Source organism: Phragmites australis, chromosome 14 (assembly GCF_958298935.1).
Source record: "Phragmites australis chromosome 14, lpPhrAust1.1, whole genome shotgun sequence".
Lineage (NCBI taxonomy): Eukaryota > Viridiplantae > Streptophyta > Magnoliopsida > Poales > Poaceae > Phragmites > Phragmites australis.
The window spans coordinates 4,717,650-4,789,738 of NC_084934.1; the positions used below are offsets into that span (position 1 = coordinate 4,717,650).

Below are 72,089 nucleotides of genomic sequence, written 5' to 3' on the forward strand. Positions count from 1 at the left end.
GCCTCTAGGGCATATCACCTTCAATCTCCCACTTGCACTAGAGTCAATCATGTAAGTATCTAATACCCATAGCTCTCATGTGCGCCTCATGCTTGGGCCGTAGGAGTGGCTTTGTCAACGGATCAGAACTATTCAAATCTGTGTGCACCTTGCATATCTTCACGTCACCCCGATCTAAAATCTCTCGAATAAGGTGATAGCATCGCAGTATGTGCTTGGACTTCTGATGCGACCCAGGTTCTTTGGCTTGCGCAATGGCTCCACTATTATCACAATAGAGATCCATTGAACTAGAAGCACTAGGCACCACACCTAACTCAGAAACAAACTTTCTGATCCAAATATACTCGGCCTCCGTCGTGGAATCGGCCACCATTTCTTTCTTGGAACTCTTCCAACTCACTGCTCCTCTATTGAGGCAAAACACAAAACCAGATTGCGATCTCGAATCGTTCTTGTCGGTTTGAAAGCTAGCATCGGTGTAACTGTTTACAATGAGCTCCTCCTCACCTTCATAGACTAGGAACATATCCATAGTTCTTCTGAAGTACTTGAGGATATTCTTTACTATTACCCAGTGAGCTTCACCCGGGTATGATTGGTATCTACTCGTAACACTTAGAGCATAGGAGACATCTGGGCGTGTACAAAGTATGGCATACATGATGGACCCAATAGCAGAAGCATACGGGATCACACTCATCCTCTCAAGCTCATCAGTGGTCGAAGGACATTGATTCTTGCTGAGAGTGATGCCATGTGACATTGGCAAGAAACCCATTTTGGAATCCTGCATATTGGACCTTTTCAATACCTTCTCGATGTATGTACTCTGGCTTAATCCGATCAGCCTTCTCGACCTATCTCTATAGATCTTTATGTCCAATATGTATGTTGCCTCTCCTAGATCTTTCATTGAAAAACTCTTTTGCAACGAAGATTTGATAGCATCAAGCATCTTAATATCATTCCTGATCAATAATATGTCATTTACATATAAGACCAGAAACAGAAGTGCTCTCCCACTAGCCTTTTTGTAAACACAAGGCTCTTCTTCATTCTTGATGAAACCAAACCCTTTGATCACTTCATCAAAACAAAGATTCTAACTCCGAGAAGCGCTTGCTTCATCCCAAAGATGAACTTTTGCAGCTTGCATATCTTCCTAGCATTTTTTGGATCGACAAAACCTTCAGGCTGTGTCATGTACACATCCTCACTTAGGTTTTCAATAAGGAAAGCCATTTTGACATCCATCTGCCATATCTCATAGTCATAATATGTAGCAATTGCTAGGATGATCCTGATAGACTTTAGCATTGCGACAGGCGAAAATATTTCATCATAATCAACACCTTGAATTTGTCTGAAACCTTTTGCCACCAATTGTGCCTTATAGATGTGAACATTTCAGTCAACGTCTATTTTTTTCTTAAAAATCCATTTGCACTCAACTGCTTTAACACCATCGGGTGGATCAACCAAGTTCCAAACTTGATTATCGTGCATGGATTCTATCTCGGATCTCATGGCTCCAAGCCATCTCTCTAAGTTCGGTCCCACCACTGCTTCCGAGTAGGTCTTAGGTTCATTATTGTCCAACAGCAATATATCGTGCTGCTATGTGGTTAGGAACATAAACCTCTCAGGTGCACGACTGATCCTTTCTGACCGTCGTGGGGCTGGTGTCTCCACAACATGTTTTGTAACATCCAATTGTGGTTTAGTAGGAGCTGAAACACTCTCTGATGGTTCCTGAATCTATTCGAGTTGCACCGTGCTCCCACTGATGTTCCTTGAGAGAAACTCTTTCTCCAGAAAAACACCATTTTGGACAACAAACACTTTGTCTTCTTCCTGGTTATAAAAGTAATATCCTTTGGTTTCCCTAGGATACCTCACAAAGAAGCATTTATCTGATTTGGGAGTGAGCTTATTTGACATCAAACATTTTACATAGGCCTCACAACCCCAGATCCTAAGGAAAGACAACCCGGGACGCTTCCCGGTCCATATCTCATATGGTGTCTTCTCTATAACTTTAGATGGAACCCTATTTAAAGTGAATGCAACAGTTTCTAGAGCATATCCCCAGAAGGATAATGGAAGATCAGATTGGCTCATCATAGACTGGACCATGTCCAACAAAGTCCGGTTCCTCCGTTCGGACACTCCATTCCATTGAGGCATCCTTGGTGGAGTCAACTGTGGAACAATTCCACATTGCTTTAGATGATCACCAAACTCATGGCTCAAATATTCACCTCCACGGTCAGATCGCAGAAATTTAATTGTCTTGGCATGTTGATTTTGTGCTTCATTCTGAAACTCCTTGAACTTTTCAAAGGACTCAAGACTTGTACCTCATTAGGTAGATGTAACCATATCTACTAAAGTCATCGGTAAAAGTAATGAAGTAATGAAAACCACCTCTAGCGATAGAGCTCATTGGTCCACATACATCAGTATGTACAAGGGCCAACAACTCACTCGACCTCTCTCCTTGACAGGTGAAAGGCGCCTTAGTCATCTTGCCAAGTAAACAAAATTTGCATATATCAAATGATTCGAAATCAAATGTATCAAGAAGACCATTTTTATGGAACTTCTGCATGCGTTTCTCATTTATATGACCTAAGCGACAATGCCAAATAAAAGTGGGATTCAAATCATTAAGCCAACGATTCTTCGTATTAATATTATAGACAGGGACATCCTCAAGATCTAGAATATATAATCCATTCACCAATGGACAATTACCATAGAGCATACCATTCAAATAAATCGAACAACACTTGTTCTTTATTATGAAATCATATCAATATTCTTCCAAACATGAAGAAGAGATAATGTTCTTGCCCAAGGCAGGAATGTATTAACAATTATTTAATTCCAAAACTAATCCTAAGGGTAGCGATAAGGAATAAACACCGACGGCCAACGCAGCAACTTTTGCACCATTGCCGACACGAGCATCCATCTCGCCTCTCGCACACTTCCTAGTCCTTTTCAGCCCCTGCAACAATTTGCAAGTATGAATCATCGATCCGGTATCAAATACCCATGAATCATTAGGACGAGTAGCAAGATTAATTTCAATAACATTTATACCAGAAGTGGAAGTCTTACTTCCCTTCTTCTTCTTGAGTTCTTCCAAGTATAGCTTGTAGTTCCTTCGCCAATGGCCAGGCTTATGGCAGTGGTGGCAAGCATCAGAAGCAGCAGGGCCAGCCTTGGACTTTCCAACAGGTTTAGGCTTTGAGCTCAAGATCTTATCTGACGCTTTAGCCTTGGCCTTGCGCTTTCTCTTCTTGCTATCCTTCTGCACCATCATCACATGACTAGAGCTTTTCTTAATGCTTTCCTCAGCAGTCTTAAGCATCCCATGCAATTCAGCCATGCTCTTCTCCATGCTATTCAAATGAAAATTCAAAATGAACGGCTTGAAGTTCACAGGGAGCGACTGGAGAATCACATCTGTAGTCAACTCAGGACTAAGGGGAAAACCAAGTTTTTTCAAGCTCTCAATGTAACCAATCATCATGATCACATGAGGACTGACTGGACTGCCTTCTGTCAACCTGCACGCAAACAAGGACTTGGAGGTGTTGAACCTCTCGTCCTAGCTTGGTTCTCAAACATTTATAAACAACACCCAATCGATTCTCCACTCACACATCTCCTGACCTCGAATTGAAATGAGACAATGGCATATCCTCATCCACTCGATGGACCTATTGATCCAACACCTCCACACCCCCATTTAGATGTCTATGCTAGAGATTTTTACGGAAACCACAATGCTCTTCTTTGCTCGTTTTGGCCGTCATGTCGACATGGAGATGATGTTGTAGTCCAAGTTTATGAGCATTTCAGTGACGCAAGCTGTCGATTCTTCTGTTGTCCACATTTCAGAGTACGAACAAATAATACTCACTTTCTTTGCGATTTTATCAACACCATTTACTTATCTCTTCTATCACTTTTTCCAGATGGATGATTGTGGTTTTCAGTACTGGATTGACCCACAGATAGAACCACACATTCAAGAATACATCCGTCACCTGCACGTCGTCATCGAGGAACTACAGGAACAATTGCGCCAAGAGAGAGCCAGGAACGTCAGAAGATGCTATATCCCACCTCGCATGGCGGGTCGGAGGAACAACTGGGAGTAATATCGATGTGTTCTAGCGGTCGACCGAGGATTTGATTTGGTATTTGACATGTACTATTTTTCATTCCCTAAATGTGTTAATCCCATTATGTACACAGGAGTACCCAGGATTTGCTTATCACATAACGCTTTCCATATGTACTGTAGGAGTAATGCTTTTTACATGTTGGAAAGAATTGTGTTTGGACGGTGTGTAATGGTTGACAATGTTCTAAAGCCTGTTTTCGATCGTGCACCAGTAAGGAAAAACAACATAGTACGTTAATATAAGACACTATGATAGTGGTGTTTTGGAAAAGAGAGATGTTATTATAGTGCATGCATTGGATGCCTTCCTGCAGTGAGCAGTCACTAGACTCTGAGTAGTTGGCAGCGTGCGATCACAACGCTCTGAAAAGGTGGCAGCGTGCGGTCACATAGCTCTGAAAAGGTGGTAGCGTACGGTCATATTGCTCTGAAAATGTGTCAGCAAGGGGTCGCACCTCCCTGCAAAGGTTGCAGAGAGAGATGAAGTCACTTTGAAACGCTAGTAGCGTGCGGTCACATGGGATTAAGAAATGCATTAATGACATGGCAAGTAGTAACGTCTGAACATGTAATACATAGAAAGTAGACATGTTTGAATATGTAGAACTAGACGTGTCATACATGCTCTTCATCATGTAGCTCACGAAGGCATAGCGTCGGAGGGAGATAGGAAAATAGAGTAGATGATTAGTTTGCGAATCAAAGATGCATCATGAAACAAACATCTAAGTTACAAAAGCCAACATAAAATCCTACTGATGTCTCCCCCGCTACCGACGGCTGTTCCCACCATCATGGTCCCGTCGCCGCTGCTACTGGTTTGCCCTCCGGTAGAACAATCTGACTGGTAGGCCTCGTGGAGATCATGGGTGTCGAGACCTCCACCTGGGTCTCCTGCGTCGGTAGTGGAGCACCAAATAAGTCCCTGATGATGTCATATTCTGGGTCTGACCCAGGCTCATCGTCCTGACTCAGGTATGATGACTGCGATGTTGCCGCCGGCGTCCATGCATGATCACTCGAGGGGCCTGCGAACGGATGAATTTATTAGATACAGTAAATGTGAAAATGAATGTATTAGTAAAAATGCAATGTTGTACTTGTATGGTACGCAGGGGCAGCTGTAGACGGCTAAGGTGCAAACGGTGAAGATGCAGATGCAGATGTCCCAGCTTCATTACCATAGTAACCTGCGGATGGATGATTATATTAGATATATTATTGAATAAATTGAATGCGGTAGTATATTGGCGCCCCTTACCTGAGAAGCCTGCGAATGGTGAAGGTGTCGGTGCTGGCCATGGTGTAGGTGTCTGCGCCGTTAAGTGTGTAAATACACCTAACATATTTTTTAAAATAAATACATCAGTAAGAAAAGAATATCTCTAATCGATGTACGTATGAATAATGTGTACCTATTGTTACCGGCCCTGGAGGTTGTGGTCCAGGTCCAAGTGGCGGTGTGGATGCTGGTCCCAGTGGAAGACGTTGCACATCAGACCTTCTGGACAACTCTGTGTTGACCCCACTGGACCTGGAAGGGGCATGGCGATGTCTGCGGTGGATAAGCATGAGGTAAGCTTCAGGGCCCGCGCGGTCTTATCGAAAACCCGCTTGATAAATCCCACTACATCCGCTGCACTAAGCTGCATCCCTTGCTTGAGGCGTCCCATGGCTCCAGCCGCGTCTCTATGGACATCATGTATGATATCGTACTGTTGAAACAAACGTGAAACGGGGTTTTCAGTATATAGTGGTTCATATGGGATTATATGTTAACAAAAATGATAAGTTACTTAAACATACTGCAAAAGCAGCATCCTCATCCCAATGGCATGGGTAGGCCTCCGTAGTCGAAGCGACGTGCGTCCGGATAGTATCTGGGGTGTAGGTGGCCCGTGTATGTGTACATGGGACGTACCACCTCAGGTACTCCTCGTAGGCCGGGTCGGCGAAAGGACGAGGCTCCTTGACGACATCCTCAAGGGCATGGGCCCATGCTGAGACGTATGGTGCTAAGCGATCTGCCCAGAGGTTGCCACCCAGTTGGCCCTTACGTGAATACCTGCATGTCAACCACGTTAGATAGACTATAAATGATATGGATTATATATTTAAGTTACTTACCTGTGAACGTGGGGTTGAACGGTGTGAAAGTTGATCGGGGGGAATGCTTGGAAACGTCCGAACTGCCTCATCACGCGGTGGGGTAAGTACTCCTAGACATGGTCGCACAAAGGATAAAGACCAAAAGGCGTACGGCCATGTATCTTCGACTATTTGTAGGGGTCCACACCACATCCTCTGGACGCAGACGGTCGAACTGTACCCTAAAAAGCTTGTACGCGCTGTGGGCCTACTCATGCGCCCCGTGCGGCTGTGGAGAAAAATAGTATTAAGCCTGACTAAACATAGTAGACAAGCAGAGCTATGTTTCCTACGTACCCGACAGCGACACCACATCGAGCCCATGGTGGGCCCGTCCTCCTTAGGGTACGGGGACTGATCCACAATGGGCCGACCGATGGCGAACCTCTCGTATGACCACAACTGTAGCAGGAGCGGACACCCAGCAAATGTTGCTAGTGGCTCCTTTGTGCATGCGTCACACAAGGCCCGATACGTCGCCGCTAGGATAGCGAAGGCCCAGCTGAACTGGGGGACATCATCGGGCTCTGCATCTATGATCCACCTCGCGAACGGAAGAAGGTTCCTCAACACCAGGTGGCCTTGGCCGCTGGTGAACATAACCCAGCCGAACAACCAAAGCGGGTAAGCCACCAAGTGCCTCGCGACCGAGTACGGATCTGCGTCAGGGTGGATGTATGCAGGCTTGAAGTAATGTAAATAATGATGAGTAAAATGTCTTGGAAAGCGTACAATAAATGTGAAGGTAAATTGCAAGGTACCTGGAACTGGAGGATCCACTTCTTCGTGGGCCCACGCGGATCCAACAGGAACTCAGGCACGTAGTGGGGTGCGTCGTCCTTCCGCTGAACAGCGTTGAACCACACGAGCATGACGTTGATCCAGTCTGTACCCACGTCGACGACTCCAACGGTGGCTCCGGCGCAAGGTAAGCCTAACAGGTAGGCTACGTCCTGCAACATCGAAGCCATCTCGCTATAGGGGAGGTGGAAAGTGTGGGTCTCAGGCCTCCAACGGTCGGCTAGTGCAGTGATCAGTGATCGGTTGAAATAGAATCGCCTCGCGGCTGCCTCAAGGTTCTCTGTCACTTAGGCCTCCACCAAACGACACAGCAGTAGAGTCCAGTTGCTGCCAATCTGTATCATTTGGAATATTAAGTGAATTGAGAACATGCAATGAATAAATAATCTGGACTATACGCAGGTAACTCTCGACATACCGATGATTCCAACGATCATCGATCGTAAGTAGCTCCCTGGGGCCATGAGGTTGCAGAACTCCTAACTCAGTCTGGTCAATGGCAGATGAGAAGTTGCGGTGCTTCTTGTCCACTGTAGGGTGTGCCATTTCTGCATTCAAAACAAAATTAAATAGTTTATACTATACATATACACACAATTACATGAATATAACATACAGCTACACACAGTTACATGAACATATTACATATACATACAGTTACGTGAACAGCGTATGTCATCCAGGAACACACAGTTAAATGAACATATTACAACATATAGGAACCCCAAATCAAATACAAATGTAAGGTCCAACTACCCCGAACATAGGTTAGGCGAAAACCTCACAAATAGAACATCCAGATACGATAAACACATTCACACTTGATGGCCGTCGCGACCCCATCTACATACCAGGTGCATTTTTTGGACATTTCTTGTACATGTGACCAGTTTCATCACACTTGCTGCATCACCGCACCCTTGGACCCGCCTCGGATTCATCCATATCATTCCGATTCTGCCGAGTTTGTCGACGTCTCGGTGTGTACTTCATCTTCTCAAAGTCTGGCCCGTACATTCGCGAGGGACCTGACTCGTTTGTGAATGTATCAACAATGTCGTAGCCATAAAGCTCATGGTTCTATGTGCTTAGTATTACATCCTTCATAAAGTAGCGGGAAACATATTGTCGGGGTAGCATATTGGACTCCCCACATGCATCTATGACGTGTGTGCACAACCTGTGTAGCAATTGTGGCTTCTGGCACGAACAGCTGCATGTTCCATTCCTAAGCATACACTCTTGCACATGGCACTCATGTCTGCCACCCCTACAACCCTTATCCCGGCACAAGACAGTGAACTTGTGCTCCGCAGTTCCCTCCTGATTTGCGCGGTGCATATGTGCCTTCTTTGTGGCCTTCTCCATGATGTGACATAGCATCGATCCATACAGCATATTGTTATCTGCCATTGCCTTCAAAGCAGCTGCGTAGCGAAATCAATGAAATATCTGCAAGTTCCATGCATAATACCTTCAACAATTCTAACAAGAGGGAGGGACCTCATACCCCGCATAACCCAGTTATAGACCTCAGCAAGATTAGTTATCATTATCCCATACCTTGCCCCTCCAGTGTCATATATCAAGGCCCACTTCTCTCTTGGCTCATTTTGTATCCACAGTGAGAAGTTCCTAACAGATGACCTTGACCTCCTTACTATCTGAGGAGTATCTGTTAGGATGGGTCCAAGAGCAACTGGCTCATCTCTAGTGTCTGCTACCTCAACTGACTGCTTCATGGTTAGTTCATCTAGCCTTGCCCATAGTAGGTTGAACTTTCTCTGTTGGTTTTGGTTGTACAGTTTCTTAAAAAGATTCATCACCTGTTTGTTTTTGAATTGTCTATAAAAGTTTGCACACATATGTCTCATGGACTACCTGCTCTTCAAGTTGGGCTATTTTGCTATTACACACCATCGAACACTATTGTATTGCATATCCAGCAAAGCCTACAACAGCCCTGAATGTTTATCATGAATCAAGCATACATCAGGTCGGTCCAGAACAATAGCATGCTTCACCCGCTCAAGGAACCAATATTAGCTATCCCTGTTCTCGTTCTCCATAAAGGCAAATCCCAGTGGCATGACTTGGTTGTTCCCGTCTACCTCAATTGCAGACAGTATCTGTCATTTATACTTCTCAGTGAGGAACGTTCCGTCCAAGCAAATGATGGGTCGACAGAGCCTAAATGTTTTGATGCTTGCTGCAAATGCAAAGAAAGCACGCTGCAGTACTCGAGGGGAAGGGTTCCTCACATCACTCAAGGGGTAATGTTTGATGTCAAAGTAACTTTCAGGATTTCTCGCACATATTGTGACTAGTTAACGTGGTAAGTTGTCATATGATGCTTCGTATGTCCCAAACCTTATCTCAATAGCCTTTTGTTTCGCCCTCCATGCCTTGGCGTAGCTTATTGTGTAGTAGAACCTTTCCTCAATAGCACGGATTATTGATTGTGGCTCATATTTTAGATTGTTCACAATTTCTCCGTACATCACATTGGCAACAAAAGCAGATAACAGGTTCCGATGGGAGAATTCTATTTTCTCAATGTGACAGTTATGCTCCCTAATTATTGAGCACTTCCAGTGGTCAACCCACTTCCCCCGGAATGCGTGCATTTACCACGGACAATCAGGCACCAAACACTTGATGTCGTACTCCTTTTTTCTTGACTTCACGACCTTGAACTGCCTCAGAAGAGACAACGACCAGTATTTCACTGCATCAATAACAACCTCCTTACTAGGGTACATAGCACTATGGGACACCTCGTTCTCATGATATTCTCATGGTGTCTGATGAACATCACTGACCACTAGCTGCGAAAAATTATGATTCCTCCACTCTGCAAGAACATGAGCACTTTCCTCCTCGTCGGATGAATCCTCATCGGCAATAGCTTCCTCAAGCTTATGATCCTCCCTCTCCATCTCTTTAATTATGCTAGAGATGTGCTCCCCTCATCGGCCACACCTCTCGGTTGCATCGCCTGCACATCCCCAACGTCCTTCTCATCCCCCATAGTTGCCTTGTCTGCTTCATCCACCACTGCCTAACTTGTTCCTACTAATGCTTCCCCGACATTTATCTCTGTTGGATCCTTCTGGTACGCTTCAGCTAGCAGCACAAGAGGGAGACCATATTCACATGCTATATCTACGTACTGCCTCCAGGTAGTTATCGCATTAATCGGGATGAGCTCCCCGATGTACCCCTCAATAGCACGGCTAACCACAGCTCTCAGCTTAAACTCATAGTGCTGGGGATCCAGTTGAAAATGACGCATCAGCCACTTGCACACACCCATTATTGTCCTCTCATTGGCTCTACTAAGTCCCTTCATGACATGCTAAAATCCAGAGAGATCTACACCGCTAGGACCATAACCAATCTGACATTCACCATAATATATCTGAAAATATAGCTTATCCGACATACCTGGAAACATCCAAAAATATATCCAACATTAATACCAAAATCCTATACTTATGATTATCGAAACTCTTACAAAATTACCGGAACCGATAATCATCTAGCAATACATTTAGTTCACTACAATCAATATTGCTCCTAAGCAAACTAACCAATTTAAACTAATTAAACCCCCGTATACTTAATAAAATCCCAAATTATCTATAATTATTACCTACATCACTATTTTGTAAAGTCTATGTAATCAAAACTACCGTACTCTAAATACAGCTATATATCTTATGGTTATCCTACTATGTTCAAATAGATCTTTACAATAAATTACAAAAGATAGAAAATCCTCATTTCTTGATTACCGTGGTAAACCCTAGGTCTCATCTAATGTAACTACAATTTTATCGCTAAACCCTAGATTTAGTGGCATTTTAACTACTAATAAAAACAAAAGTCTAGAAAAATTTACCAAAAACCGAGATCCAAAACGTCCGCAAATCAAAAACAGTAGGACTTCGCCACGCTACCATCCTCTCCTCTCCTCCCCTCTCTTTCTTTTTTTCTAGAATAAAATAATAATTTCGGCTGAATTTCAACCCTTTTATAGGGGCTAACCCGGAGGGGTCTGCACGGACAGGGACTAACCGCCCCCTCAAAGAGCAGTAAGGGGCGGTACGCTGGGGGTGGGCCCTAACCACCCCATGAGAGGGCGGTAAGGGCCATGTGGCGCTGGCCGTGCTATTGTGGTACTCTTACCACTCTCTGAAAGGATTGCAGCCCTTTCAGAAGACGGTAGGCGTCTATTACTATAAATATTTTTAGCCGAGGTATATTTTTGTTAATATTTAGGCTAGAAAATAAAAAAATAAAAAAATCGAGTTTCCTTGGGCGGTTTGGTCACGCATTGACTTCCTGAGCTAGCCCGGATTCAAACACCGAGCCCCGTGGTGCATGGGCGCAAAGCAGCGTGAAAGGGGGAGCTAAAGGTGCTCCCGGGCACACGCTAGAGCGGGGCACGAGGTGTTGATGTGGGGCGTCGCTTCGACTGGAAGCCAGTGATGGCTATTTTGAGCATGGTCTGGAGGTGGGAGACGATGAGCAATTTGTACAATTCTCTTATAACCATGTGGGTTCACTCATTGAATTATACATGAGCCAACAACCTAGCTAGGTGATTGAGCAATCTGATCCTGAGTATGGAAATTGAGTTGTAGACATAGCAGTGTAAAACAATTTAATAGTGATATTTTAAATACTTGGTTCACAACATTCTAAACTTCTGACTACATTGCACTAAATTACACTTTAGTGCATAATAGGTTATTATACAAGGACTAAAAATTTGTGTTCTTCGAATGACTGTGCAATGAACCATAGATATACGGACAGATAATACTATACACTAAATTATAACACGTCTAGTCACTAATTTGTGCAGAGTCGCAGACCACCTTACTAGTCATGGTAATATTTTTGCATACCCATTCTAGTCCATTTTCCCATTTACCAAAAAATGATGAGCTCAACACTAGCCAGCATGCTAATATTCTGCGTGAACATGCAGCATGCGAGAGATAGCATATATCATATTCGGAAAGAGAGAGATAGAGAGAGAAAGCATATATCCTATTCGGAAAAGAGAGAAGAGATAAGATAGAGGAAGCATATATCCTATTAGGAAAGGAGAGAAGAGACAGAGAGAAAGCATGTATCTCATGGAAAGAACGAAAAAAATCGGAGAAGGCAGTATCGAATATCTAACTATAGGATATATGTGTATAAGGAGTATATCACGTATGGATGAGGTATGTGTAACACCTGTTAAAGTTTCGGATATCACGGAACCGAATCAGCGGTACCTGATACATCCAAAATCAAGAAAGTATATATCAGCATGGTTTTGATTGGTTACCTAACGATCAATAACCAACTCAGATTTATCTGCTTAGACGACAAAAAGGACTACTTCCTATCGGCTACGACTGGATAGGAGTCGGAACCCCCTATATAAGGCAAAAAGGATGGGGGAAGGAGGGAGCGAACTCGAGGCAGATATCAAGACCCTAGCAGAGAAGATGTTCGGCGACTTTAGTTCTAGTTTAGGCTAGATTAGATCTGTTCTCTGTAATAGTTTTAGCCACAATACTTGAACTCAAGATCATCAATATACAAACACAACACCCCCACAGGACGTAAGATATTACTCTATTAGAAGGCTCGAACCTGTATACATCGATTGTCCCGTTTCACGATTAATCCTGCTTTCAAAAGTATCTAGTCAATTTATAGATATATTATCAAAAACTAATCTTCAACCGACACCATTTATGCCATCCTCTCTCTAAGTTCCTAAATATCATTATTGATTCATCCAAACTATTATTCATACTGCGCTGATAGCCACAAGCCAGCTTGGAGTAGTACTAAGTTTAGACGGGAAATATCAATATAAATACTGGCAAAGCATTGCCCGCGCACACACAGGGAGGGGGGGGGGGAAGAGAATGGAGGCGGCCCATACAGTCTTAAGCAATGCTGGGCAGCAGTTGGGTAAGGAGTATCGACTACTCCGCGGCGTCGGCGGCGAGGTCGCTAAGCTACGGGAAGATCTGGCCACCATGAACGCCCTCCTCCGCATGCAGTCCGAGGCCGAGGACGACGGCGCCGTGGACCACTTCGTCCGGGAGTGGATGAAGCAGTTGCGCGAGCTCGCCTACGATACCGAGGACAGCGTTGACTTATACAAGCTCCGCATCAAGTCCAGGCCGAACGACGGCGTGCGCGCCTGGTTGGAACACCTGCTTGGGACGCTCTCTCGGCGCCGTCGCCTCGCCTCTGAAATCAGCGCCCTCCGCGCTCGCGCCAACGACATCAAAGTGCGCCACGAGTGGTACGGCGTCAACCGCGACGCGCTGCGCTTCTCCCCTTATTTATATACCCCTCCGGCTCCGGTGCTGGCGGCGTCCGCGTCTGCGTATGCTTTCCGCCCAGCCGACTACCCTGCTGCTAACCACCACCAGGTCGTCGGCATCGAGGAACAGGTGGACACCTTGGTCGAAAGGCTGAAGGCGAGGGTCGGCGAAGAGAGCTATCTCAAGGTGTTCTCAATCGTGGGGTTTGGGGGCCTCGGCAAGACTACGCTGGCCATAGAGGTGTGCCGGCGGCTGGAGGCGGAGTTCCCGTACCAGGCGATGGTGTCGGTGTCTCAAGCGTTCGAGCCCGGCAGGGACCTCAAGGCGCTGCTCAAGCGCGTGCTTCAGCAGGTCGCCAAGCCCAAAACAGAGAATGAGAGAGGCATCAAGGAAGAGTGGGCCCTGGGAGAAATCGACGGCCTGGATGACCAACATCTGGCCGACCAGCTCAAGGAGATTATCGAGGACAAAAGGTACGTACAACTAGTTACAAATTGGCACACACATAATTAGTTTCTGCACGTCCGGAATCCTTCCATGCTACTACAAAAACTACCAGCTATAGTTTCCAAATAATTCTTAACTTGCAGCGGCAAATTTAGTTTGGAATTTGCACATATATTCGAGAATCATTGTAAATGTTTAGTACACAATTACTCTATCGAGTCTTAAAAACTGTCACTTTGGTGTGTGTAGTGAAACTTTTAAATTATAGGTAGTGGTATATACCTTTTTCAATTTTAAGATTGAACTTGTGAAAAGATATATGTAGATAACTGCTACAGAAATATCAATAGACAACCATCTATCACTGTCAGTTTATAAAAAACCAACAGTGACAAAGTATCAGTATCGGTTTTTAAAGCGAACCGACCCCATTCGACAAGAACTAATAGTGATAATCAATTATCACAATAATTTTTTAAACAAAAACCGATAGTGATACTATCATTATTGATTTTTTAAAAAAAAACATAAACGATAATAGCCAGTATTACTGTTGGCTCCAATAAAAAACTATCACTAATAATAGATTATCATTGTAGGTTTCAAGTTTGTAGCTCATTTTAGAAAATTCATAACTTTTTTATATATACAAAGTTAGAAGGATACAATTTGTATAAAAATTGTAGCTCTCGATGAGATCGACAACTTTGTAGTTGATAACCTTTTTATCTGAAGTCATTTAGGTGCCCAAATCAAGTTTACAACCAATTTGACATCTGTAACTTATCGGCCTTAGCTCCTTTCGTCGTGGTTCACTTATAGAAGTACCGACTCCTTTCATCGTGGTTCACTTATAAGAGTACCTTGCACTCCTAAACTACATGAAAAAAGTTAAAACTAGTAATACATGGTCAAATAATCATATATGCAACGCTTAAGTTCTATTAACTGATTAACATGTTGTAGATATGAAATGCATTCATCAAAGCTCTTCTTTGACTTTCATATGGGTCAACTTAGTTGCAAGTTGAACAAAACATGTAACGGTACAAAAATATAGGTTAGTTAATCGGTAAAGTCTAATGGTACTTTTAATATAGTGAATTGATAATATATGCAATGCTTAAGTAGGTTCATGATGAAGCGAGGAAAACAAGTGTCACTTTTGAAGTTTGCAGTGAGATATTTGGAAATTCGTAATGTATTCATACAAAGTTGGATGTAGATAATATATTATATAAAAAGTGTACATCTCGGTGAGATCTACAACTTTGTAGTTGATAACCTTTTCATTTGACTCCATCCACATGTCCAAATACGTGTGGAAAGATTCGAGAAACAAGGCTTAAAAGGAATACATATCCCATTTCAATTAGCAATCTAGGTTACGTGGGTTCGCACAGAGTCAAGAGGTCATGGGTTTGAGTTCTATGAACCATGTGCGTGTGTATTTCACAGGAAAATCGTGTGATTTGTATAGGTGGTGATCCAGGTGCCATTTTTTTTGGATTTTTCAGCATTGGAAAATGGGATTTGGGGATCGATTATCACTGCCGATTCTAATTCAAAACCAACAATGATAATATTATTACTACTGGTTCCAAAACCGACAATGACAATCAGCGAATATCATTGTCGCTTGTTCACTGTTAGTTACAAAACCAGCAGTGATGCCAGTTTAGAACCGATAGTGTCAAACCCCTTTTTTTGGTTCCCTATGCCTCAAGTATTAATCCCTAGAATAGTAGCTGATACGCATAGATAACAACATAATAGTAACATAGTCAAACCAACGATTACAATATCTCCGCAAAGATAAGTCTTACAAATGTTATACATCATATGATTCATTACATCCAAGGCTAACTGGCCAAATTAAAATAGGTCAATGACGAAAGAAATAGATAAGCCTAATGCCTACAAGCAACTCGGTTGTGGACAGTGCCTTAGTCTTCTACTCTTCATCATCATCCTAGGTGAAGTCATAGTCCTGCTCCTCATATGATAGTAAGTAAGGTTGAGTATGAAATGTACTCAGCAAGTCCTAATACTATATCATGGAGTTGATATATGCATAAGGTTATAATTATGGAATAAGGGTTTGAGCACAAAAATGGTTTTGATGCAGTTGATTAGGTGTGGGGCGTAGTTCAAAACATTTGATCAACAAATCCAAGTTTTAAATCAAATTTAAGGGGTTGTGGCCCTCGGGAGGCATACTCATCCCCACAGTGCCCATCTTTTAAGCTGGCCGACACCCAGTCCCAACTAGTTCACGATACCAAGTTGACATTGTCCAAAACATAGACGCCCAACCCACTCACTCACCAACGAATGAGCACACCATGAGTTTAACCATTTTGTCGATAGAACTTTGCATGTCCATAACCATGGACAGGGATATATAAATAGCTTTACACTCTGCAAAGATTGTACACTGTGCCCACATGATATATTCAGCCTCCAACCATTGCAGGGGGTGTAACGAATCATAACGAGAATGCTTCCCTACTCTACTTCACAAGACTTTCACACATGGGAATACAACAAGGGTTGTTGAGCTCCATAAAGTTTATGGCCTCCACCCGGATCTCAAGCCTCACAAAGAGCGCTTAGTCTTCTCCTAGTCCCCACTATAATTAGCCCTCCGAATGATCATCTAGTGAAGTCAAGGTAAGGTGAGGATCAAGCCCTAGCTCATAAACTAGGGACATGTCACTACTACAGAAACACTAATCAGCGACCCTCTATCACTGTCGATTCCTTAAAAATCGACAGTGATAACGTATCACTGTTGGTTCGTGTCAAGAACTGGCAGTGATAGTCCATCCGAAAAGAACCGACAGTGAAAAAACATTATCAGCTAGCACACAAACCGGCACTAATAGTGGAGTTATAAACAAACAGTGATAATGGTTTGCAGCTCGTCTTCAAAAATTCATAAATTTTTCATATGGAGTCAGATAGAGACAACTTTTATATGAAAATTATGGCACTCGACGAGATCTACAACTTTATAGTTGACAACGTTTTCATTTAAAGCCATCTAGATACCCAAATCTGGTCCACAACTATTTTGGCATCCATAACTTATCGAGCTCGACTCCTTTCGTCGTGGTTTACTCATGGTAGTGCCTAGTATTCCTAAACTAGATGAAAAAGTATAAAATTAGTAATGACATGGTGAAGTGATAATATATGTAATACTTAACCACTAAAAAATGATTAACATATTGTATATGCAATGATCTTTTTTGATTTTCATGTGGGCCAGTTCAATTCCAAGTTGAATGAAATATGGAATACAAAAATATAACTGAGGCAAATGATCATCTCTAACGATACTAATTACATAGTGAAATAATAATATATACAAAGCTTAAGTTGGTTAATATTGAAATGATAATACATGCAACACTTAAGTTGGTTAAGTGTTGGTCAACATGTTTTTAGTGAGATATTCGAAAATTTATAAAATATTCGTATGTAGTCGGATGAAAGAAAGATTTATATGAAAATTGTAGCGGTTGACGAGATCTACAACTTTATAGTTGATAACTTTTTAATTTGAAGTCATTTTGAAGCCCAAATAATTGTCAAAAGTTTCAGAGAACAAGGGTCAAAAGGAAAAATATCCTATTGCTCTTAGCAATCAATGATAGGTGAGATGGTAAGGATGTTTCACGCAAAGTGGTCATGGGTTCGACTCCTAAGAACCGCATGCACGCATATTTCGCGTGAAAAATTGCAAACGTAACATAGGGGGCTGGTCTAGGTGGGAAAATATTTTTATTTGGATTTTTTGGCCCCGAAAAACTTGATTCGGGGACTGACTATCACCGCCGGTTGGTGTTATGATCCAGCAGTGATAAGGGGTTTCCGAACCAGCAGCGATACTCGGCGACTATCACTGCCGATTGCGTAGTGCCGGTTCAAAAACCGGTAGTGCTAACAGTTATGAACCGGCACTAAAGGCCTTTTCTGTAGAAGCCTGTGGTTCCACGGGAGTGGCTTAGCACAACGGCACAATAATTCAGCCCTTACGTGGCTGAGGCAAGTATCTTCATTAGCAAGAATACCACAAATTTAGACTTGCCTCCAAAGGCACCCTCCCTAGAGGATCACCTTAGTCACCCCCGTCAAAGAGGTTTTCGTGTTCTTTATCACCAACACCTCACCATTTTAACCCAACATACACCACCAATTACACACCACATTTAACTCATTTGCAAAAACATGATTAAATGATTCTAAGTGTATCATCACTCTCCGAAGAGAGGTCAAGTATCTCCAAAGAGAGCAAAGTAAGAAGTCCTAAGCATAATAGTTTCAAGGAATCATCCAATCATTACTATAAATAATTTTGGACACCTACTAGGGTTTACATGGCATACGGTGAACAATAAATAAGGCATGGTTCATAATCAAGGAAGGTCATAACTATCACAAGCATTTAAATTTAAGAAGATAGCATGCATGTATAAAGTCAAGTTTCAATTGTTATTTATTAGTTTCAAACATGAGTCCAACATGATCAAGGAATTAAGACTTGGCTTCTTCAAATTCTTCCTCTTGGTCCTCCTCCTAAACCAGGTCTTCAGGCTCCTCGTCACCGAACTCCTCTTCTTCTTCTAAAATAGGGATCAATGACAATAAGCGAAAGGACCACTAAGGGTGACATCTATCCTAAAAACTTCAAAGAAAACCAAAATGGACTCCACAATTCACTAAACTAGGATAGATCGATAGATCTTGAATTTAGATGAATATCGGTGAAAGAATAGCCCAAATCGAAATTGAAACGGAGGAGAAACGGCCTTTGAATGATTTGCCGGAAGGTTAAATCCAAAAAAAAAAGATAAGGCAAATTCGTGGCAGATCTTGGATGTGATGCACATGAGGACATCTAGCACAAGATGATGGACTTAGCCATGGCGGTGGCTTCGCCAGTAGAGCGCCGCTGCGGCAACAGAACCACTCCGGAGTTGGCGTGGATGGTGGCGCACTATGAAGACTTGCGCCCATGGTCTCCCAAAGCAAATTGATGCATGCAAACACTTCTACGAGGAATCATGGTGTCGCCGATAGCTATCATGGCCTCAGAGGAGCAGCTTTGGCACATCACGACGAGCAAAGGGGTCCCCGTGCCTGAGGAGTGGCACGTGTTAGCTCTGTAGGGCTCTGCGGCGGCTATGAACGAGAATAGACACCCACGGCTCGATGGTGGTCACAAAGGTGGCTGACAGCGGCCAATGGCGACGGTGGTGCTACGACCGTTCGAAGAAGGTGGAATAAGCGATAGTGCACTCAGCTATAGCACACACGGGCTTTGCGACGTTGTCATGAAGCTAACATGGCATCTCCCTGGTCACAGTGACCACCGCAGGATGGCTGGTGGCTAGGTGTCGGTCAAAAACAAGGGAAAACTAAGTGTGTGTGGTGCGAGGTGTGATGCGAGCCTAGATAGAATGAGTCAAGGCTCTGGAAGGGTATAGGGGAGCTTGGTGGTGCTCACATAGCAGAGAGGGGAGGGGGAAGGAGCTTAGCTGGGGCAGTTGATGAAGAGGAAGAAAATGTTCATGGTGACAACAGCTCGGCTCCGAGGACGAAGTCATGCCTTCGGGCTCTTGTGGTACAAGGAGGGAGACAATGTTCCACGACGATGAAGGAATCATGCCGTAGAAGATATGGTCGAAGAAGCTCCCTTGGCAGTTGTCATCGGAGCTACCGAAGGTGATCATCAGCGTTCGGTGTAGCTCGTCTCCTCCCTCCTCTGCTCCTTGCCAAGCCCAACCGATGACACATCAGACTCAATGCATCGAGGCACACATAAAGAGGAGAGAGGGCTCGAAGCTCATCGAACACAAGGGCCGCTGGAGGCAGTGCTCACTGGAGAAGATGGAGAAAGGAGAAGAAGTTCTGGTGGAGGGTTCTTTGTGCCGGGACTTAGAATGGAGAGAGGAGATTGTGGCGATCCTTTTTATAGGCCGAGGGAGGCTCAGTTGCTCACGGGTTTGGCTGAGATATGGGTGTGGCTGGCGTGGCAAGGTGGTGTGCCTATAGCGTGACACTTGAGTGTGTGGCGCGACAGAGGGCTCAAGCGGGCACATGAAGCTGTCAGGGTACTCATGAGATGACATGGTGCGGTCAGGGCGGTGGCAGAGAGGTGGTAGGCGAGGTAGCGAAGCGGAGCTGTGGCGCAGTCAACAGGACGAGGCATGGCAACATGTGGGAGTGCGTGCGCATGCTTAGATGGCTGTGGCGACCGTTCATCTCGTTGGGCCATCGAGCAGTCACTTGGCACGGTTAAGGTGTGGCAGGTGCGGTCAATGGTGTGGTCAAAAGGATTCTTGAGTGCGCAGTGATGGGACGAGGTGAGGTCATCCTACATGCATACAGTAAGGGCGTCATGCCGTTAAGTGCGGCGGTACAAGCCCGGCTCAGGTTTGAGCAGGGCTCAGCTAAGCGCGCGTGAGCGGGGAGCCCAAGGCGCTCACCTCGCTCTCTTACACTTGGAGAGGAGAGAAAGATGGAGAGAGAAGGAAGCAGTGGGAGGTAGAGGAAGGGAGGCGTAGAGCAGGGCCCACTGATCATTGCGCGGCTCAGTTGGGTTGAGCCATAAGGCCAACGGGAAGCAGGAAATGGATGTGGGCCAACACAGTAACAAGGGTGGGTCGGTGCAGTGGAAAAAGGGCGAGGGAAGAAAGAAGGTCATCATGCCAGTGTTAGGCTGAAAGAGGTGAGAGAATTGTGGCCTGAGGTGGAAAGAAAGAAAAAGGAAAAGAACAAGAGGTAAACGGGATGGGCCGAAAGATTAGAGAAAGATGAATTGAGAGTGGTTGAGCCCAAGATGGATACTAGAATTTGGAATTAATTTGGGGATTGATTTGAGAGGGATTTGGACCAAGTTTGAATTGTGAACTAAGTTCAAATTCAAACCTTCACACAAAAATCCAAGAAAACCAAAACACACATGAGTCAATTTAATGCATGGTGTGAATTTAGGAATTTAGATTTGGAGTGAATTTGAGATAATTTAATTTTGGCTTTACTTATAGAAGTTCTAAATTTTAGTGGAATTTCCTATTCTTCTAAATGAGGGAAACACAGGGTGTTATGGACAGTGATGACTATTTTTGTAGTAGTGTATTCATTTGCAAAGTTTTTTTTTTAATTAAGCGATAGCTCGGTTGGTAGAGACTCCAATTCAAGGGCCATCCATATAGGCTCTAACCGGGGTGCTCACAGGTTGTCTGGGTATCTACCTGAGAACTGGTTTCAGGGAGTTTTTCTCGCCAGCTAGGGTTCGGTACTCCCCTACCTTTAAAACAACGGTAGGGGGCATCTCTCTCCCCGTGGTCTCAAGGTTTTTTATTTAGTATTCTAATTTGCTAGGTTTTATAAATATATTAGAATGGAACTACCAATCAAGGTTGGGTTTTGGACACTGTATTGACGTCCAAAGCAACTTTTTTCATTGTAAAGAGTAGTGTTGGATACTAACTCTAGCCCATTAGGAGGCCTAGAGAGGCGTGTTGGCATTGTCCTCGTTCCTCACTACTGAACTATTATATTAAACAAGGACTCTCCACAAAACATGTGTAAAAGCATTTCTTAAAAAAAGGAACGATAAATCTCAATTAAATGTTTTAAGGGGCTCCAACACCCGAATTTGTAGACATCTGATTTTATTGTGATTGATGATCAAATGTGGTAGCTATTTGAGGTAAGAAAAAATCATGTGTTTTTAGAACCTCCAACACTTGAATTTTTGTTCATACCCACAATTCCAATCAATTTATATTGGAGTTACAGTTAGTTTATATTAGAGTTACAGTCTTCTTTTTTTTGTTGTAATTTTCAAGAAGTGTTGGTGCAAACAAAAATTCGGGTGTTAGAGAACTCAATAAAATCTACATTTTTTCTACTAACAAGTTAGATAAAATATCAGCCATAAAATGCAAGATCTGATGGTTATAGAAATTTGTGTTAGGAAGCCCTGAAACACCCGAGTGACATATAAATGGTATTAAAAACTGTATATATAAACTGTGGGGGAGTGGCCATGTGATGCACACATCCAAAAAAGATACACATCTATAAAGCTGAAAAACCCCATCTCGAATTGCATATGTATTATTCTTGTTATTGTTTTATGTTTGATCTACGGCAACAGCACGACAATTACTCAGAATCGCTAATACTATACAGAACGGTCTAGAGTATATTTTTCTTCAACTCTTAGATATGGTTCATAATTTTTTTTTAAGATAATGGAAGTACAACTGAGCGTAACTTAGTTGTTTGAGAGTGTGGATATACGTCTAGATCATCTAAGTTTAAGTTCTCTTCGACGTGAATTTGAGTGCATATTTTTTTTAAAAATTAGATGTGTGCATCTTAAACGTCTAACTTCTTTGTTAGTGCAGAGGCCAGAAGTTATACTTCTATTATATAAAAAATATACGGTTCATAATTAAAGATATGCTTCGTGGAAGCTATTAGCAAGAGGGGTCACAGCTATCGATGATGTTGGAACAAATTTGTAAAAATACTATATTATTGGAGTGTTTCTCGTGGCAGTTCCATTTTAGATGATATCATTTTCGCATAATTTATCTAAACAATCTTTTACGTACTTGTGGTAAAAATGTTTAAACTATTTCTGAATAACCTCATATTTTGGACATATATATAACTATAGCATGCATACATATGACTAAACTGCAGGTACCTCATTGTGATCGACGATGTACCGACAACACAAGCATGGGACGCAATCCAATATGTGTTGCCAGAGAACAATTGTGGCAGCAGAATCATCGTGACCACTCGGATAGAAATGGTGGCCAAATCATGCAGTCCTGCCAGTGTTAGTGGACACTACATCCATCAAATGGAGCCCCTCAAGTTGGAAGATTCTACGAAGTTGTTCCTCAGCAGAGCATTTGGCTCCGTGGATACCTCTTACCCTAAGGAGCTTGAAGGTGTAATGGGCAATATTTTGAAAAAATGTGGTGGGCTTCCATTGGCCATTGTTAGCATTGCGAGCATTTTGGCGGGCCATAGATCATCGAAAAGCAAAGATAAGTGGGATACAGTATGCAAATCAATTGGTTCTCAGATGGAGAGCAACCCTACCCTTATGTGGATGAGGCACATAATCACACTCAGCTACAACCACCTGCCTCATGAGCTCAAGGGTTTCATGATGTACCTTAGTATCTTCCCGGAGGATTATGAGATCAGAAAGGATCGACTCTTGAGAAGATGGATCGCCGAAGGGTTGGTTCTGGAGAAGCGAGGGATGACCCTAATGGAGGTTGCAGAATCCTACTTTGATGAGCTAGTGAGCAGGAACATGGTTGAACCACATTTCGGCTATAATGATATGGTGGAGTCGTGTCGGGTGCACCTCATGCTTCTTGATGTCATGGTGTCCAAGTCGCTGGAGTCTAACTTCGTCAACCTACTAGGAGGGCAATATGCAGCCATGTCATATGACAGGATCCGTCGCCTCTCCATCCAGGGGGATGACGACAGGAGGCCCCAGGGTGCAGACCGGCACAAGAAGAAGATGGCTGGACATGGCATTGAAGGAATGGATGTGGAGCATGTTCGATCATTGAGCATGTTTCAGCTCCAGACGAACAAGCTACTCGATCATCTATACAAGTTCTCACTCCTGAGGGTACTTGACCTGGAAGATTGTGAGGGCCTAACAAACCATCATATGAGATATGTTTGCAGGTTGTACCTACTCAGGTTCTTGAGCGTGAAGGGTACAAATATCAGCAAGATGCCTCGTCAAGTTGGAAACCTAGAGCACTTGCAGACTCTTGATGCAAGGCTCACATGCCTTGATGGGCTACCTGAAACTATGACCAACTTGGAGAAACTTGAGCGCATAGAGTTCAAACACAAGAAACGATGGGACGTTATGTGGAATCTGCCCCGGGGGCTCAGCAAGATGAAGGCACTACGCGAGGTCGGTTTTGCATTACTCAGAAATGATGTCCAAGTTGTCCAAGAACTGGGTGAACTAAAACAACTTCAATATATTGGTATGTCCATTGAAGACTGCCAGGATAATGCCGCGGTTCTCCAACAGCTTGGCCTCTCCTTGAGTAAGATGTACTCCCTCCGGAGACTCGGCATATCGAATCGGAATTCAAATGGAAAGATGACCTTTCTCTATAACCTCCCCACGTGGCCACGACTCCTCCGATACCTTAGGATCGAGGGGGTCCTCGATAGTGGGTTGCCTAGCTGGATCGGGTCACTCACATACCTTGTTGAGTTCAGAATCATGCGTGCAAGGCTTGTTGATGACCAACTATTTGGCGTCCTGTGTAAGTTGCCCAACCTGAAGAGCATCTGGATGCAGTGGAAATGCTACAACGACGAAGTCTTAGTTGTGCGCAAAAACCACAGCTTCCCGGTGCTCAGCAACCTGAAAGTGACCGCAGAAATGCCCAAAGTTCTTCGATTTGAACAAGGATCCATGGCACAGCTTGAGACACTTGAAATGAAATTCAAAAATGCGCAGCGGAGCATTGTCGGCATCGAGCACTTGGCCAAGCTGAAAGAGGTACGTCTCTCAGGTAACAAGGACAACCCTTCACTACACCGTGCACTGGATCAGCTGAAGGCTGAGAACATGAGGCGCACCCAGCGGTTCCAAGTTGTGGTGAAATACGAGTGATTGCTCAGTTGCTGCTCTCTTTGTTCCAGACATCAAAATTAATTCCCAACTTGTGTTTTTCCTTTCGTCCAATGTACTTCCCAAATCCAATTCCCATTTACTAGTTCGAGTCATGTTGTATACTTACTGTCGGAGATTCCGTTTGAAAATAAAGTATTTGTTTGCGGATACGGCTCCTACTTGTTCAGAGTGAAGGGGTTGTAACACCTGTTCGTGATACTGACAAGGGGAAGCAATAATAAGAGCAAGCACACCAATGAATGTCAAACCAACATTTTTATCAAAACTGGCATTTCTGAAAAAGATCCTCATTGGACATTGGCATTAGCTGATACGATTTTTGGTGAAATTTTTTATAGCATTCATACTTTTCGTAAACAATAAAAAGTGAATCCCAACACACAAGTTTCCTTTTCTCAAAGCTATCAAAATTGTGTGCAATGCTGCCTCCTGAGAAAGAAAAGTATTGTAATGCCAATCGAGGTTGTTGTTCTTCCATGTCTAAGATACAGACAAGTGAAGAAAGGAATGCAGAGAGAAATGTGAGAATACAGTACTCAGGGTTGCCAATATCGGAACCAACAAATACATATTCTTGGAGCTCGAATGTTGTTGCAAATAATTCAAACGTACAACTGAGCATCCACTCGCGTGAGACCCAAAAGGAAAGTGAGAAGCATGCCAAGCAGATCCATGTCTCACTATTTTGATAGGATTACATTTCAAATTGCTTAACCAACTGCTTGTCTACCTCAGCAAGTCCATGTTGAGCTCCTCCTGTTTGTTTCTAATTGAAGTAAGGATTATGCTTACCATTCGCAGGTAACCATCTAGAAAACTTTTGCAAAATCACAAGCAACTCCGAAGTCAAACAAAATAACTTGCCTTGTATCCTCATCGTGTAGAAAATTACTCCAATTTGGATCACCCTGCGATTGCACCGGACCTCAAAAGGCAGTTTGCATCTGAAAGAAGTTTCAGAATTCACCATGTGCTCCAACAATGAAAAAATTGATGGAATTTTTGCGGATGCGCATTATTTATCTAGCAAGCTCTAGCATATTTTTCAACTTAGGAATATAGCAGACAGTATGAGGTGCGATACATGAATTCATAAATCAAAAGACAAACAACTTCACTGAAACTCTCATGGACGCACATCATTTATTTGGCAATTCCAGCTCTAGCATATTTGTTATTAGAATTTAACAGATGATATGAGGAGCAACATAAGCCCGCCTTGGAACATAAATAACTCCATTGTAAGCCCAAGTAGTTGACAACCAACAAAATCGTGGGTTTTCTGGCATAGGAATGCAACGTAACAAATGGGAAGAATTAGGAACTACTATAAACAACCAAAAGTAGACATGGTTCATGACAAAAACGGAGCAGCCGAACACACAGATGGTTGCCACGGCTTTATGACAATATAAAAAAAGACAAGGATTATTAGGATTTAGTTCATGTCTTCATGAATAATGATTCATTACAGTTCTATGTACAAAAGTAAGTAAGTTTGAGCCCAGAAAAGTTTACAACAGAGTTACCGAGATAAGATATCAAAGGAAATTAAGCTTATAATTAATTTGCCTGGATAGAGAAGTTTTACCTGAAGTTGGCTTGACATCAATAGGTGGCATATTAGGTACCACCATTTCAAGCAAAAACACCAAGCTTAATAGTTGAGAATGATCATGTGCTACCCACTCGCACAGGGAGTAATCCATGTGTTGTCTAAAGAGTACATCTGAAGGCTCCTGAAAATACAGTCACCCGTGAGATGATCATATTTCACATCTGCTTCTTCAAGTTTTCCTTGTAAACGTACATCACAGGAATCAAGTTGTCACATAAATAACTAACTGAATATCACCAGGGGTCAAGTAAGAGCTAACTGTATTCCCTACAGAACTCCCAATTCCCATTCTCATGCATTAATGCAACAATAACAGCAGTAAAATAACTGGATCTAGAAAGAACAAATGAGTTCGTCAGTACAAACCACATCTGTTTAAGCCTTCAGAATTTCTCAATAGTACAGTACAAATGCTGTACTTGAGGTGGGAGCACATCATTGCCTTGCACAATGTTTGCAACTATGTGCCACCAGTGTCACAGCACTCAACTTGTGTAGTTATTGCATCGATGGAAGCAGTGGTATGATGTTATTCATCTGCTCTGCATCGTCCTGGAGCTCTTGCTGTCGCATCCTGTTCTGTGCCTCGATCACCGTTTGCTCCTCCTTCCCACAATTCAGAGCACCAACAAATTGTCAAAATTAAATCAAAGCAGCCGAACTCAACAAAACCATGGTTTTGTAGACACAAGCTGTTCTATGCCCTTCTCTTCCTTTGTCTCCACACCAGTTATGTTTAGTTACAAGCTGACAATTTAATTCGAAGAACAGTTATATAATCTTGCTAGCATGCTTTAGGTCTAAGAGACGTTGATGGCAAACAAACTTGATGACACATGTACACCCTAAACATTGACGTGATCAAACACATACAAAAACCAAATAAAGTTAATTACAAACGTTTACGTGATCATACATGAGTGCAAGAACCGATCTGTGATGCCGTAGGCAACTGTACCTGCGTTTAGCTGACCACTGTCTGATGGTAAGGCCACGCTGATGGAGTTTGCAGAGTTGGACCATACTGGGTTGTCCCCTTCATTGCTGAGGTTGCAGATGTTGGGTCCGACCACTGGCTCACGTGCGTGATCACTCCGGATTCGTGACAACGCAAGCGATCAGGCTTCTCGACCACCCGAGCGACCAAAATATGGAGCATGCCAACTCACGACCAGCTTGAGCGACCAGTCGTACGTGCTTGACCACGTCTAGTCTGGCTATCCGCCATGTACGTGTTGCTCTCAATTCGCCGATCGATCAGCAACATCCAGCTACTCCTGAGTCGCGTACTACTCGGTGAGAACAAAGTCGCGTATCTCGACGAGAACAATAGAACAAGGCAAAAACTCTCTGGAGGAAATTTTAGACTCTATTCAACTCGTGACTTGCACGACTCTGTGTCTTGCTTACAAATTAGAGATTACAACTCATATTTATAGCGACCTGCTAACTCCGAATCCTAACACGAATCGTGCCATCCCACGATCTGATTCCGACTTGATCTCTGACTACTTCCGTGCATACCGCACGATCGAACCTTACAAGTTACAACCAGGACTCTAGACTTCAATCGAGTCCCCGAGGCCCACGGTAAGGATTAAGTCCAACATACTCCCCCCTAATCTTGTCGTAGGTCTAGATTACGAACTCCTAATAGATATCGCATGACCACCAACTTCACCACCGGCAATGCCTCCATTAGAGCGTCAGCTTGCTACTCCTCCGTACAGATGAAATCTACCTCAATCTAGCCTTTTTCAACGCACTCACGGATAAAATAAAACTTGGTGTCAATGTGTTTATTGCAGCCATGAAACTCTGGATTCTTCATCAAAGCGATCGTTGATTTGTTATCAACAAATAATTTGACTACTTTGGGCTCTTCTCCTGTCAGTTCCCCCAACCGACTTCTAAGCCACAGTGCTTGGCATGCCGCCGCCGTTGTCGCTATAAACTCAGCTTTGCAGGAAGACAAAGCCATCGTTTTCTGCTTCTGCAAGTTCCATGACACAAGCTATCATTAATGTAGAAAGCCATACCTCCAGTACTCTTTCTATCATCCATGTCATCAGCCAGATCACTATCTGTGTAGCCGGTGATCACCTCTATTTCTCCTCCTCTGGTATACACAATACCATAATGTACGGTGCCCTTCAAAAATACCGAAGAATCTGTTTCACTGCCTTGTGATGCATCACCGCGGGTATCTCCATGAATCTGCTTGCCACTCCGACAGCAAAAGAAAGATGAGGTCTTGTATGGAGTAAATACCTTAGACAACCAATGACGCTCGATACTCAGTTGCATCAACCAGTTGTCCATCTAGATCCTTATGCAGCTGCGCCCTTTGTTCCATGGGGAATTTTGTGGGATTGCAATCCAACATACCTAATTAACCAAGAACCTTCTTCGCATATGCTATTTGCTTGATTGTAATTCACCCATCTTCTTGCGCTACCTCAATCCCGAGATAGTAATTGAGCAATCCGAGATTGGTCATCTCAAACTCACTCATCATCTGTTGCTTGAATCCCATGATCTCCTCTGGACTTTCTCCTGTCACAATGAGATCATCAACATATACTCCAACAATAACTCCATGCCGGCCTATTCCTCTTATGTATACGGCATGATCTTGAGCACACTTCACAAATCCAAGTTGCTTCAAGCTTCTATCAAACCGGATATTCCAGGCTCGTGGCACTTGCCGAAGTCTATACAGCGCCTTGCTGAGTTTGAGCACAAGATGCTCTTTGTTCTCCACTAGAAATCCCTCCTGCTGGGTTACGCATACTTCCTCTTCGAGCTCACCATTTAAGAATGCTGATTTGACATCTAGATGATGAACTTGCCAACTTCGGTTGGCTGCAACTGCAAGGATGATGCGTACGGTGTCCAGCCTAGCCACCGGTGCAAACACTTCTTCGAAATCGATTCCTTGCCACTGCACATAGCCTTTCGCGACAAGCCTTGCCTTGTGCTTAATCACATCTCCATCTGAGTTCTTTTTCAGTTTGTAAACCTATTTAAGCCCAATTGGCTTGTGACCAGCTGGCAATGCTGTGAGAGTCCATGTGTTATTCTTCTCTATGGACTCGATCTCCTTAGCCATAGCGTCCTCCCAGATCTGCTGTCCAGCAGCCTCAAGGTAGCAAGACGGCTCCTCCATCTCTACAAGCATGACCTCTTCTTCCACCCTTAGAGCATCTCTCATGATGTCATCAATGTGCCTGTATCGCACAGGGCCCTCATCTGTGCTGCTGCTCCCGCTCGATAGCGGTGTGGCTTGATCATCCACTGGCAATTCAGGTGCCGGCAACACCATTATATTGGTGGGGGTTGTTGGAGAGGTGATTGTCGTGCGTGCCGCAGCGCGTCTCCTGGTTACTGGCCCTTCCGGTGTCACCTCGCCGGCCAGCGGAGTCGATGAAGGAGCTTGATGATTATTTGCCGCGGGCGTTGGCACACCTGCCAGACCACCCGCAAGTGACATAGTACCACCCATTGGCAGCTCAGTGCTAATCACCTCCTCAACATCGAAATCAGATGGCTCTCCGCCACCTGTTCTTGTACACCAGCTCCACTCCATGCTTTCATTGAATTTAACATCACGACTTACATGAATTTTCCCGCGCCTTGGATCAAAGAGACGATGCGCCTTGCAGCCGTCCTCGACGCCAAGATACACCATCAGCTTGCTTCGGTCGTCGAGCTTCTTCAAAAATAGCGTTGTCACCTTCGTGTGTGCAGTGCAGCCGAACACACAAAGGTGTGCCAAATGTGGCTTCCTTCCGTTCCAAGCCTCAAACGGGGTGCGTTCGTCCAGCGCCTTCGTCGGTAAGCGGTTCAGTAGGAACATCGTGTGTCGCACCGCCTCCCCCAAAAACCTTCCAGGCACGTTCATGCTTTTGAGGAGGGACGTCGCCATCGCCATCACGGTCCTATTCCTCCGCTCTACCACGCTGTTTTGTTGTGGCGTGTATGGCGCGGTGAGGTGCCGTTTGATCCTGGCCTCCTCGCATAACTGGGTGAACTCAGCAGAGAGGAATTCCCCACCGCGATCAGTCCTCAATGTTTGGATGCGTTGCCCACTCGTGTTCTCGGCCTGCAACTTGAACTTTCTGAACATGGAGCAAGCTTGGTCCTTCGACTTGATCACGAACACCCACATCCACCATGAGTAATCATCAATAATTAACATGAAGTAACTGTTACCAACGAGAGTCGAAGGTGTGATTGGCCTGCAAAGGTCAGCATGTAGCAGTTCCAGTGGCTTCTCTGCCCTGAAATTTGCCTCTGCCGGGAATAGCTGCCTCGCCTGCTTTGCCAGCAAACACCCGTGACATAACTCATTCGGGTGTGTGATCGGCGGAACTCTTACCGCCATCCCCTTGTCGACGAGCAGGTTCTAGCAATGAAGTTGACATGTCCAAGCCTCGCATGCCAAAGCCACGCCGAGTCTTGAAGGCTGGCTAAGAGGCACACTAGCGTTGCTTGATGCAGCTCGATCTTGTAGAGGTGATTTAGAGTTTGCATCACCTTCATAAGCAACCGTGCAGGACTATTATCATACACACGTAGATGTTCAGCATCCATGATCACCTTGTGTCCAACTTTGGTAAGTTGTCCAAGGCTGATGATGTTGTTGCACAGTCTTGGAATGTAGTAGACCTCCTGAAACGGCCACTGATCGCCGTTCTTACAGCTGAACACAACATACCCTAAGCCCATGATCTGTACCGTGGAGCCATCCTCGAACTTCACCTTGCTAGTGACACCTTCATCCAGCTCTCTAAACTTCTCTTTGTCACCGGTCATATGATTACTGGCCCCATTGTCCAGGTACCAGACCTCAGAGCTAGAGCCTCCCTCCATTGTGTCGCGCAGTTCCGGCTTCACTTTCTCCTCATTCAACAGCACGGCTCCCCGCTGGTGCTGCTGTTCTTATACTGGCTCTTCTGACACCACGAGTAGCAGGGCCGGCTCGGTGTCGTTAGCACGAGTGAGATGAGTCTCCTCTTCATTCTTCTTCGTTGCCTTGCACTCGTTCGCGTAGTGCCCCATCATGTGGAAGTTGAAGCACTTGATGTGGCTCTTGTTGCGGCGACCGCCGTCCGAGTCGCTCTCCTCATCATTGCGCGACATCCCACTGCGACCACCTCTGCCACGGCCTCTGTCGCGTCCACAACCACCCTGGTCGCAGTTGCTGCTTTCTGCAGCATGGTGGGATTTGCCCTTGTTGCTTGATGAGGAGTTGCCACCATCCTTCTTCTGTCACACCTGCCACTCGGCCTGAGTGAACAGAAGCTGGCTATCGCCGATGCTATTACCACCGGATGCATGCGGGCGAGTATGTTCTTCAAACACCTTAAGCCGCCCCACGACTTCCTCGAACGACATCTTGTTGAGGTCGTAGAACTGCTCGTTCCTGGCGATCACACTCAGGAATCGATCTGGCACGGTGTTGAACAGCTTTTTGACTAATGCAGCATCGTCGAGCGTCTCCCTAGGTTTGCGTACCGGACGGACATGCTGTTGAGCCTTCCGGCGTACTGGTCCAGGCTCTCTCCCTCCTGCATGCGCATGGTATTGAAGTCGCTCTTCAATGTTAGAAGCTGCGTGTTCTTGATGCGATCCGCACCAACAAACCTTGTCTTGAGATAATCCCAGACCTCCTTCGCAGTTTTCTTCCTTGCCACCTGCATCAGGAGATCCTCCGGGAGCGCTTGGAAGATATGTGACCTCGCCTTCTTGTCCTTCTTCTCGTCAACAGCCTCACCGACCACTGGCTCGACTGCCTCCTAGACGCCTTGATCTTCCATCATCGCCTGCACGCGAATCACCTAGCTTGTGTAGTTCGTCGTCGTCAACTGCATGTACAGGAACGACCCATTGCCACTCTCCCGCGTCACCTCACCCTGAGGTACGATCAACATCCTCACGAGTTAGTGCTGCGCACTACGAGCTATGATACCAGATGTTGGGTCCGACCACTGGATCACGTGTGCGACCACTCCGGATTCATGACAACGCAAGCGACCAGGTTTCTCGACCACCCGAGCGACCAAAGTATGGAGCATGCCAACTCACGACCAGTTTGAGTTACTAGTCATACATGCTTGACCACGTCTAGTCTGACTATCCACCATGTATGTATTGCTCTCGATTACGCTGATCAACCAGTAACGTCCAGCTACTCCTGAGTCGCGTACTACTCGGTGAGAACGAAGTCGCGTATCTCGACGAGAACAATAGAACAAGGCAAAAACTCTCTGGAGGAAATTTTAGACTCTATTCAACTCGTGACTTGCTTACAAATTAGAGATTACAACTCATATTTATAGGGACCTACTAACTCCGAATCCTAACATGAATCGTGTCATCCCACGATCCAATTCTGACTCGAACTCTGACTACTTCCGTGCATACCGCACGATCGAACCTTGCAAGTTACAACCAGAACTCTAGACTTCAATCGAGTCCCCGAGGCCCACGACAAGGATTAAGTCCAACAGCAGATCGGCAAAAAGAAATTGTGCAAATCAAATCGAACAGGGAAAATGGAGAAGGAAAAAATAATAATAGAAGGGACGGGCATCAGTGTGGTTGGTCTGCAGTCCACATGCAAGGACTGGAGTCAAGAGAGGTCGCCATTGCCGGGTGGCTACTCGTCGTCGAACCACCGTACCTCTCCTTCCTCACCATTAGAGGCAGTTATTCTGATGGATACTTTCATCAAGCACCTGGCGGGCTACAGGGGCCGTTGAGGCAAGCGTAACGTGAACTCGGTGTAGAAGCGCGTGTTGGCGACTTGTGTGGTGGTCGGTGGACACCGGTGTGCGCGTCGTGCGTCACCCACGTGCACAGCAGGAGCGTAACCTACGGTCTTCACCTGGAACCACTGATGACCGAGCACCTATCGACGGCCCCATTGGGTACATGGGGCAAAGGGCATCACTAATGACAAGTATGGATTCACTAGCGTTGATCTCAAACATGTCGGATACAAGTATGAACCCTTCGTACTCGCTAAAAATGTTCGCCAAGTCTTTTATATGACTGACATAATAAAGAAGAAATGTCAGGTGGTTCTCACTGGGAAAAGATGCATCTTCGAGTTGCAAATGTCATTGATGGGGAGGAGTTCAATCAATTCGATGAAATCCCCACTTTTGCTACTGCAATCGTAACACGCCTTCCGCCGATCGAGAAAATTCCATACCCATGCTCCGACTGTAATGAAGGGATCCATGTCAATAAAGCACAAAAAATGGCGAATTTGAATTTGAGTGACAAATTTGTAATATTAATGTCAAATTTGAATTTATGTATATTAAATTTGTAATATTAATGAAAAATTTGTAATATTAATGTCAAATCTGTTATATTAATGTCAGATTCAAATTTTAGGTTTCAAGTTATTTGAATTTGTAATATTAATGTCAAATTTGTAATATTAATTGTTTGCTTACAGATAACAAGTTAGATGGTTTTGAATTTGAATCAAGTGTAAAATTCCAAATAACAATTTATGAATTTGAATGGGGACTGCTATCAAAATGATAGGTGACGAGTCATGAGAAAAAGGTGACGGTGATACGATTCCCCCGTAACTTATTGTAAGTAATAGGTGACGGGTTGAAAGTATCACCCATCATCTATCTAGTATTATAAGTGGCGGGTGGTTACCATAAGAGACAGGTGGAAGTCTTCACCCGTCACTTATGACCATATGTGTATATAGGTTCAGTCCCACCCTCATTCATGTCATTTTGCCTAAGTCCCATCATGCTTGAGCTGCCCAGTCTCCTCCCCGTCTCCGACGCACCACCTGGCCTCCTCCCTGTCTCCGACACGCCTTCCGGTCTCCTCATCGTCTCTGCTCATGCCGCCCGGTCTCCTCCCCATCTCCGACGCACTGCCCAGTCTCCTCCCCATCTCTAACGTGTCGCCAGATCTCCTTCACGTATCCGACATGTGGCCTTGTCTCCTCCCCGTCCCCGACACGCTGCCCGACCTCCTCCCCGTCTTGAACGCATCGCCCGGTCTCCTCCCTATCTCTGACACACCACCTAGCCTCCTTCTCGTCTCCACTCGCGCTGCCCAGTCTCCTCCCCATCTCCGACACGCCACCCTGGCCTCCTCGTCCCCGACCGTAGAGGGCATAAGGTAAGCATCATTGTGTCCTTCACTCCAATTTTGGGGATCCGATTGGGTTTAGGGTTGGTGTTCCTTGCTTTGTCTACAGTGCAAACACAAAACCATCAGTGCTCCAGATCAAAAATTGAATGTAGTAGTACCAAATTGCAAAAATGAACTGGTATAGAATAGTAGTGTACTCAGAAAGATGAACCGGAAAGAAATACCATGCCAGCGAAACATATATGAGTGAAGTTATTGACCTTGTCAGTATTCTAGCCAAGATGCAATGACCTTGTTCGTATTTCAGGAATTTCTTTTAACAAAACAACAATGGTTTCCAACGACATATTTGTAAAGCCTAATTATTAACTAGGTGGATACATTAACTTATAACATAAAGGGAAAGGTTTGAATATAATAAAGAGGCATGACCAAATAACATCCATTTGAGATCTACACTTGCAAACCAACATGAAACCATTGATGTATGCTATGGTATCAGCAAGAATCCTACATTTGTCTTGTTGTGTAGCAACTTTCCTAGTGAGGAAAATGTTGAACTGATATTTAAGTAGAACAGCTACTTAGGGAACCATCTGAAATGGCCCATTCAGTGAACAAAATTATGGGTTAATCTCTGATGAATGATCACCAATTTTACTCAAAAATGTGTAATGAAAAATGGGGTTAGTTGAAGAGATTCTTGGGAGAGTGCATTTTGGGTTTATCAGAGTTCATTATCTGTGTTACAGAAATGTACAAACTGGATTTTAATTTTCCAAGGGATGTGTTCTATGGACACAAATTGGAACTTGTATCGCTATGAACAACATGTCTAAGTTTGACAAAGTTGTAAAATTTCTAATCAGCAGAGAATGAATAATATGCTAATGGCATAAACTAGTGGAAGCTCACCTTTCCAAGCTGGAGTCTTTGCTCTTTATGGCAAGCTCAATTATTGGCAGGCTTAGTAAATTATGTACCTTGTTTAAATTATGAAATACAAATTGTCATCCATTGCTATAGTTGGGGCTTCCTCATAGTTTTGTAGCTGTCTAATGAGTCTCCCCATTTGCTAATGAGTTTTGTAGCGATTTGATGTGTGGTCTTACTTCACATACTCATGGGATCCCTTCTCCCATCTAGCAAGCAGCTTGTGAATAGCTTTGTCGGTTGCAGAGAAACACACACACACAGACCTCAACTCCAAATGATATAGATAAAGTCGGATGATATACACCTATACGTTACATGGCTAGCTAGATTTATATATTAGCTTGATTTCTATTTTTAACCTTGATTTATTTTCTTTCCTCTAAGAAACCATGGAGCAGAAGAGGACTATCACCCCTGAGAAGCTAAACGCATAGAGGATGCTAGCACTAGAGGTCACCTCAGCACAAGATGGGGCGAATATGAGCCCAAGCCCACACCCGACGTCCTCCTCCGGTAGCAGCGAAAGCCAGAATCACAGCCTGAGCCCTTACGCATCACCGATTCGGGAGAGCCGACGTCGAGCAAGTGATGAAGAATACAATCCCACCGAAGAGGTATTGATATGATTCAATGCATTTTATATTTGTTGAATGGAGGAATATTTTTTATTTATGTCAGCTCCCCTTATTTTCTCTCTAGATGACGGAAGTGCAGTCTCCAAGCCAGACAGCTGGTAGTGGTGCACGAGACCAAAAAGCAAGGTCACAAATACAGTGACCGACAGACAAGGTTACCATCACGGGAATCGATGCTGATGAGCTGCCTACGGATGAAAAGTCCCTTAATAGATTTCGGAGGGTCACAGGGCTCATTGCTCAGGAGAGAGTGTCGATAATGACTAAGTTTGAAGACCTTAGTGACGAAGCTAAGAGGGACTTGTTCGATAATGTTGTCAAGGAGTATCTGGAGTACCCTGGAAACATGAGCGAGCATCAAATGATCGCCGCAGTCAATGCAACAATGAAAGCAATCGTGAAACTTCACTGAACCTTTAAGAGCAAGCTCGTGAATCGGTACTTGGCTAAAGGGGTGGCACCCTTCGAGAGCTACAAGAACTTGAAAGAGGAAGATTGGGACACTTTTGTGCAGATGAAGAGCTCAAAGCAGTTCAAAAAGGAGAGTGACGAGAAGAAGCAACTTCGGGCTAGGAACAAACATAACCATAGGACCGGCGTAACCGGGTACGCTGGGGAAAAGGACAAATGGTAGGCAGAGGATGGAAAATTAGCCAGAGAAGGCCGTGAGAATCCTTGGTTCCAATTCCTAGGACGATCACGATCATATTAGCATGCAAGGGGTGAGTTGTCTGAAAGCGGGGAAATCACATTCAGAAACAGTGAAACCCAGGTAGTCGCAGAAAAAGTAAAAGAAAAGGCGGCCAAATCCTACCAAGATTCTTTCACCGGGGTCAGGGAACATGATGTTCTCTCAGCGGCGTTGGGAAACCGGGAGCACCCAAGTCGAGTGTGAGGTGTATTCAGTTCCTAGGGGTGGAAATACAGCTTTCTCGAAGACTTTGGGATGTACAAGAAGAGTAAGAGGTCAGGGTGCAGTGAACATGGATGCATTGACACAGGACATCACCCGAAAAGTTAATACAACCATCATGGGGCAGCTTACAGCGAAGGGAACAGATATTTCCATGCCACAAAAAGCTAGTCCCGGAGCTGCCAGGAAGAGTACCTGCACCTCCAAGGAGGTCAAGCAACACGTAGTTGCTACCGTGACTGAGCTACATACGATAAACCTGCTAGAAGGGCCTATACCCTGCAACCTTGTAATTAGGCCCAACGGGTATCTCATCTAGGTTGCAAGGGGACATGTGCTTCCAGACGTCCGTATCTTACATACTGTCCTGATACGTGATGGCTACGACGTGGTTATGGTGGACATAGTACATAGCAATACCACCGATCACGTGTTGGAGCCCTCCCCCCAATGATGAAGTCACAACTTTAGGTGAAGCTCTTCATCAAAGGATCTAGTGGAAGAGGGGCGACATCATGGTCTACAGTGCATCCTAGTCTGGACGAGTGTCAAGTGCACCACCGTCGCGCCCCTCGCTTTCAGAGCTCCTCCTCCAGAGAAGTCGTCTTCGCTGCCTTCTCCTCCACATCCGCCAGCCTCGCTTATGGCTCCAATGCCGTCTCCCCCAAAGAGCCCAAAGAAGAAGGAAAAGGAGGTCAAGAAGAAAGGCTCTAAGAAACACCTGCCAAAGAGTTCGAAAGCTATTGTAACAGCGAAGAAGTCCACAGACATTGGAGCAGCGTGGACACAGGCCAACACAAAATTTCAATATAGGAAGCCCATGATGATGATAGATGGCCTAACAAGGGCAAAAAAAGCATGTGTCGACCTGCATAATTACTACATGCAGGCTTCTAGAGACAACAATGTCACATCCATAGTCGTACTGTACAAATGACGACACTTATTAAATAATGACGACGACTACTTCATTGTGGGTTTCAATGACTTATATGGCCTCTTCAATCTTTATGGCCTGGACGTATCATTATTACGGATCTTCACATTATAAGTCTCTTGAGACTGGATATTCATTAACTAATATCACTGAGTCTTGAATCTAACTATGTTCTTATCTGTAGATACTTGATGAAAAAAACAAAAAAGAACAAGGAGTTCATCGCATTTCTTGACCCTAAGGCTATTACAATATCGATCATCCAACTTCACCCCAACTACGCTACGAACCATGTGGCCAAGACAATGCAACAATATTCCAAAATGGACTACTTGTTAGGTGCTCACAACACCGGTGGCCATTAGATCTTACTGGGTATTTCCCTCAGGTGGAACTTGGTGTTCTACCTCGACTCATCAAGGCCAGTAGAACCAAAAGGCAAACTTAGACAGCGTGATTATAGCACTGTAAAAGGACTCCTCGACACGTAAGTTCTGACTGACTTAGTTTACATATTTAACTTTTCTAACATTCAAATGCTCCATAATTGATCCCTCTTTATGCGGGGCTTATGACAAGTATCTTCGAGCTCAACCTGACTACAATGTGAAAGATAGCCACAGACTAACACAAGACCGAATTCGTGGTAAGTGCTACCTAACAGATTACCAAATGCTCTCTGTTGCTATTTTTTCCCTTTTAATCTAACACTAAATTTTCTGTTCAGCAGTACCACCAACAACCACCGGACAATGCCTGCAGATTTTATGTTGCATGGAACATGCTCCTCACACTCCACATGACGGATCTCAAATCCCTCAATGTAATTTCAATGCGAGATTATTTGTAACTAATTTTAGTAATTAGTTTAATTCCATGGTAACATGATATTGGTTATGTGTCAAACTATGCAGGGATTTGATGCTCTCTTTTTTCCATGACGGTGCACTCCTAGAGATTCGACGACGGATCGCCTAGTTCATGGTGTCTGAAGTCATCAGCCCACACGGCGAGTTCTACTATAGAATCCCTAGGTTGTGAGGTAGATCTTATGCAATATAAGTTGATCAAAACTTTGTAATATTTGTGATTTTTTAATGAATTGGTCAGAACTTTGTAACTTTTGTGATTCTGTAATGAAGTGTGTTTGTTGATATGGATTTGGATGTGTTGTTGTTGTTTGTAGGGAGAAGATGACTGCCAAATCTAGGCTACGCTCTAGAATGCAGCCAGGAATCATGACAATGCAGTAGAGTAACCTACACATAAGTGACGGGTAAAGAAGTTACCCGTCACTTATGTATTCTTCCATGTGCTGGTGAGAAAGACATAAGTGACGGGTGAATGAGTTACCCATCACTTATGTATTCAGATAAGTGATGGGTAAATTCTTTACCCGTCACTTATATGTTCTCCCATGAGCTATATAGAATATCATAAGTGACAGGTTAAAAGGTTACCCGTCACTTATGGATAACTAATTTACCCGTCACTTATATCTTTCTATATAGCTCAGGGGAGACGCTAATAGGTGATGGGTCATGGTTACGACCTGTCACCTATGATCTTATTAGTAACAGGTTCTTACCTGTCACTTATAACTAGTTATTAGTGATGTCTTTTTGGTGACTGGTGCAGGACTCGTCATCCATGATAGTTATGATCCGTCACCCATGTATTTTTTTTCATGTAGTGGCATATCGTGCGGATCCAGACACGATCCTGCTCCATATCGTCTAATAATACTTACATATTTATCTCTTATCATCTCACACTTGTACATCTCATGCTCACACATGCTCTATGTCGCCTGACAATGCTTACATATTTATTTCTTACCATCTCATACTTGTGTCTCTCATACTCACATATCTCTCTTAGTATCTCACGCTTTGTATCAGAGAAATTAGAGGATAAACACAAGAAAACAGTTATACAAATTGTGTTTGTCTTTTTCATGCCGTGCCGGCACGTGCACGACCAAGCTATCGTGTCGTGCCAGCACGCCTACCATAACAAGGTCATAGGCACAGCATAACTTGTGTTCGTGCTGTGCTGACCTGACCCAAAATATTTCATATCATACTATGTTTTACATGGTACCAAAACTCATGTCATGGATGCCTAGAAATAGCACTGGCCCAAGTCCAAGCTCTATGTAAGTGTCAAGAAATCCATATGATTGGGAGTGGCATCATCAGCTGAATTTCCTGACATCATCACCCTGTAGGCCTCTTCACACACAATCCCGATCTTAATTTCCTGACACGTCCTTCCCGTGGTAATTAATTCAGTCTGCAAAATTCAATACCAGCTTTACTATTACTAAATACGTACTCTTAGCAATAACCAGCAGGAAATGAATGACGTGGTGGAGATAGATCCAAACCCAATCCATCAAGCTGGAGTAGTAATAGTAATTCCAAACTACTCCTTAGTATAGTACACCAATACCAGGACCAGGTTAAGAAGCAATCACCGCAAAAGAAGGTAATTTACTATGTCCTACGCTCCTACTCCAACAAGTAGTAGTAAGTTCCACTAGCAGTAGTAATAAGTACTACTGCATGCCAGCAGCGTGCCTGACAATTGCAGATCCACATTCACCTTTGCAGAGTATTTTTCCAACCCAGGCCTTGTTTGGCGCTGCTTCTCAGCTAGCTTCTAAACAAAAACAAGTACATGTCGTTGCAAACGGTCTGCTTCTAAACCGGCTTACGAGCAAAGCGCTTCTTTATTTGTACTAGGAAGCAGCTAATGGGAGAAGGGGGTTTCACCAGCTTATCGTGGCTTATGCGGGATGGAGGTAGCACATTACCTTTGAAACTTTATGTTATTTACCTATATCTTGCCACTGTATAAAAATCACCACATCACTCACCCCTACCTCTGCTTGTCCGTTCGGCCCCCCTCTCCCATCCCCCTCCCTATCCTGCACTTCTTGGGCGACCGGGAGAGGTGATTCTAGGGTTCTCCCTCCTCCCCCTCCCCCACCTCCCTCCGACCGCCTCCTGCCAGCTGGTACTCCACCACCATCAAGAAGGGCACCTAAGGAAATCTCCACCAATCCGAGCCAGATCTGGCCCCTCCCTAGCTGCTCTGGCTAGCCGCAAGCATGAATTTGGTTGAGGTACCCTCCCTTGTCGCCGGCGTGATCCTTTGCTCCATCATGTCCCTTGTCTCCCCATGGGCTTCCTCCCTGGATGGAAGAGAAGGCGAGGTAACTTCTATCCTCTTGTTTATTACCTTCATATCTACACGGTTTGGATGAAGAAATGAAATGAATGTGAGCTGAGATGGTTGTAGTTGATTTCTTAAAAGTAGTTGACACATTGCTAGTTGATGTGAGTGTTTTAAATTTTACAATACATGGAAGAGGCTGCAAAATTGTGTTGAAGGTGTTCGATCATGCTCATTCTTCCCTTCGGAATATCATTGAACGCTCATTCGGTGTTTTAAGATGAAATGGCACATTCTTCTAAATATACCGAGCTACTTGATGGAGAAGGGGAAAAAATCATAATTACTTGCATGGCTCCACACAATTTCATTAGAGACAGTCAGTTATGTGATGACCATTTTGATGAGTTTGAGTAAGACGAGATATATATTGATGGGGATAGCCAACATTAGGTAAACCCTAATGATGTCGTTGATGATAGCGATATGGAAAAAGTATGTGATGCCATTGCAACGACCTTGGTGGGGTAGTAATGATACTAATCGCTAACCATCATATTTTGTTACGTTAATGCATCCTTAAGGATGTAATATAATGGAAGACAATATATAAATATATATGTATATATATTATGGCTTCAAAATATTGAAAGTATCTTTTTATCATACATACAAATAGGAAAAATAACCCTTCATCGGTGTTCAGACATGTTACATAAAGATCAGAGGTATTTTAGATATTTCTCAGTTTACAACAGTACTCAGCATCTCACCAACCTATCAAAAAGCCAGACTGCCAAACACCTAGTTTCTCTAGGCAGCAGCTTCTCAGGACAGCCAATCATAAGCTAATTTCTGTATAAGTTTTAACTGTGCCAAAAAAAACTCTAATCCAGACACTACACACCCCCTCTACCTTCTGCATAAATTTCAGCTATGCCCAACAAGATCCTAATCCAGACACTGCACACCCTCTATCTTTATTGTTTGTTTTTTCTTTTGACACGCTCTCCAATACATTCTCTCCAACCGTCCTGCGTGCCGTCTACTTGAGCGGGCGGTCGAGGGCGAAAAATAGGCGGGAGAGAAAAGGAGGACAAGGCGACGTAGTACGTCGCTGTCCTGCAGCGGCCGAACGAACTGGGCCCTGTGCGGTCGTACCCCGCGCCAGGCCACCTGGCTACTGTCCGTAGCTCTCCCAGGCTACGCACGTTTCAGTAGTGAGGATGTGAGGCTGGGAGCGACCATAATCAATGCTTCAATGGCGTGTTTTTCATGTACCGGAGAGAGAGAGAGAGGGGGGATGGCATCAATAGCAAATCCTTATCCAGTAGAATTGCTACGTGCCGTATTGAGATACTCTCGTTGATCTTGGACTTGGATAAATTTGTTCACTTGTCTAGCTCCGTCTGAGTTTCGAAAAACGAAAAGAGGCTGGAAATCGTATTGAGAGCGGAGCAGAGCAGTGAAACTCGAAAGCAAAATGAATGCTACCTAGATTGGAGTACTACGTCGCCATGTCCATGGCATCAAACATGGCACATTCATTCCATGGCCCTCCGGCGCCGCCCTTCATCGCGGATCACGAGCCCGATCGGGTGCCGAGTAATTGCCGGCCTGCGCGCGCGCCCACCCGGCACGCACGGGAGCGCGCCGCGCCGCGCCGTGCGCAGGAGATCCCTGCGAACGAGGACGCGGGGCCGTTACGGCAGGCAGCGTTAAATTAAAGCGGAACAGCGCCGGCCTTTAAATTTAACCCGCCTGGGGTGGGGTCGGTGAGGTAACTGTCGATTAGCGCGCGCGTTGCTGGGGCGGTTCGAAAATGGTTAGCGCCGGACGTTTATCGGTTTACTTTAGGATCTTTGGTTAATTAGTTTTTTTAAGCTACGATAAATAGTAGTTTTTAAATTTTAGCTATTTAAGTAAAATTTATGAGAGTGATTTTTTAAAATAAATTAGAAGCTATAAATTAAAAAAACAACTTTCACTGATTCGCTTTTCGTATAAATAGTAGTTTTCAAATTTTAACTATTTGAGTAAAATTTATGGGAGTAATTCTCTAAAATAAATTAGAAACTATAAATTAAAAAAACAATTTTCACAGAATCACTTCCTCCGTATAGTTTATTCTAATAATTATTAAAAAATCATTTTCAATCATATAATAATTTTTAAAGAATTTAAATTAGAAAAAAAACTAACAAACAGACACTTACTCCGAGGGACGGATTAACTGCGCGGGACGGATTAACCGTTGCTGTCAGTAACTAGTACTCGGTGGCGCCATAATTAGGCCATCAATCAGTGGAGTAGTTACAGATGCTATTAACTGTAGTCGGTGGGCCATTGTTTTTTTAAAAAGGGGAGTGGGCCATTGTTAGCACCTACGTACAGGCTAGTACAAGGCACACACACCCATGCAGTAATCCCGGAAGCGAAGAGCTTGAGGCAGGGGACCCACTTGTCAGAAGCAAAGGGCCGGGCCCCCGCTGCTAGACTGGAATGGATGAGATCGTCGTCGCAAACGGGAAGACGCTCCTCCTCTTTTCCCGCCCTCGAGCGGCTTGAAAATTGCCCCCGCACTGCACCCCACAGCCGACGTGGCGTGGCGTGACGTGACGTGGCACCATCCTATAGAAACGGACACCCGAGACACGGCCCTCGGACGCGGACGCGCGGAGTGCCAGAGGGTGGCGGGCCAGAGGAGCGCAGCGGACAGTAGGCGGAGGAGAGGGCCGCCGGAGATGGACACGCCCGACCGCGCCGCGGCGCCGGCGGCCTCGCGCGCGGAGGTGAAGCATTTTCCCTTCCTTAGTTCCCCCCCCCCTTCTCTTTCCCTCTCCCCCTTGGACTTCCCTCGCGCAAGTCCAAGGGGGAAACAGTCAAGCACCACCGGGCCGTGTCCGGCGACCCGTTCCCTCGATTCCGGTGGGGTTCCTTCTGGCTTCCGATGCGAGGCCTTCTGCAACGGGAAAGTCCGTCGGTTTCTCGCTGCGCCAGTTCGTGGACTCCGGCAGGGCCGGGTCCCGTCGGAGCGCCCGGCGTCGGATTTGCGATTCAGCAGCCCGAAATCAACGGTTCCCCGCCCAGAAATCTGGGGGGCTTTGGTTCCCTTACCCGCTCGGTCGCAGCGCCATGCTCGGCTCCTGCTCCTGCTGCTGCCAACTCGCACATTGGTCACCTCTGCGGAAGCTAGGCGATTGGTCACCACGATTCCTCAGCGACTCCGCGTCCCGAGCAGCGACAAGCATGGAGCGCACGAGCGTTCCGCTCCAGATCTGGCCACCTCTGGCAGAGACCGTTGCATTGCCGCGTCGTTCTTGCGATGCAGAGTGAGCTCTGCGTCGTGTCAGTTCAGGGTTCAGGGATTTTGCATGCCAGAGTTAGATCCCTGCGAACATACATACTTTCTCTGTACCAAGTGCAACCTTTGGCAGAGCCAGATCCATTCTGCTCTAGGGTTTGACCTTGGGAATTGTATCAATTATTACTTATTAGTATCCCATTTAGAGCACAATTTTGCTTAAATGGTTGTGCCGTCCTCTAGCTGGGCTATTCGTTGATGGATTTTTCTATGAATGCAAAGAAGACTCCGACACAGTGATTGTACAAATAAAAGAAATCTACTTGCAGGTTGCAACATGTGCTGTTCAGTCGTAATTAACTAGTGTTGTGTTACTAGTACTTCTCTTGTGCTGAATGGATGATTAGATTATTAGGTCATTATTAGTATTACATTCAGGGAATCTTGTTTTCACTTTTTATTTCCTTTTTTCGTTCAGGGAATCTCTTCTTTTTTATTTCTTTTTAATTTGTGTGTGAAATCAGGACATTAGAAATTTGGCTCCTTGTCAATGCCATTTGTAGAATCATTGACCATCTAATTTCTTACTTTCTGACTGCAGGACTCACCACTTTTCAGCTTCATCAATAGTCTGTCTCCGATCGAGCCTGTCAAGTCGGTTTATACCACAAATAGTCTCCAAGGATACCAGTCCATCAACATAACCTCCGTCTCCTCCATCTTCACTTCTCCACACGACAATTCACAGAAGGAACTGAGGCTTCCAAAGTAAGTTCCGTACATCTTTCTTTCAGACATGTCTGCGGGCGTTATGTGAAAAGCTTTAACCTTTCAAGGAATCAAAAAGGTGACTCTGATGCCGCAGTTTGCCCTGTCTCAGGAGCTCCCTCGCTGAAATTTCTGAAAGTGAGGTTTGTGCTGACGGCAGCAACACAAACAAGCCATCCAAGTCTTCAAATGCAGTTAGGTTGTTTGCCTGCACTAGCACTGTAACTCAAGAAACCCACACAGTTACATGTTCAGATGTGGTTGATCCTCCCAACGGCCCATGTGATTTGGCTCAACCTGGTCAATTCGATGCTGGCAGTCCAGATCATAACACGACACCTTGCCATGGTGTCAGATCAGACCTCAAACAGGATAAGTGCCGGAAATTAGAAGCAGTCCAAACCATAAAAAATATATTGGAGAAACGGAAATGCTTGTTTTCCACTGAAAACCAGCTCCTGGATGGCGGCCAGCCTGAGAAAGACAACGATGAAGTCTTGGGATGTGAATGGTCGGACTTAATTTCCACAACTTCGGGTGAACTTTTGGCCTTTGACTCGTCGATGGATGAGCATCAAAGAGGAGTGCAGCTGGCAGCGAAAAATGCAGAATCATGTGGATATTTTCTATCAAAACTTACAGGAGACGGTGAAATCTCAGACAGAACACATCCTAGTGCATCTGGTCAGGCATGCTATCAAGAATTTGTGATGTGCGAAAAACAGACAGAAAAGGCTCAAATATTTCAGGATGGTCAACAAACCATCCCAAGTGAAGAAATTCAGGATAATATTTATGAAGCAAATGGGTGTATTCCATTAGGCTACAAGGTATTGACCGCCGTATCTTGATCCACCAATTTCGTGTGCTACTAAATGTTGCCCATGCTTCCTTAGGACTGGCTTCCTTCGTAGATTCCTGTAACTTGACCTGTTATAGCAATCTATTCTAACATAATGCTCTCTAATTTTTTTTATTACTGTTAACATGTTTAGGTTGAGACCCAACAACAACGTGGCGTACGAAGACGCTGTCTGGTTTTTGAGGCAGCTGGATTTTCAAACAGTGTTGTGCAGAACGAGACTGTTGAAGATTTGTCTGTTTCAACATGTAAAGGCAAAAGTCCCGTACAAACTCAGATAAATCCAGCAAAAACTCAATCACGTGTATTGCGTGGTATTGGTCTACATTTAAATGCTCTTGCATTAACACCAAAAGGGAAAATGGCCTATCAGGATCCTATGGCTTCTGCTTTGGTTCCGACGTTGACATCTGAACAGGATGTGCATGGGAAGTTGCTTTCTGCAGGAGAGAATTTCGCCGACTCAGGTGTTGAACTGTTAGAAATTCCGATGGATGATTGTTCAGCTGGAGGTTTTCCTGTAAATGATCATGTTTCAAGTCAAAGTGGCAGCCCTCAAAAGAAGAGGTTTGTTTGTGCTTTTGATTTCTTTTCTTTTGGATGATCGCAAGATGTTTATTATGTTTCACTACACTTCGCTTAACTGACAACAATTCGGTTGAAATGCAGACGTAAATCAGATAATGGTGATGATGGTGAGGCATGCAAGCGGTGCAGCTGTAAGAAGTCAAAGTGCTTGAAACTGTAAGTACTCTTTGCATATGGTTATTATGTTGTGAACTTAGTTACATGTAGGGGCTCCTTTTGAAACTTCTGGCATGGAATTTCAAGGAATTACTTTGGACAAATTGAAGATATGTTACATTCTTCTCATAGTCTTTGCCCACTGTTGTTATGTGCAGTTATTGCGAGTGTTTTGCTGCTGGTGTTTACTGCTCCGAACCTTGTTCATGTCAAGGATGTCTGAATAAGCCCATACATGAGGAAATTGTTCTCTCCACTAGGAAGCAGATAGAGTTCCGTAACCCACTAGCGTTTGCTCCAAAAGTGATCCGGATGTCTGACGCTGGTCAGGAAACTGGGGTAGGTGTTCGGTTGGATATTCAGATATACTACTGTTAGCCATTACCCCGCCAGACCCCCCCCCCCCCACCCCCCAATTATGTGATGCTTAAATTCTTTAATAAATTGCAGGAGGATCCTAACAATACTCCCGCTTCAGCTCGTCATAAGAGAGGATGCAATTGCAAGAAGTCAAGCTGTCTCAAGAAATACTGCGAATGCTATCAGGTACATTAAATTGCCCTGGAAACTTATTTGAAGACAATGTTATCTGAAATTATACCTGTTCCGTGTTACTTATACTTTAAATGTTTGGATGAATAAAAGGGAGGTGTTGGATGCTCCAGCAACTGCAGATGCGAGAGTTGCAAAAACACTTTCGGCAGAAGAGATGGTGAGCATTTAGCTTTTGTAATTTGTGCAACCATGCTATACTTATTCATTTTTCAGACTCGTAACATTTTCTAGAAACATGCCAATCTGTTGCTTGCTACCAGACATACTGATAACTTACGCTGCAGTCCCTTACAAAATACAGTGCTGTTTCCATTTATTTAAAATTATTTCTGTGCACTGAATCACCATAAAAGTATTGGATTGATTTTCTTATGATTCTTATTTGCATGAGTCACCACTGTAACTTGTAAGTATGACATTCTGGCTATTTTGCTAGTTTTGTTTCCTTAAAGTGGGCGCATCATGACTTCAGTGAAAGAAACCTAAAGTTAACATGCAAACACAGTTGTGCTATGACTGCACGGGTGGTTCTGACATAAAACAAAACTGCATCTAATTTGAGGGAACATCCTTTTGTGTTTGCAATCTTGTCATTCCAAGTTTCTGAATGATAAACTTCTGTTTCCTAGATCTACACTACATGTGCTTTATCTCAGATAGATCTAGAGTATCTAATGTGCCCAAATTAGTCTAAATTATGAAATGAACAAGAGACCCTGTTATTAAGCCGTTCCTCTGAATATTAATGTTTTGTTCCCTGGTGCTGCATCAGCTGAGACTGAACTCACTGAAGAAATCAAACAAGGAGGTGAAGAAACGAAAATTTGTGGAGAAGAAAAGGAAAATGACCAACAAAAGGCAAATGTACAGAGCGAAGACCACCCTCTCCTTGAGCTTATCCCAATAACACCTCCTTTTGATGTTGCCAGGTTTGCTGATTACATATTCCTCTCCTTGAACGCACTTCATATCTTTGTTTCTGCATTTTAAAAGTAACAACTGAATATTCTTTTACAGTTCTCTGCTCAAACCGCCAAATTTCTCAAGTGCAAAGCCACCAAGACCTACTAAAGCTCGCAGTGGGTCCCGTTCATCTGCTTCAAAAGCTACAGAAACAGTTCAATCTCGAAAATTTTCCAAGTTTGCTGATAGTGGTTTCAATGAAGAAATGCCGGATAGTTTAGGAGAAGCTGATTCTCCTAGAAACTGTGTCAAGACTACTTCACCAAATGGAAAACGAGTCTCACCACCACATAATGCCCTCACTATTTCCCCAAACCGAAAAGGTGGTAGGAAGCTGATATTGAAGTCGATTCCCTCATTTCCATCACTTATGGGAGAACCAAACAGTGGTTCTTCAATGAACGCTACTGATAGCACATTAAGCGCATCGCCTCTTGCTTTAGGTAAGCATTTCTTTGTTCATGTGCGTAGATAGTACTAGATAATATTACACATGTCATCCTGAAATCGATGGTAGCATCTTATTCATAACCTTGTCCACTGAATCAGGATCACCTTAAAGCTGTGAAGTTGACTATGGGACCGGAGTACTACTTGTAGTCCGATAATCTATCTCACATCGTATGCTTCGGCAAGGCTCGAGGTACTGCCAGAGAACAGTAAGTTAGATTTTAAGGTGTAGTAATTTGTATTTGTAAAATATGTAGTTTCAATAATCTGTATGTAAGATGCTGTGATGCTTGAAGCTGTTATCTTTATTGAATTCTAGCAATACTATATAAATCGCCTCTGAGGAGGTCCCATAATTTCATTCCATGTCTTTTCACTGAACAAAATAAATTCTTTATCAGACAGCTCATGTGTGATTGTGACATTTGTTCAGTCTGGACTGTGTTTGAGGTCGGTCATGTATCTCTTTCCTGCATGCATGTGCCCTCCTAATCTCATTGATGTATAAAGATAAGGGTGGTGCTCGAGCTCTGTCTTAGAATAGTGCTTGCTGATGGGTGTTGAGATGTCAGGATCCCCTTCCTGAACTGGTACTACCAAAGTTACACCTCTGCTGCATGGTCCATGAAAAATTCAGTTGAGTGGAGGTTGTTGGTTGGATTGGAAAACCGACGACGCCTCCCAATTATGCATATCCACGAAACCAACATTTATAAATGGTTACCAAATGGCAGATGATGATTGAAAAAAAGAACCGCACCAGCACCGAACATCAGCACATGTTTGCATAAATGAAATGTGCTGACTGAAGAATTGTGTGTTGGAGTTGCTGATAGGCCCTTGTCACTCACTTTGTGGGCAAGCACCCCTTGTTTCTTATGTCCATTATCATGCCTGCCAATTAGAGAGTGCATTAGGCCTACCTGCTAGCCTGCCTGCCTTGCATTATTGGATACCACAAGTAAAGCTATACATATAGCTACATACATATATCTTCTCTACCTGCCAAAACTAATATTAGCTTACACAGGGTGTAAACAGTGATGCATCATCCTGGCTCGGCATTTTGTTTAATGGCAAGTAGGCATAAGATAACAAATAACAAAATGTCTAAGACGCATAATTGCATGGCGGCCCCAGGGTAAGGTTGTTGATCAACTGGTCACCCTCATGGCCTCATTTTCTCCTTCAAAGGCCTCACATTTGTCCAGTTCTTGCCCAAGTTGATTCCCTCCAGGCTGTCCCGCAACCGGCCACTCGGTCCTCAGCAACCCAGTCCAATTGAGACGGCAACTGCTCTGCTCCTTCTCATCCTTCCTCATCGTCGCCCCCTGCATGCTCATGCAAGTCGCCGTTAGGATCTCCCCTTCAGCGACATCGCCGTCGACCACCGTCGCCGTCTTCGGAAACCATCTCCAATGCCGTCTTCTATTGGGCACGTATAAACCTCAGAACTGAAAGTAGTGGTGTTGCATTTGCATATAACATCTCTCTAGCTTTCCTTCAATCTTCAGCTGCTGTATATTTATCTTGTTTTAGCAGCTAGGCTGGTGATGTGTGTGTGACAAGGGCATTGGCATTGAACACTGCAAACATACATCTAAATATGCAACAGTTGAGTAGTATTCTGAATGAACTGTACTGATGTAAGCTGGAGCCAACCAAGATGATGTGCACATGTGGATGGAGGAAGGAACTCTTCTTTGCAGCTGGATGCCATGGGCATCTGCTGCTTTAATTTATTTCAGTCCTTCTTTGACCCCATCCTAATCAGATGTGCATGCATGCCACTCATTCCTCTCCTCCTGCTGTTCACCATTTGGTGGCCATGACCTGGATTATTCCTGCTTAATTTAATTCCTGTTTAAGATAATTATTAATGTTTGTGCTTGCTTCCTTTTCATGGTTAGGAACTTTTTATAAAAAAAACTGCATTGGTTAATTTTGCGGCATCATGTTAGCTCCCTTTCAAACCAAGAAACTAACAATGGTCAATGGACAAGTAAAGCTGTAATGCACTATCATTTCTGTCTACAGTTCCAATATAGATTACCACTCCTGTGAAGAGAAAAAGAAAAAAAATTACAGTGTATATATCGATCGTTTCTGTTTACGAATTTACCCTTTCGGTCTCACATCACCAACGAATTTTACAAGTCACAGCCGGCCGGCCGCGCGCCACTAGTCACCGCGAGGTGGTCAGTAATGCGGCGGCGCGAAGCAGCCGTGCTCGTCGCAGTGCACCGGCGGGCGGTGCAGGAACGCGAGGCACTGGTCGGCCGGGCGCTGGTCGGGCCGGCCGGCGATGCAGTTCTGGCGGTCGTCGATGCGGCGGATATCGAGGCAGCGCTGCGGCTCGCTGCAGAAGTAGTTGTATGAGTAGGTGAAGTTCCTGAGGTTCGGCGCCAGCGCGCAGATGCCCTCGGGGATGTGGCCGGAGAGCTCGTTGTGCGCGACGTCGAGCTGCTCGAGCGCGTGCATCCCGGCCATGGACTCCGGCAGCTGGCCCTGGAGCTGGTTGAAGCTGAGGTCAAGCACGGTGAGCTCGCGGAGCCAGCCGACCTCCTGGGGGATGCAGGACCGGAGGCCGGCGTTGAGCACGACGAACTCGTTGAGCGTGCCGGCCATGCGGCCGACGCTGGGCGGCAGGCAGCCGCTCAGGCGCAGGTTGGCGAGCACGATCACGGACGCTGGCGAGTTGCCCAGGCTCTCCGGCAGCTCGAAGTCGAAGTGGTTGTCGTTGAGGAAGAGCGCGTCGAGCGGCTTGTCGAAGATGGCCGGTGGCACGGGGCCGCACAGGTTGTTGAACCGGATGTCGACGTACTTGACGTTGGGCAGGCAGAGGATGTGCTGCGGGAAGCCGCCGGAGAGGCGGTTGTTGCTGACGTCGAGCTCGTGGAGGAGGTGCAGCTTGGGCAGCGACTCGGGGAGCCCGCCTGCGAAGCGGTTGGAGTTGAGGTGCAGCAGCGCGAGGTCGGAGAGGAGGCCGAGCTCCTCCGGGAACGTCCCCGCCAGGTCGCCGTGGTTGAGGTCCAGGCCGGCGACCGTGACCGCGTGCGGGTCGTCGGGCGCGGGCGCGCAGAAGACGCCGTAGTAGGCGCACACGTCTGGGCCGCACCAATTGCGCGTCAGGTTCTTGGGGTCCTCCGTGATGGCGCGCTTCAGCGCCTGCAGCGCCTCGTACGCCTTCTGCAGCCGCGGGTTGTTCGCCGCCGTCTGCTTCCCCGTCTGCGGCTGCTGCTGCTGCTGGCCGGCGGCGAGCAGCGCGGCGGAGGAGAGGAGCAGCAGGGCCAGAAGCAGCAGCAGCGACGGCGAGGCCTTCTTCATGCCTGCAGGGCGCGCTCTCGCATGCATAGCCATTTGCCAATCCGACCGTGTCTTTGTGCGTTTGCGTTTGCGTTTATGTGCTTGTGTGAATCCGGTTTATATATAGACGATGACGCTTTGTATGCGCGTTCTTATTTTTTTTTAAAAAAAAATTGTTTTTGGTTTTCATTTGCAAGGTTGGCTGTTTGTTTAAAATTATGTTGTATTTTTTTGTTTTTGTTTTTTGCAAGGTAGTTTTCAGCTGAATAAAATTTTCTATACTTTCTTTTGGGTTCGAAAGGTTGGTGTTTTGTTGGTTCGCTATCGACGATTATGGGTGTCTTGATCGATTTTATGGCCTATATATCTTGGGGATTTGGACGGTTAGTTAGCTGTAGGTAGTAGGGATCATGTGGTTAGTTATGATGATTGATCATATGATTAATTGTCTGAAAACTGAGGGCATATACGATTATCCTGTACCAATCAGCATTGAAGTTTATCTGAAATTAAACTCTTGTTGATGCGTCGTTTTCGCAAATTTTTAGCTTGTAACTACCCGTAGGTGATTCGATTTTGACAAATACAGCTAGCTACGATGACGACAAGCTGATCTTGTTAGAGAGACGCCCAATGGCATTTCCATTTTCCGGATTTTCAATATTCGCCGCTCGATGTGTGACTGATGTGTGGGTCCAATGGCCAAACCACAAAACATTAAGATGTACTTGATTATAGAGGGAAACCTCAATTTCCCCCTTTGGCCAAACAATAGAACAACATTAAGATGGTAACCATGTAACTGTCAAGTGCCAAAGTGTGGCGAATAAATTTGTTGGAAATGATACATTGTGATCTTTATGATAAATATTTTGAGGCAAAAGGAGGATCACTGCCGGAGTACTAGTAAAGTACAAGTTAATTCCAATTCCCACATATGATTAATGTCCTCCAATCTAGATTGGAGCAAGCAAAAAAGAAAAACATGTAGCCTAATTGTACATGAAGCATGCTCAACCAAATCCAAATGATATCTTTTCTTTTTCCATTTTCAATCCAACCAAATGATTACTGGCTAGGCACTTATGCCAAGGAATGCTCCTTTAACAATCAGCCAAGCAATGTCTCCTTCATTTAGTTTGCAAAAAAATGACAATAGCCCTTTTGGGTCCCTGTCCATTTATCTTACCCAAAAGTTGAGAAGAATAGATTAGAGATGTGCATTGCTTTTGCATAATGTAGTAGGACTAGCTAATACTTATTACATGGCACTAGTGTTTGTTTGTTAGTTGGCCTCTCTCTTCCCTTTGGCCTTATTATTCTTTCCCTTGTCTGCAGACCAACGACGCGGTTCTTCGTCAGCTAAGCCTCTACCAGCAAAGAACCCAGAATCTCTCTCTCTCTCTCTCTCTCTCTCTCTCTCTCTCTCTCTCTCTCTCTCTCTCTCTCTCTCTCATGGATTGCTTCTTCTTCTCTCTCTTTCATGGATGCTTGCAGTAGCTAGTTAGTTTGAACAGTGTAAAGGCGTCGGCCGTCGCTTTCGCGTACGCTGTGGTCACCAGTTTCAGATTCCTTTTAGCGCCTGCCTACTTGCTGCTCGACGTTTCAACTGACACTGCGCATGTTGTCTCGTAAAGTGAGTGAATTGTGTCAGTAAGGTTCAGTGAGCCCTGAAATGCCAGAGTTTCGTAGGAATCAGTACAAATCCTCTATGAATATGAACAGTATCAAACCCTCGTTTAATTCTAAATTAAATTTAGGAGATACAATCTGATGCAATTTCCCCTTCCTTTTTCACATGGCCTGCTCAGCATCATCCTCAGTCGGCCTCTCTCTCGTTACTCCTTCCACTTGACTCGCAGGCTGTGCGTCCAGCGGCAGATTCGGCGGCGACGTGAGCCATCTCATCTCTCTTTCCTTCCTTTCTGACATGTGGAGAGACGGCGGTGACTGAAACCGCGTTGCATCCAACCATTCCATGGTCAGGATCTCTGAACCTGAATTAAAATTTATCCTGCCTTTCTAGCTAGAGAAAGCTGCAAGCACAAAGCAGGAGGCACGCATGCTTGACCAGCAACTGAACAATCAAGAAAAAAAATTAATATTTTGACCAAGGATTAAATAAATAAATTGAATTAAGGGCTAATTAATCTCATGTCAACAGAAAGTGTCTGTGGGTGCATGTATTTTTTGATGCTGAAAACTGTGCCATGAATTGGTTCAGATGGACTAAATGGTTAGCAGTTCAGTATATAGTCTGTGGCTGTCAAATGCATGCATGCTGTGACCATTTGCAATTTCGCATCACACAGAGGACGAAAAAAAGAATCAAGAAATCAATAACCGAAGATAATTTAGTACAAAATGGGGCTTGTGTTGCAAAGGGGGTTGAATGGTTAACTTGGTCATTTTGGCCCTTGGCCTTTAGAAATGGCTTAAAGTTCCACCAAGTGAGTTGTTTGTGTCAAATTTCCCCTTTTGCCTACATGTACTTTCCGTCTCATCACTATTGTCTTCCAGCCAATATCTGCATGCAATTCTGCTCTTCCATGGACACAGAATTAACCCAGAACAAACAAAATTCTCATATGCTTCTCCCTCGATCATGCAATGCCGGAGGAAACCTCACATCGTGCCCCGGCACAGGGCCCTGGCCATCCATCGATCAGGGTCCGATCAGATCAGAGTTGACACCTGCTGAACTTTTGCTGTCCGTTTGGTAGCACATCGGCCTCGAGATCACATGATCTGCCATCCATGCATCGTTCATTCTAGCTGTACATGGAAATCGTGTAGGACATTAGGCGTTCATAATATCCTAGAGCTAGCACGCATGCAAATCAACCAACGGCCAGGATTCGTCAGATCGCACATCGATCAGTAACTGATCGATGACACGACTCGTGTCCTGTGTGGCTCATAGAAGCACCGGACAAGCGTGCATGCATTGCATTTGCATGATCCGCCAATCCAGCGCCCGGCTGGTAACGCGTCAGTTTCCAGGGAGGATCCATGCGCCCGTGATTTTTTCATATTTTTTCGCAGATGGGGGACATTGTAGGAGGTCTCGTCGGCGAGAGAGATCATGGGGACAAATTCTGGCGTTGCTAAAAATAAGAATCGCATTCTGGTATGTCATGTGTGCGCGACTAAAAGAAATTGCATTTTGTGGTATATATAAAGTTAAAAACTAGCTGGCATACCCTTGTAAAAAAATCTGATATATCATTTTAGGCTAGCTTAGTTGGCTAGATAACAACAAATTGTTGATATAATCTTAAGGACTAGTAACATATACATCAACTTCCTAAAGGCAAGTATCTCACATATACAACTCTTAATATACAACTCGACTCGCATAAAAGCATGTACTGCCATGATCCAGGTGATTTGAGCCTTCTACCGCACAGCTGCCTATTTGCCTAAGAAATAACCATTATATTTAATTCTTCCGAAAAACCAAGTGGATATGCGTGCAAGGTTTACTTGTGATGAGTTATTGACAAAGTTTAAGTTGAGTTGAGTTTGATTTGCATGAGCATGTAGCCATGCATGATTATGATTTTGATTAATCAGAAATGGAGTTTGAGCTTTTGTCTCTGAGCCAGGAAAAATGCACTCACCGGATGGTCTGGTGTGTGGGAATTTCACCACACCGGATGGTCCGGTGTTCAAAAGAGTTCATGCCGGATCATTTCAATTCAGAAGCAAAAATTTGAACACTTCATCGGATGGTCCGATGTTAGGGAGGTATGTTCAGGAGATGTGTTTCTTGGTGCCAGAATGAAGTTGAACGTCGGATGATTTGGTGATGGGAAGTGGTGCATACTGGATGCTTCATCAGAGCATTTTTCAGAAGTTTTTGTTGGCTCAGTGGAGAAAGAGCTTTTCAACATGCCGGATGGTCCGATGTGTACACCAGATGCTTCACTAGAGTCTTTTCTAGGAGATTTTCTCTCAACTCAGTGAAGAGAGATTTTTTTGTTATATTTCAATAGTATGCTATTTTTGTGTGATAACACTAGTGCCATAAGCTTAGCCAATAACCCAGTCCAGCACTCCAGAACTAAACACATAGATGTAAGATTTTCTTTCTTGCGTGATCACAATAAGAAGGGAGATATTGACTTGTGATACTTAGATACCCAACACTAGCTCGCATATATCTTTACCAAACCCCAAGATGCAACAAGGTTTGCTTTTCTAAGGGGAGAGCTTGGGGTGTGCCATCCCTATGGTATTATGTGAGGGGGAGTTCTTGCTTTCTAATAAAATAAAAAATATAACGAGCATTGCACTTTAAACATGTATGTAATTTGAAGCCATGTTTATGCTACGAGCTTGTTGCACTTTCATATCTATACATGTAGTTGTGTAGTTTGAGTCATGATTTTTTAATTGGAATGAAAACTTGAATTAAACCTTATCATCAAACTTACTTGATTGCTTTGATCTTTTCTAAAATGAGCTAAAAGTGATTTGTCAAAATTATGTGCTAAATGCTAAAAAATAGTTGATAGACAAAAGATCAAGGAAATATGTATTGCCGCACTTCTTCTTTACAATATGGCTTATCATTGTACTTTGATATGAAATTGAAGAAGTTGTGTATGACCGAAACCATCGACCTTAAGCTTCTAATTGTCATTTGACATAGGCTTGGTATGGTTGAAAAGTAAGGCTGATGGTGCATATAATTCCTTGCAAATGAACTATTTCCTACGTGTTTTCAAGCAATGAATATTTATTCAAGCACAATGAAATGTTAAAGTCTCTATGTTTTCTAAGATTTAAGTAGTTAAGTTGGGGAGACCAAGTCTTACAAATAAATTATTAAGTACACTTGATGAGTCATACTTACACTGCATTTTTACTTGTGTAGACAGGTTGGTGCAATTATTTTTGATAGAATGGCTTGGTTGAGGATTTGCTTCATTTGTGAATGGTTTATGATTCTTGTTATAAAATAAAAAAAATGAACTATGAAAAACAAAAGAGAGATAAAATATATGTCTTTTGAGTTCTTGATGAATCCATTGTCGCCAAGGGGGATAGAAGAGTGTTCATGAGCATTGGTTTGGCTTTGGCTTCGAGCTTTTTGCAAATCCTTCTTATGCTAAGTGTTCATGCTCTTGCTTTTCTTTGGCTCTTGATCACTTAGATATGTCAATTGGTTTTTGTGCTTCATCTCTTTCTTTGCTTCTTATGTATGTTGGCAATGGACTCATCAAGAGGGAGATTGAAAAACAAGTGGATATGTGCATTGGTTTACTTTTGATAAGTTATTAACAAATTTTAAGTTGAGTTAAGTTTAATTTGCATGAGCAAGGCTATGCATGATTATGATTTTGACTAACTAGAAATGGAGTTGGAGTTTTTGTCTCTGAGCCAGAAAAAAATGCACTCACTGAATGGTCTAATGTGTGAGAATTTGACCACACTGGATGGTCCGGTGTTCAGAAGAGTTCACGCCGGAGCATTTCAATTTAGAAGCAAAAATTCGAACACTTCACCAGATAGTCTGGTGTTAGGGAGGTATGAACGTCAGAGCATTTTCCAGGAGATGTGTTTCTTAGTGCTAGAATGAAGTTGAACGCCGGATGGTCCGGTGATAGGAAGTGGTGCACACCAGATGCTTCATCAGAGCATTTTTTATAAGTTTTTATTGGCTCAGTGGGGAAAGAGCTTTTCCACACACCAGATGGTCCAGTGTGTACATCGGAGGCTTCACCAGAGCTTTTTCTAGGAGATTTTCTCTCTACTCAATGAAGAAAACTTATCCACACGCCGGATGGTCCGTTGCTCAGAAGGAGTGTACATTGGATCATCCGGTGTTCAAGGTTTTTCTATGATAAACTTTCAACTAAGAATTTTGATTATGACTAATTGGAGATAGAGTTAGGGAAACTTTTATGCTTGTCTTGTCTTGTGTAGGTGATAGATGCAATATGATGGTTGACGGCGGGATGATCGGGACTAAGCATGGTTCTTGGTGTCGGACGATCAAGAAGACTGGGCATAGTTAAGGGTGATCTTAGTTGTACATATGGAGAGTGAGCAAAGCTTGAGAAGGTGGATGAAGACGACGTGTTGACAAAGTCAAGCGAAAGGGGTATCTATGCAAATGAGAAGGTGGCTTGAGGGATCGGGAGCAGGAGAGATTTGCCGGCAGTCAAGATCATAAGACGGAGTACACACGTTGACATTAGGTGGCTTGCTTAAGTTATAAGCAAGTGACGGTGAGTCACGATTTGAGAAGCCTGCAAGACAATTTTGCCGTTTAGGCTCAAAACTGTGGGAAGTTTGGAAGTGCACATGGCATCATCGCGAAGCTTGCATCGATGCAAAGCTACGTCATAAAGGCTCCACAGCCATTTGATGGACGAAGAAAAAGTTGGACAAAAATATCCTCGATGGTAGCCAGGAGTTTATTGAAAGAGAGTGGTATTTTGAGTATCTAAGAAAACTTAGGGGCTAAGGAGCCTCTCTAAGCCTATAAATAGAGAGGTAGAGCTGTGTGAGTTCAGTGAGCCAACCATTTTAGAGTTGTGTGCCAGGGTTTTAGAAGTAAGAGAGATTAGTACTTAGCCTGTGTGTTAGGTGAGAGCTTTGTGAGCAAAATACTTTGTAATCTACTAAAATTAGGATGTTCATCTACAAGTAATTAACATATTGTTTACTCTTATGCTTGTGTTCATCTCTTTCTAGTTTCCTTCACTTGGCTTCCTTGTTTGTTTGCAAGTTCTTCAGTTTTTGTTGTGATTTTCGCTTTTGTTGGAGAGCTGAAATTTTTCATCGTGTTAGACTCATTCTTCTTATTACTAGAGACATAAGATTTACATACAAGTTGGTCTTGAACCATCTCTTGCCTCTAGATATATCAACTTGGAGAATTTTTTTATCAGGTGCCTAGATCTAAGTGTTTCCAGTTCAATTTGCAAGTTTTATAACTATGACTCTTGGAATGGTATTTTACAGAACATAGGTTTCAATTTCATCTATGGGAGCTATGTTTTTTTTTGGTGTGGAGAATTTCATCATGACATGTTTCTCTCATTTTGTTGCTTCCATTTATTGATTTGAGACGTATTGGATGAAAGAGTAGAATAGGCTATCTAAGAATTTGATAAGGCTTCTATTTATCTAGTCGTATTTCTCGATCCTACATCTTCGAAAGGTGTCTCAACATCGTAGCAAGTTTGGCTGGGTTTCTTGGATCATTAGCAGAGAAATATGTGGATTTTATGTGATGACAAATTGCTTTCATTATAAGAGAATTTCAACCGGTCGAGATGAAACCATTATTTGGACATTTGTTCGTTCTCTTACAATAGCTACTTTAGTTGAATATACCCGCATCACCACCTGGCAGCTGTCTGAAAGGGGAAATTAATTCTTTCCAAATCGTTAGAGATTGTACGGCATGCAAAAGTGCAAGAACTGTTGCTGCAGAGCAAGAATTTTCCCACGACATGACAATGCCCATCAAGTACAGCAGCGTGCGTTTGGTGACACGTCAAGTTCTGCGGTCTGGTCTCGGCACCTGTCTTTTCGAAAGACAGCATGCTTGTTTACTTGACATGCACAATAATATGTAGGGAAAATTTTGCTTCGCCACTGAGAGGGCTCCAATTTTGCTTCTGCCGCTGTCTTTTATCACTTTCGATTTTCTCTATTGGTTTTCACAATTTTATCGTTTGTTTTTTACAACATTTTTTCATCCTTTAGACGTCTTGAAAGTCCATTCTGCCCTTATCTTTTTCCTCGCCTCTCCATGTGTAGAAGGATAGATTGCATGGGATAATATGTATTGTGCCTCTCAAGCGGTATAAATAGAGTACATAGACTTGTAAGGTAAGAAGTCTCACTGATACATATGGTAGTATGAGATTACAAATCATAACTACCAAATATACTCTAATATCTCCCTGTAGTTGTAGTGGGAGCATTGCAGACAGTCAGACTGAAGAAGAAGTCGAAGGTAGCAAGCCAGCAGACTGACATCCCTCCGTAGTCGTAATGCCGTCGCATTGCGGGTGTTGCGACTGGAGTGAAAACCAACGAGTAGCTCATGCGGATTGTAGCCCTTTTGTTGCCGATATAGCCGAGAGCGATGTGTCGTGGATGTTACCGTGGAGAAGGATACAAGCACAAAGCACCAACACGGACGCATGTACAGGAAATTAGCTTGATTTGGCCGATGAGTCAACTAGCGGTGGCGGCCCCGACGGGGAGGTGGCGGCGGTGATGGCAGCCTGGAGTTGCGGCAGAAGGTGCTGACTCGAATTGGCACTGGTGGCGAGGATGAGTGGGCGGTGACCACACCCAAAGGGTGGTGCCGGGAGACGATAATGGTGTGGCCACGAGCGTAGGCGCTCGATGGTGTGATGGCTTGATGGCGTGGATGGCACACCGGCGACGATGATCCAACGTGACGACGACAGGCTGACTGGAGCTCGGATGGCCGCGGAGGAGGGGGCCGTGTTGACGAGCGCGCTTAGTCACACCACAGCATCATCGAAGGGAGGAGGCACCGGGGAGGTTGACGCCTAGTGATGTAGTCCGAAGCTAAGGAGTGATCAATGGGTCGGCAGGACGACGCAACCCGATCTCTGATTGAGAAAAGAGAAAAATAGTAGCACTAGGAGGTAGCTAGCGGCACGTGCCGTGGTGTAGCCTGTAACACCCTAATTTTTAACTTTTTGAAAATAGTAATAATTTACCTTTTTCTTTAGAATTAGGGTGTTATTCTTCTTCTCAAGATCCTAGGCAGAAAACTTATTTTCTACATTAAATAATTAATGTAGGTTATATAAAATTTTGATGTTTTCATGCTGGAGTAGATGCATTAGAGTTTTTATGGAGTAAAAAAAAAATGAATTTTGAAAACCTCAAGGCGCACCGTTTGAGTTTTTGGAAAAGTTGAAAAATGTTTCCGAAAAGAAAAACCTCATTTCCTTCCTTGGGCTGAATTCCCCTTCTTTTTTCTCTTTTCCTTTTCTTTTCTTTCGGCCCATCTCCCGTTTCCCTCCTAGGACGAGCCCATCTCCTCATCCCTTCTATACCCCGTCTCCCGCCTAGGCTAGGCCCAGCTGTTGCCGCACGTTGCCAAAGGCCAGGCTCAGCGGCTGCCGCACGCTACCGAAGGCGTCCGAGCGCGTTCCGTTTTCTCTCCGCGCGAGACTGCCAGGTGGGCCCCATGCCAGTCGTCGTTTCCGACCGAGGCTCCCGCCACCAAGCTCGGGCTCACCTCCAACAACTGCCGCTGCCCTCCGCGTTCGAATCCTAACGGATTTAACCACCTTGCCCCGCCTATATATAGATCCCATCGCCCCTCATTTTTCGCATCTCCTCGAAACCCTAGACCTAGCGCACCATTGCCGAGATCCCAACCGCTGCTGCCATTGCCGCTTGTGGCTGAGCTCACCGACCGCCGCTCCCACTGCCTCCCAGGCGCATATGAGAGCAGCTCCAGCACCGCAAGCTCGCGACGAGTCCATTCCGCTGCTCCTCATCGACTCTCCGCCGCCGGACAACCCTTCTCGCCAAGCTCCATGCCCCACCTTACACTGTGCACCATCACCGACAGGTCTACGGGTGTCCATCGTCAAAGGTGAGCCCCTGGGAAATTTCCCCATGTCCCTCTCTCTCTGTTGAACCTTCTCGCGCTCGTTTTGGTGCGGTGTAGCGCCGTTTATCCATCTCCAGTGATGCGCTGGCAAGCGCGCCACTGCGGAAGCCAGGCTGTCGTCGTTCTCTATCGCTAGAGCCAGCCGAGAGACCCGAAAGTATCCCTGGCCGTTAGATCTACATACAATGATCCAGATTAGATCTAGAATACCTCTTCGTCGATCCAATCATACGATGACAAGTGGTTTCTTTAATCCCAGTCAGCGCCATTGCCTTGTCATCATGCCATATCATCACCACCTCAACCTTTGAGCCGATGTGTCAAGCCTAGTCACCACCCACATCAGCAGCCCATTTACCCGGTCATCTCCTATTTAATAAAAGTGGCAATTTTGCAAATAAGCCTCTAAACTTTTCTATAATTACCCAAAAGCCCTTATCTTTTTACATCTTAGTCCCTAAACTTTCTCATATTTATAAATAGGTCCCTCTATTTTAAAAAAAGGTCCCTATCCCCTCTGTTTTATTCAATTTTTTTTCTTTTTCAGATTTAACCCTAAACTTGTTTTTAGCATAACTTTCTCGTTTTAGCTCCGATTTAGACGATTTTCGCACTCTCGCGTTCGTAGCACTGTGTACTATCTTTTAGTACCTTTTTCATAGATATTAGCTATTGTTTGGTGTACTATTCTTTGTTAGTTTTTTTGTGTGCTTTTTTGATGTGTTCCAAGAGCAGACGAGGAGCAGTTCAAGAATCTCCAGGACTAAGTATTTGATGAGTTTGAGTAGCAAGTTGAAAGAGGCAAGTGTCCTTGAACATTTTGATCCTAGTTTTCCAAATGTGTTATTTATTTCAAACATGCAAGATATTAATCTTGAATCCTATTTACTTATAGTACCATATTCCATATATTCTTTGTTGCCTAGTTATCAGTAGTAGTTTTGCTGGGTAGCTTATACTTAGCTTTGCACAAGGGTATGGATGGGTAGTCAGTTAAACATGACTTATGAACTATGCAACTATGAGCCAGACTACTATGTCGATGAAGATGAAGATTCCTAGGCTGGTGGACCCTCGATCAATTGCCTGTGGAAGATAGGAGCTTCGCTGTGTTTAGTTTGTTTGCTTTAGTTAAAGACTTCGAGGTCTATCTATTCTGTTTAAGTTAAATATTGTAATAATAGCACTGTGTGTGGTACACTGATGAAGTCACTGCATATATGAAACTTGATCTTAGCATACAAGTGGTTTGCATATGGTTTTGTCCCTTTATAAAACCGGGTGTGACATAGCCGCCCGAGCGATGCGGCAGATCGGGTCAGCCGATAGTGCTTCCTTTCGTCGGCGCGGGCGTTTGACGGCATGGCATGCACGGAGGAGGAGGCACCCTACTGGTGCTGGACGACGCAAAAATAGCGGCAGATCGATAGGATCGACCACGAAAACCTAACTATGATGGTGCAGCCCTCGGCAGAGATCGTGGAGATTGATCTCCCCGGGGGCGGCACAGGTGTGGGCAGCGGAAGCCTAGGGTTCAGGAACGGAACCCCTTTGATACCATGTAGCCATGTAGAAGGATAGATTGGGTAGGATAATATGCATTGAGCCTCTCGAGTAGTATAAATAGGGTAGAAAGACTTGGGAGGCAAGAAGCCTCCCCGATACTTATGTCAGTATGAGACTACATATTCTATCTTCCAAATATACTCAAACACCAAGCACTCGCCGGCCAGCCCCGATGGGTGTTCCCCAACTTGCAAACGCCCCTGCTGCTGATGTTGTTTGCACGTTGCCCACCGCTGCACTGTTTCTCGCCAGACATGCACACACAGCCTGTCGCCTATTGCTGCACCCCCTCCCCCCCCCCCCTCGGCACACTGCCTGCTAGCTGTCCATGCGGAGTCCATCGCTCGTTGATGTCATGGACTTCGATGCAGGGATAGGGACAGTGGCTTTTTGATGCGAAGCCTGCACCGAAGCTCCACCCTCTTGGCTTGATCGCCCTTCTTCCCCATCTCTGGCTGAAGACGCCACCTCTCGATCTCCTATGGCCAGCTCTGCCTCAATTATTGGGCACACTACACCTCCTCGACACTAGGAATCTGTCCACTGCATCAACTTCACTATTCCGTGATGGGGGCTCCACCACCTCGAGAGTCTTCCTCCTCCATCGCTGGTCACCCTCGCCACACTACCTTGGTCGTCTGTTGCCCTGCTTGTCAGCAGCATCTGGTTCCTTGCAGTGTGGGGATGGTTTGAAAAAGCGTCCCGCATAGGGGTTGTGAACCGTCTATAGAAATGAATTCTCTAGTAGTGAAATGGCATCATCCGCTGCCACCATGCGCACAGAGATGAGGCCCCTCATCATTCGTTTTGACCTCCTCTCGCGAAGCAGAAATAGCAACTTCCTTTTTTTTCACCGGATATTTTAGTCCGATTTCAGGAGCCATGCACCGTCAACAGGGCTTGACCGGTGCATATTTGTTGATGATGACACAGATGAACTATATATATTAGGGAATTGAAAGTTTTTTTTTGCCATTATAATACTAGCTATAACATAAGAATAGTTGTATATGCAACATTCGACCGGTTGTTTCAACGTGAAGCAAATGGTCAAACTTCTAACAGATATGGGTCTACCTAACGAGGGCATCCTTAGTTTACCCCATTCATCTTCACAAGATGATTTCACACGGTTACAAGTTACGCCTTTGCAAAAGATGTTTATTTAGGATTGATGATAAGGAGCCGTGCCAAATAAATAGAATAAGAGGTGAATACGTTGCTAATTAAGTCTATTATTACTATCAATGAGAATTGTATACTGCCTAAGTCAAATGTGCTTCTTGTGCTAAGTTTCACACCTATGAAGATAATTCAAGCCAATGTTGCACATTGCAAGGATCAAGACTTTGCATCATCGTGCACTGCTTGATGGCATCCACATATGACCCATGGATCCAATGGTTCAAGACAGAAGCAGATCTGAATGCCAAGGAGACTAGAAAATAGTCCAAGCCATCAAATGTGACACCCAAAGATCCAGATTTTCATTTCCCAACTTCTCAACTAACCCCAATTTATTTTAGGAGTATCCAACATTTCTAGAGAGCAATAATAGAAGGGATATCAAGTTATTTTTCCAGCACAACAAATGGTGTATCATTTGGAGGCTCGAGTCAAAAGATTTGTAAATTCCAAGACAAGTTGACCAGGGCATTTATTGTTGCACGAGGCTCCACATTTTTGCCTCCTCTCCAGCCTGGTGGCCATGAAAATTAAACCCATTTTAGTGTGTGTTCACACCTAGCTAGGAGGGTTGTTCCTAGTATTAGCAACCTCACTCTCACTCTACTTGACAACTCTTTGACAATTGATTTCCTCCATAGGATAGCCAAGCTGCTACTAGAATCTTGTTTGGGAGTTCTCTACCTCTTTGCTCTTTTAACCTTACCTTGTAAGATTACAAAAGTGGTCGTTTGACGGTGGCCTTTATGTACTTCCAACTTTGTGCATGGTTGTGTGGATTGGAAACTTAGAGTGTGTTCGGTGAATACTTGCTGTGGGTCATTGCATCGGCAATAGTTAGCCTCAAGATTGTTGGGTGACATTGTTACCTTGACTGCTCGCAATAATTATCATCATCACATGGATCCTACCTTGTGAAGATCAAGCAACCCCGCATCACTAGTGCTTTTGTTCATCATGCCCCTGGCATAGATAGAGGACAGGGCAGTGGCAATTCTGTGGGCCCCTGGCATAGATAGAGGACCACACCCAACCCAAAACCTGAGCCCGAAGTGATGAATGGGTGAAAATTGAGACCTGAACCCGCACCCGCTAGGTGCTTGTCTAGTTGGGGAGCTCGCTAACCAGAGCGGCGAGCGGGGCGGTAGGGAGGCTGGGCGATGCAGCGAGGCAGTGGGAAGGTCTAGCAGGTCGGCGAGGAGGCCTATGCGGGGCGGCTGGGTAGGGCGGCGGGGAGGCAGGGAGGCCGAGCGGTGCGGTCACCCATTGGGGAGGCTGGGCGGGGTGGCGGTGGAGAGGCCGGGCATCAGGGACAGGGAGGCCACATGGGGAAACCGGGAGGCCCGAGACCGAGCTAATGGGTGAGTTGGGTTGGGCTAGGATTTTAGGTGACTCATGGGCACCCGTGGGTGAAATTGAAAACCCGAACCTGACCTGGCCATTTTGAGTACCCGACCCTTCAAACCCCTGGGTGAAAATCTAGACTCAAACTTGGACTCGTCAGGTGCAGAACCCGTGGGTCAGGCAATTGCCATATGTGTGCGGCAGTGGATGTTGGCCTAAGCGATAAGAGCCAATGGAGAACTAGGAGAGGTCGTTGTGGATTCGGCAGTGGTAGCTATCGGAGCATAGGAAAGAGAGCAAATGGATGTAGGAGTATGTAGTACCGAAGAGACTATTGTGAGTATATTGTGATGAACATAAGCAGAGAATAGAAAGTAACAAGAGACACGAAGAAACAGTAGAATCAAAATCTTGTATTTATTGATGAGAATGTTTACATATATATACATGTTGAATGGACATGATGAGAGGACATGTCTATTGGGGAGACATCCCTTCTTAATAGACATAACACTTGGTAATTGATCACATGGTTACGCCTAAAAGGTGTCTATTTGTAATCCCCTTGATCAATTATTCCAGTTGTAAACTCCTTATTTAAAACTCCTCTTAAACCCTATGGGAAAATATGAGGAGAAAATAACATGTTGATATGCCATTAAAACTCCTTTAAAACCCAATGGGAAAAAGTAAGGAGAAAAGATATGTCATATATTGAATGTTGCCTCATTGTAAGCTTATATGAGAAACCTAGTTAGGAAAAACTCAATGGTCAGCTTAGATAATAATAATTATGGATCATATTAAAACCTCCGAAAAATGTCTTGGAAAAATAGGAGGAATAATAGTGATATGCTGTTAAAACTCCTTTAAAACCTAGTAGGAAAATGAGGAGAAAAGGGTACAACATATATTGATTATTGTCTCTTTGTAAATTCATATGAGAAAACCTTTGAAAGGAAAAACCCATAAGCGAATTTAGAGAACAATAAGTATATCTTTGATACCACCTTTCAAAACCCCAAAAAGAAAAAAAAAAGAGATATGACATATGATCTTGTATAGATGTTGCCTCATTAAAAACCTTATATCAGAAACCGTATAGGAAAAACTCATAAAGGAAAAGAGTGCAATATAATATGAACAGGTTATTATTTAGGGATTAACTCCCCCCTAAACCTTGCAAATCTTGTAGTCACTGCATACAAATTCCATGAATACATTTTGGAATGTGAAAGTTGGTAATAACTTAGTGAATAAATCAACGAGGTTATCACATGATTTAGTTTGCAAGATTTCTATCTCCCCATTATTTTGCAGTTCATGAGGATAGAACAATTTAGGGGCAATATGTTTGGTTATATTTCTTTTTATGTAACCTATTTGTATTTGAGCAATGCATGCAGAAGTATCTTCATAGATAATAGTTGGTGATTAAATAGAACCAATGTCACATGATAGTTATATGTGGTTTATCATTCTATGAAGCTATACACATATATGTGATGTTTCAAAATGATAGATGGAATTAGTCACTGAAATTTATTTTGATGACTCCTATGAGAAGGCTATATCATCATGAAATCAGTCTTTGATTTGACGTTATAGGGATTAGTTGTATATCTAGTATCTGGATATCCCACTATAGTCATATCTTGATTTTTCTGATAGAAAACTAAGATATTTGGTGCCATAAAGATATATGTGGATATCATCTTTGACTCCCACCTAATGGTGTTGTTGGAGCTGCGCTATTTAAGCTAGCAAGTTATCTGCAAATGCAATATTAGACATGTTGCGATTTGCAAGATACATGAGCACTTTGATGGTATTAAGATATAGAACTTTAGGTTTAATATCTTTTCATCATCAACCCAAGGTATAAATTGATCTTGATTCATATTTAGGGATTGAATGACTATAAGTTTTTTGATAAATATGATTTTCAATATCATTTGAATATTGGTAGACTGATGGATAAATATTCTTGAAGGAATATGCTCAAGTTGTAGACTTAAGCGAAATTTGGTTTTAACCAAATCATTCATCTCAAATTCTATCATAAGATGATTACACACTTTATCGTGTTTGGTTTGAAGATGATACAAAATCCGATTAGAATTTCATTATGAACACACATATGCAATCATTGTAGTTGCAGTAACCCTTATGTGGAAGGAACTTATTTAGTTAGTTATACCACAATCAACTTAACTGTTTGAAGTCATGGATTGACTTAAGTTGTATACAATATATATTATGATTTAGATTTAGAATGTGAAGTCCATCAGGGACTTATATGTCCAAATCTATCTAATTCATTTGATCTGCTAATGATATTGAATATGAGAATATAATTTCCACACATACCATTAGGTATGTAGCATCGTAATTGATGTCAGATCTCTATGTGAACCCTTGTATTACAAGCCTCGCTATTTCACCACCTTATGGAATAAAAATTTTCTTCCACAGGGAAGATATTGTGTTGTTGAGCGAAAGTAATTCTCCTTAATTACCGCCTTTGGTTTGACCAAGTTGAGTGATAAAGTTCTCTGCCTAGGACTTTTGGTCTGAATCTAATTGAAGATGTATGGCTATTTTGAGGAGAAATATATGTCAACAAATTGTATTCTTTGGTATTGATTGATTTTATGGAATCAATATAGTTTGTGGAAATATTATCCTATTTAATTCCATGTATTTTCCAAAACAATAGAGTTAGAGTGTTCTCATGACCTAGCGCCTAAATTTGTGTATATATTTGCGATGGGCATTTGGATGCTGAATGTCCATAGGCGTTTGGATTGTGAATATCCATAAGGTGTCTATCAACTTGATGTTGATTTATATTTACTGTTTTGGATGATGTTCTCCCCCTGTTTCTGAGAATACTTGCAAGAAGTTGTATCCCTTGTGACCATACTTCTCTCATCTTATTTTGGTTTGGGAGTTGAGTGGTTTTGTTAGTGTCACACCCGGTTTTAATGGACAAAACTAGATGCGGCTTATGTGTGTCCAGGATGTTCAACACACATAAGGACATCACAGGTGAAGTAACAAAGCAATACTTTTATAGGATAAACATTTAATTCTTACAGCAATTACCGTATATTGTTTTCTATGAAGATATCTATAGTAGAACAGAAGAACAGGTGCCCAACAACACTGCAGGCAACCGACCGAGAGACACGTGTCTAGAACGTCACAACCTCGTATTGATAGTCTTCAACATCTTCACTCACTAAGCAGCACCACACATGTCACATGGCATAGGGAAAATAGCAAGTATGAGCACATGTCGCACTCAGCAAGTGTATAGGAGAATAATGATATGCAGGCTTATCACAAGAATAGGCTAACATGGTATATTTGTGTAAATGCGATTAAAGAAAAGATATTTGGACACAACATCATTAAACAATTATTAAGTGAAGGTAACCCAATTAATCCACTCATTAAGTTAACCATATTGCGGACCATAACCACCTTCACCACCAGACCATAACCAAAACCATAACCAACTAATCATGTGAGGATCCAAGTCTCCCATAACCGCGGGCATGATTGTTATAAAAGTTTTACACTCTGCAGAGGTTGTCAAACTTTTAACCATGAGTTGTGATATCCATGTTGTCGTGTTCGCGGAACACTTAACACACGTCAATGGTGTGCCACCAGGAGAATCACTACGAATCATTAACCATTGGTTAGGTCCTGGTACTCCAACGAATGTCAGCTAGGTGTCTAACCAATATGGTAAGCCTTACCCATATCGGCCTCGTATTTGGTACTGTATTTTTTGGGTTGTCGCTCCATGAACCGGTCCTTAAATGTGACACTTGGGCAAAGACTATCCTACAGAACCTATCACCTTTTCTTGGAACGTATCCACAATCCCACCACATGAACCGTCATTATCAAACCAACTCCTGCCCAAGTCCTAGGGTTCCATGTTACTAAAAAAGTTCATCATCACCATTGTATATGTCCACTAAACATGTATATGATACTTTCCCAACATCCCAAAAGCATGGCTAAGCAATTCTACCTAAGAGACTCAAATCAACTACCACTTAGGCTTCAAGGAATATAAAGAAAGAACTAGGTAAATCCTAACGTAGGTGACTACCCATCAAGTTGACAGACATTGCATGCAATTTTGTAAAACAAAAAATTTAAAACATAGGTTCAAGATGATCAAGGACACTTGCCTTTTACCCAATATTGCTCAGGGTTGACGAAACCTTGGTCTTGAAATCCCTCGTATAGATCTGAAGCGTTAATGACTAATCATGGATTCTATTGACAAACAAAAGCAATATCGAATAAACACCAGATAAACTCCAAATTGCAAACATAAAAGAAAGAGAACGATGGACTGGAATATTTGATTGGGCTAGACAAGGAGAACAGAATTGACTGGACTTCTTTCGAAGAAAGTTAAAGATATAGGAACTAGAGCTTCACATGAAATGATAGAAAAGATTAGCTAAAGCATTAACATGTTTGACCTATATTATATCATAAACTTATGTTTGTACTGCAATGACATGTAGATTTGATCATGACCTATATGTTCTTGTGACAACCATAAATTTACTTATGAAAATAATATTTTTCATGTTGGAAGGATCTAGATGTTAATCGGGGATAACTACTATAGGGATATGAGAATTAACACCTAAAACTGGCATGGTTGGATAGATCTTGCTTTTACGAAAATTTGAGCACAAGAATCACTCAAATTCAAGCTAAAACGAAGAAGTTATGCTAAAACAAGTTTTGGATTCAATCTGAAAAAGACAAGGACCAATTTTGAATAAAATAGAAAGGTTAGGGGCTTTTTGTAAAAATAGAGGGACCTATTGGTATGTATAGAAAAGTTTAGGGATCAAACTGTAAAAATATAGGGCTTTTGGTAAATACAGAAATGCTCAGGGACTTAAGTGCAAAAGTGCCAATTTCCTGGAATTTCTTGGAATTATTTTAGTACTGGAAAAGGCCAAATTGTTGACTGGACATGATGACTAGGCATATTGGGTGATGTGGCACGGTGACAAGGATTACACATCGGTAATATTGCTGACGTGGCTAGCTGAAGTGGCATAGCATGGATGACTGGATTATGTAATACACATGGCGAAATCCTATTGGTCATTGAAGGGGTAATACTTGGATTTAATCTGGGCCTTTGAAACTAAATCGGACGGCTGGGTGTGATGGTAGAAGGATTAAGTGACCAGCGGCAAGGACAGAAGCGGTGGAGAGCTCGGGCACGGCGGAGGACTCGCTGGAGCTCGGCGGAAACCACGTCACCGGCGTCGGTCCTCGACGGCGAGCGGTGGATAGGCATCAAGTTCGGATGGGGATCTCACCTTGGGTTTCGATGATGTTAGAGAGGCAGCGAGGCGGTTCGGTGATGAGAGAAGGTTGTGTGGCTTCGAGATCTCGTTGGCGGAGGGGTTCCAGTGGCTAGGAGGCGAAGGCAAGGGCACCGACGTGTTCGTCGGGTCTGTGCAACGCTTCTTGCTGTCTCGGTGACACCAAGCGGCACAAGAGGCGGTAGATTGGCGAGCTAGAGTGGAGCTTAGCAATGGTGGCAAGTTGGCATCGATTTCGGCGGAATTGGCACGGTGAGGCGGTGGATTAGGGCACCGGAATGGTGGCTTGGTAGCGAAACAAGGAAAGGGTGCGCTCGGGACTGGGATTTATAGGGGCGAAGAACAAGCGTATGGGAATTGGAGACCAAGGCAGCGGTGTTCGTGTTTCTAGCTCGGACTTGATTTCCTTCGTTTAAACACGATTGGTTGGTGATAAGACGGTAGTAGGATGTAGGGATCACGCGGACTAGATCTGGTAGGCTTCTAGATGATTTTCCCCTCCGAATTTGGTCAGTTTTGGTGCAGGATTTAGTTGGCCAGCTCATTCGTGTGGGGAACGGACTCGACCAATGGTGGAAGAAGTAACCGACGCCCGGGCCCAGCTATCAGCGGTTGGGAGAGGTAGGGCGAGCTACTGGCAAGGGTACAGGCCTGGCGCGGCCTTCGGCGCACATGCGCGTGCGGGAGTAGAGCAGAGGGAGCAGCCGTATGTGCTGGCAAGCTGGGCCGGGACGCTGGCTCGTCCCAGACGGGAAGCAAGGGAGGTCGGGGAGAAGAGATGGGCCTGGACTCGTCTGGCCCATGCGGAGAAAGAGGGAAAACGGGCTAAGGGAAGCGGGCCGGATTCAGAGAGAGAGGGGGGGGGGAGTAGAGAATGGGCTGGACTGGGCTAGCATTAGATTAGGATTTTTCTTATTTTGTTTTGGAAATTCCACAAAAAAAGATAGCAAATGAAGTCCAAATAAAACTTCAAACAAAGCCTAAAAATTCTAG

The 72,089-nt window shown here is 44.0% G+C and overlaps 4 protein-coding genes across 4 annotated transcripts; 2 read left to right on the plus strand and 2 right to left on the minus strand.

Moving 5' to 3' along the window:
• Nucleotides 1-13,084: 13,084 nt before the first annotated feature.
• Nucleotides 13,085-25,017, plus strand: LOC133889941 (disease resistance protein Pik-2-like). Its single transcript, XM_062330363.1, has 2 exons — nucleotides 13,085-13,973; nucleotides 22,678-25,017. Exons 1-2 carry the CDS (start codon nucleotides 13,093-13,095, stop codon nucleotides 24,650-24,652), a joined length of 2,856 nt encoding a protein of 951 aa, XP_062186347.1. The 5' UTR covers nucleotides 13,085-13,092; the 3' UTR covers nucleotides 24,653-25,017.
• Nucleotides 25,018-31,235: 6,218 nt separating this feature from the next.
• Nucleotides 31,236-31,996, minus strand: LOC133890178 (uncharacterized). Its single transcript, XM_062330641.1, has 3 exons — nucleotides 31,812-31,996; nucleotides 31,572-31,719; nucleotides 31,236-31,484 (listed from the first exon to the last, which is right to left on the minus strand). The coding sequence occupies exons 1-3, from the start codon at nucleotides 31,994-31,996 to the stop codon at nucleotides 31,236-31,238; spliced, it is 582 nt and encodes a 193-aa protein (XP_062186625.1).
• Nucleotides 31,997-43,685: 11,689 nt separating this feature from the next.
• LOC133890744 (protein tesmin/TSO1-like CXC 3) lies at nucleotides 43,686-49,041 on the plus strand. The gene is made up of 11 exons (XM_062331265.1): nucleotides 43,686-43,826; nucleotides 44,940-45,106; nucleotides 45,219-45,936; nucleotides 46,102-46,535; nucleotides 46,638-46,712; nucleotides 46,871-47,051; nucleotides 47,163-47,258; nucleotides 47,358-47,424; nucleotides 48,040-48,196; nucleotides 48,285-48,673; nucleotides 48,780-49,041. Exons 1-11 carry the CDS (start codon nucleotides 43,779-43,781, stop codon nucleotides 48,788-48,790), a joined length of 2,343 nt encoding a protein of 780 aa, XP_062187249.1. The 5' UTR covers nucleotides 43,686-43,778; the 3' UTR covers nucleotides 48,791-49,041.
• Nucleotides 49,042-50,675: 1,634 nt separating this feature from the next.
• On the minus strand, nucleotides 50,676-52,007 carry LOC133890745 (leucine-rich repeat extensin-like protein 6). The gene has a single exon (XM_062331266.1). It carries the CDS (start codon nucleotides 52,005-52,007, stop codon nucleotides 50,880-50,882), a length of 1,128 nt encoding a protein of 375 aa, XP_062187250.1. The 3' UTR covers nucleotides 50,676-50,879.
• Between the last annotated feature and the right edge of the window lie 20,082 nt (nucleotides 52,008-72,089).

Bases quoted from the DNA above. Each gene is read 5' to 3' on its own strand.
- LOC133890745 (XM_062331266.1), bottom strand. From the start codon at position 52,007: ATGAAGAAGGCCTCGCCGTCGCTGCTGCTGCTTCTGGCCCTGCTGCTC.
- LOC133889941 (XM_062330363.1), top strand. From the start codon at position 13,093: ATGGAGGCGGCCCATACAGTCTTAAGCAATGCTGGGCAGCAGTTGGGT. The intron at 13,974-22,677 runs GTACGTACAACT...ACTAAACTGCAG, and splicing joins GAGATTATCGAGGACAAAAG to GTACCTCATTGTGATCGACG.
- LOC133890744 (XM_062331265.1), top strand. From the start codon at position 43,779: ATGGACACGCCCGACCGCGCCGCGGCGCCGGCGGCCTCGCGCGCGGAG. The intron at 45,107-45,218 runs GTAAGTTCCGTA...GCCCTGTCTCAG, and splicing joins AAGGAACTGAGGCTTCCAAA to GAGCTCCCTCGCTGAAATTT. The intron at 48,197-48,284 runs GTTTGCTGATTA...ATTCTTTTACAG, and splicing joins CCTCCTTTTGATGTTGCCAG to TTCTCTGCTCAAACCGCCAA.
- LOC133890178 (XM_062330641.1), bottom strand. From the start codon at position 31,996: ATGCAGGTGGCAAGGAAGAAAACTGCGAAGGAGGTCTGGGATTATCTC. The intron at 31,720-31,811 runs GTACGCAAACCT...TGTGATCGCCAG, and splicing joins CTCAACAGCATGTCCGTCCG to GAACGAGCAGTTCTACGACC. The intron at 31,485-31,571 runs GTGTGACAGAAG...AACTGCGACCAG, and splicing joins TCACTCAGGCCGAGTGGCAG to GGTGGTTGTGGACGCGACAG.